This window comes from Diabrotica undecimpunctata, chromosome 2 (assembly GCF_040954645.1).
Source record: "Diabrotica undecimpunctata isolate CICGRU chromosome 2, icDiaUnde3, whole genome shotgun sequence".
Classification (NCBI taxonomy): domain Eukaryota; kingdom Metazoa; phylum Arthropoda; class Insecta; order Coleoptera; family Chrysomelidae; genus Diabrotica; species Diabrotica undecimpunctata.
Genome location: NC_092804.1, coordinates 153,787,008 through 153,859,096, shown reverse-complemented (window position 1 = coordinate 153,859,096; position 72,089 = coordinate 153,787,008). Strand labels below are relative to the sequence as shown.

The 72,089-nt window shown below is 33.4% G+C and overlaps 2 protein-coding genes across 3 annotated transcripts in view; both read right to left on the bottom strand.

The window, feature by feature from the left end:
- The window catches only part of LOC140435084 (myrosinase 1-like), a 17,549-nt gene extending 12,122 nt beyond the window's left edge, over positions 1-5,427 (bottom strand). The window contains exon 1 of the mRNA XM_072523786.1: positions 5,283-5,427. Coding sequence (XP_072379887.1) covers positions 5,283-5,344 — 62 coding nt within the window. The 5' untranslated portion in view covers positions 5,345-5,427. The remainder of the gene's footprint in view (positions 1-5,282) is intronic.
- A 29,327-nt stretch (positions 5,428-34,754) lies between these two features.
- LOC140435083 (myrosinase 1-like) lies at positions 34,755-68,446 on the bottom strand. Of its 2 annotated transcripts, none has more exons than XM_072523784.1 (8): positions 68,365-68,446; positions 61,552-61,833; positions 55,054-55,457; positions 54,738-54,832; positions 45,257-45,556; positions 40,489-40,626; positions 36,394-36,497; positions 34,755-35,181 (listed from the first exon to the last, which is right to left on the bottom strand). In XM_072523784.1, the coding sequence occupies exons 1-8, from the start codon at positions 68,424-68,426 to the stop codon at positions 34,884-34,886; spliced, it is 1,683 nt and encodes a 560-aa protein (XP_072379885.1). In that variant the 5' UTR covers positions 68,427-68,446; the 3' UTR covers positions 34,755-34,883. The 2 variants fall into 2 exon arrangements, with proteins under 2 accessions (XP_072379885.1, XP_072379886.1); XM_072523785.1 differs by lacking the exon at positions 68,365-68,446 and adding an exon at positions 64,233-64,288.
- Positions 68,447-72,089: the final 3,643 nt, after the last annotated feature.

Below are 72,089 nucleotides of genomic sequence, written 5' to 3'. Positions count from 1 at the left end.
CAAAAACAAATTAAATATTTAAACACTAGAAAATCTCGTGGGCTGGACAAAGTACCACTCATAATGATAAAGGAACTACCAGATAAAGGAATCTACTCTCTCATCTTCAATGCCATTCTACGCTCAAATTACTGGCCAAAGCTTTTTAAAATCACTGAAATAATACTAATTCCAAAAGCAGGAAAAACTCCAAATGAGGCTTCATCATATGGGCCATTAAGTATACTATCAATCGAATCCAAAATACTTGAAAGGTTACTGTTACAAAAAATTAACTTAGACCCCAATACGAAGCAATTGATACGCAACCACTTTCGAAAAGAACACTCAACGATACAGCTAGTTCACAGAATAGTACACTCCATACATTCTGCAATGGGAAGCAAACAGTACTACGCAGCTGCTTTTTTAGACGTTAGCCAAGACTTTGACAAGGTTTGGCACACATATTTGATTTTCAAAATCAATAAATATCTTCCCATCACCTACCTGAAACTATTAAAACTTTTAACAGTTAGAGTAAACAGCAGATCTACCCTTCAATAATGAAATCGTTACTGGTACGTTTGCAGATGAACGTCCTCCTTGAAGTCTACAAAAATGCTACTATAGCATCTAACATTCTATAGGTACAACTGAATGAAATCGAGACGTGGTCAAATAAGTGGAGAACTAAAATAAATGCAACAAAATCAGCCCAAGTGACTTTTACCTTGAGAAGAGACCAGTGTTTCCCAGTTTCACTTAACAACATTCAACTTTCCTCATTCAACTTTAGTCCTATAGCAGCAATACCTAGGAATACATCTTGACTCAAAAGTCAATTGAAAAGAACATATTCTTAAGAAGCGGAAACAAATTGACCTAAGAATGGAAGATTTAAACTGGTTAGTCGGTAGGAAACCTAAACTGATTCTAGGAAATAAAATCAAAATAATATAGGCATAAATAGGCAATAAAATATTACAGTGAGACTTTATGCTCGTCAATATAATCTAAATTGAAGTCATTGAAAGATTTGTCAAAGAAAGAAGATGCAGAATGGGGAACACAAAAGTCAAAATAACCTGTTATGCAGATGACGCCATATTGGTAGTCCAAGATAAAGATAGTCTACAGACTATTATTTTCGACACAAGTGAAAAATAACTTAATACGACGATCTCAACTTAGAAAATCAAAACGTATTAATCAGTAAAGAACCAGCGATGTAAATTAGAAATTGATGATTAACGTACTCGAATAGAGTATAAATGAGCGGATACCAAGTATAATAAAAGGAATAATCACATAAGCATATAGTAAGAGATAGCAAATAGTAAGAGTTGTCACCAAAGGCGAGAAGAAAATATTTTCTCTACATTCGTTACCAAACCATCCAATTTTATTCCTTTTGATTGTGTTTTTTGCTGTCGGTTTAATATGTACTATTTTTTGTTATCCTTTATCTATATTTCCTGGGTTCCCCTAAGTTTTGTATTTTATGATTTAATCTGCAAAGTTTTGTTTATTTATTCGTGTTGTACTACTGTACCTTACTGTATTTGTACTGTACTTTACCTAGCAAAAATCCTCTACATAAATTAAATTTTTTACCAACATAATAAATGACGTCATAGATATTTTGAATAAATTTAGATACAAATAATTTACATAAAATTAATAACAATGTTATTACCGCAATTACAAATTAATGACAATGTGTTTACCGCAAAATTTTCATTTATATTTATGTACATTATGTAATTCTTGTTATAGCTCACGACTTTGAGGATTCGACAAACTATTTTCAAAGCAAAAAACCCAAAAATTTCAAACGAATGAATAAATTTCGATAAAATGAATGACAATGACAAGCACACATGATAATGCCTAGATTATAATATAAAACATAATAAAATAATGTTAATATTTCGGATAGATTGTAATAAATAAGGAAAACGAAATCGCCGAAATACATGGATGAATGCGATTGGACTGTGCAACAAATTATATTATCATCATCACCATCATCATCATCATCATCTTTCTCAGCGCATTCTACCGATTATGTTGTTTGTTTCCTTATGTCATAGTCCCATCTTAAAATTGGATGTCTTCTTGGCCCCTTGGCCATCTAGTGTCAGTTATTTCCGCTAAATGTTCTGCTCATTGCAATTTTAAAGAATTAATTCTGTGGATTACACCAGTATCCTTGTTTTTCTGTCTGATCCATTCTATTCTTTTTCGATCTCTCTTTGTTATACCTAGCATGCATCGCTCCATTGACCTTTAAGTGACTTTGAGTTTCGCTATTATCTCTTTTTTTTAGTGCCCAAGTTTCTTTCTTTCAAGAATATAACTGCATTTTTACGAAAAGATGCCAAAGTCAGTTTCATTGTTCTGTTGATTTCTAGGAGTAAAGAGTAAAGAGATTTATGTATTAATTGTTCTAGGTATAAAAACGTTTACATAATTTACCACCACTTGTTGTTGTTTTGATAACGCACCATACCAGAATGTACAGTCTGAAAAATCTCATACTTCCGCATCTCGAAAATAAGAAATGGAAATCTTTTTTAATGGAAAAGGTTACGGATTCTTTTGTTAAATTAAATAAGAAACAATTTTCTTACTCACTTTTATGCTTAAAATGTATTACGCCAGTACTGTATGGTAGATACCATGAAATAAATGGAAATAACAATTAAAGCTCATTATAGGAAAAGAAGCATGCACTAAGATAATATTTGAATTTAATTGTACAATTGCCTCGATCACTAGCAACAATATATTTGTGTTTCATCGACGATCAGAAGGCTTTTGATAGAATTCAGCATGAAAAATTGTTGTATGAAATACAGAAGATGAAGCTAGACGGAAAAAATCTCCGCATAATTTAAAACCTTTATTGGAATTAAGAAGCAACCTTAAAATATTCCAACCACACTACTAAAAGCGCCTGTATATAAAGAGGTATCCGACAAGGATGTGTCATGTCTCCATTGCTCTTTAACTTGCACCCTGAATGCATATTTAAACGAACACTAGACAGGGAAATTGGTATTAAAATAAAGGGTAAATATATTAACAATATTACAAATACAGACGATACTGTTCTGATAGCAAAAAAATGGAAGACTTACTATATATACTAGACACAGTTAGTTAATCAAATTGATAATAAATCTTCAAAAAACTAAAGTAATGATGATTAGCGAAACCGATGAAAATTGTCGCATTGACCTAATTACACCCAATTAGAACAAGTTTACAAATTCAGATATTTAGCAGTAGAACTAAATGATAATTGGGATCCAGATATAGAAATAAAAACACGAACAGAACAGGCTGGGAACATGTACAATAAATGGAAGCAAATTATCGAAAACTAAGCTTAGACATCCGAATAAGAGTTATTAAATGCTATGTTTGGTCAGCCCTTCCGTATGGAGTTGAAGCCTGGACATTAAAATTAAATACCACGAGAGGGCTAGAAGCCTTCGAAATGGGGAATGCTCAGAATATCATGGACACAACACATTACGAATAGTACAGTATTAAACACTATAAGTACGTGTTAACGAACAGCTGTCAGAAGAAATTGAAATTAGATGTGGAGTAAGACAGGGATGCGTATTGTCGCCAATTCTTTTCAATGCCTACTCCGAAGAGGTCCTGAAAAAAGCTCTTGAGGGTGAAACAGCTGGAATAAAGGTAAATGGACTTCCCATTAACAACATTAGATATGCGGACGACACTGTGATCTTAGCCGAAAACATTGAAGATCTTCAGAGACTGGTGACCAGAATAGCAGAGTATGGAAAAGAGTATGGTCTAACAATGAATGCCAAGAAGACGAAATTTATGAGAATATCGAAAACTCAAAGAAATAACGAGAATCTTCTAATAAACGAAACCAACGTCGAACAACTGGACAAATATGCATACCTGGGAACAATGATTAACTCCACAAATGATTACAATCAGGAGATATAAATAAGAATAGAAAAGGCTAGAGCAAATTTCAACAAAATGAGAAGAGTTCTATGTACCAGGGATTTAAAACTGGAACTAAGAGTTAGGTTGGCGAGGTGCTATGTCTTTTCGACTTTATTTTATGGAATGGAATCTTGGACCTTGAGTGCGACATCAATGAAAAAACTGGAATCATTTGAGCTGTGGGTGTACAGAAGAATTCTGAAAATATCATGGACAGAACACGTCACAAACAAAGAGGTTCTGGGAAGGATGAACAAAGAAATGGAAATTTTAAATTCAATAAAAACAAGAAAGTTAGAATATCTTGGACATATTACACGTGGAGAGAAATACACCTTGCTCCAACTGATTATGCAGGGAAAGATCCAAGGAAAGAGAAGCATAGGGAGGCGTAGAATGTCATGGCTGCGCAACCTGAGAGAGTGCTACGGATGTACATCAAATGAACTTTTCAGAGCAGCCGTCTCAAAAGTCCGCATAGCTGTGATGATTGCCGACCTCCGCCGCGGAGATGGCACTTGAAAAAGAAGAAACACTATAAATAGAGAGTTAGAACTTATAACAACGATAAAGAAAAGAAAGACCTCGTATCTAGGTCACATAATGAGAAATGACAAATATAACCTGCTACGAATAATAATTAAAGGGTAGATAAAGTGCCGAACAGAAGTAGGCAGAAGGACTATGTTATGGCTTCGCAATATCAGAACTTGGACGGACATAAACGTTCAACAATTACTAAGGGTGGCGTAGAATAGAGAACATTTTAATTCAGTGGTCGCAAACCTCCAGTAAGGGAGTGTACTAGAAGAAGAACATAAAACTAAAGATATCATTAATTATTAGTTTTGCTCCTTGTCTTCTTTCAAAAGGATACTTAAATAAAAATATTCAAAGCTGTTTGAATATTTCGAAAATACTTTTTGTTTTTGAAATATAATATCTATTATTGTTCGGAAGCTATTTTATTGTAACATTAATAATATTTATTATCTTTAATGGTAATCAACCACAATTTCAATTGATAATGTAATTATTTTAACGTTTCGGTTTCATTTTCAGAAATCATTCTCAAATACAAAAAAAAAATCGAAGTGGAAATCGAAATGTCAAAATAAACCTATCTTCAACTAGAAGTGTGGTTAATTTCCAATAAATATACTAAGTTATATTTATTTTTGACTAAAGTTTATTTATTACTAAGCCAAGTAATATGTTTGAAACCCACAAAAATATTTATTTTTGCACTTTTACTAGTTGATCCACAAAAAAAGACTAATAGGGATATATTAAAAACTTACTTGAATGTTATACAAATATAAATCAGGTAGCGAAGCGAACTAAAATGTTTTGGGCCCATCATATTTTCAACTTCACGACTACTGCGAGGATAACTACTTTTGGAAGTTATTTTATACTACTACTCATATGCAAACTGAACTGTTTGATAACGTAGTCTGTCAACCGGTAATTATTATTATAATTTTTTTAGGAATACATAATACACCATCTGAGTAAATCTTTACACATAGTGTACGCTTTGTAAAAATCTGTAATTACGTGTTTTTTTGCAAACCAATAATATTGTAACTATCCAATAGTTCATGGCAATATTTATATAAATATGTCACAAAATCATCAATATCATCATTGCAGCTGTATTTCTAGTTGAACCTGAATCTTTGTAAGCCTATTAACTTTGTGTCAGTTCGCGCACATCGATTTTCCACCCTCATGCAGACCATCTGCCCACCTCAATCTTGGTCTACCTCGTCGTCCAGTTCCCTTGGGTTTTCCTACGTCTTGCTGGGTAGTCTTTATTTGATCTAGCCAGATGTCGTATCCACTATAGGTAGGCGTCTAATTTTTATTGCAGTTACTACATCTTGGGAAAGTCCAAACGGTAGAACAAGGAACGATGTCGACTACATCATAGGTGACAAAAAAATAATTAAAAATGTTACAGTACTCAACAAGTTCACAAGCAGTGACCACAGAATAATACGAGCGAAAAGTCTAAATCAACATAAAAAGAGAAAGGAACTAAATTATTAAAAATCACAAAATCATCAAAAAAATGTTACAGTACTCAACAAGTTCACAAGCAGTGACCACAGAATAATACGAGCAAAAAGTCTAAATCAACATAAAAAGAGAAAGGAACTAAATTATTAAAAATCACAAAATCATCAAAAAACTGTTACAGTACTCAACAAGTTCACAAGCAGTGACCACAGAATAATACGAGCGAAAAGTCTAAATCAACATAAAAAGAGAAAGGAACTAAATGATTAAAAATAAATCTCATGGTATCTGGACACCTCCATTAGATATCAACCAATATCAGGCACATATCAATAATAAGCTACTACTGCATGAAACCTCCGAGAACGATCTTAACGACTTGAATAATTGCATCATAAACTCCTAAAGTTCATATACTGAAAAGCTGCTAGATCAAAGAAGACAAATAAGAAGCGATAAGAATGCAGACCGCCACATTCTAAGAGAAATGAATAAAACTGTTTCGAAGAAAATTAGGAGAGAGTTAAAGAAATTTAAAACCGAAAACATTAAACGCACTATAGAGGAAAATAACAGCCTAAAAGTTTTACGTAGAAAGCTAACGAATGGGAAATTCATAAATTAAGAAACAAGTTAAACGAAATAATATTACGTAGAGACGAGGTAATACAGGTCGTCGAAGAGTTTTACAAGGAATTATTTGGAAGTAGATGAGAAAATCAAACAGGAATACAAACAGCCATTTTAAAAAAGATCATGAATCAAGGTTCCAAACTAATGCCAGAGATAAAAGTAGATGAGATTCGACAAGCATTAAGAAAATTAAAAATAACAAAGCCCCAGGAGAGGATGGAATTGTAATAGAAGCTATCGTAAATGGCGAAAATATGCTATTAAATAAATTAAGGAAACTGTTTAATCTATGTTTGCAGCAAATAAAGGTGCCCAAAGAATGAAACAATGCTATACCCATCCTTTTACTACGGACCTAGAGAATTATAGACCTATTTGCCTGTTGAACCACATATATAAGCTCTTCACTAGGTTAGTGACACCAAGATTGGAGAAAAAATTAGATTTCTATCAACCGGGAGAGCAGGCAGGATTCCGTTTAAATTATGGTACCAATGATCACCTCCATACAGTAAAGACATTTATTGAAAAATCTATAGAATACAACAAACCTCTTGTCCTCATTTTCATAGATTTTCATCTAGCATTCAAGCTTTCCACACGATCGAAATAGACAGCCTTATAGAAGTAATGAATAACAGCAGGATTGACCATAGGTATAGTGAACTTATCTGTAAAGACTTATGACTTATGACTGTAAAGTTACACGATAAAATCCGACCAGTAAAAATAAAACGTATGATAAGGCAAAGAGATACATTGTCACCGAAATTATTTATAACGGCATTAGAGTATGCCTTTAAGATGGTCAATTGGGACCACAGAGAAGTAATAATAGACGGCGAAGGGCTTAATCATCTCTGTTTTGCAGATGACATTGTCCTTATAACACAGATAATTTAGGAGAAACCACAGATATGTTAAATGAATTGACTTTACATGTTCGAAGGTGGGCCTCAGAATGAACTTAACCAAAACTAAGTGTATGACAAATATGGTCCCCAATGACCATTTAACTATTGAATACAAAGTGGTAGAACTGGTAAAGCAATATACGTATTTGGGTCATGGAATAAGAATCAGCAGGGATAACCAAACATGTGAAATCCAAAGACGAATTACTGCGTGGGCAACCTTTGGAAAATTGCGAGACACACTTAGGGCCAACATACCAATTAGCATCAAAAGAAAAGTATTTGATCAATGCGTATTACCCGTCATGACCTATGGGCGGAAACTATGACGCTAACCAAGACTACGGCTTCGAAAATGAAAGTGGCACAGAGACCAATGGAGCGGTCTATGCTGGGAGTGACGTTGCGGGACCGAATAAGAAACGAAGATCTGCGAAGAAGGACGAGTAATGCTGATGTTGTGGAACGCATAGCGGAATAAAAATGCAGTTGGGCAGGCGAGAATGCACGACTCACAATGGACGAGCAAAATTACACGTTGGGCTGATGACATCAGGCGTATCACCGAAAATTGGCAACAAAGAGTACAAAATTGTAAAGAATGGACGAGTTTAAGGGAGGCCTATGTTAAATCGTAGACGTGATAAATATTGGCTGGATGATGATGATGATAAACTACATCTATGGCTATAGCTATTTAGTTGTATTTATTGTATAGCTCGAAATTAGATCGACGAGGCCATTCTCCATTATTATTTATTAATCCTCGTATTGTAAAGTTGGGGTGTAAAGCTTTTTTGCTTTCTGGGTAAACTGAATAAACAGCAACATCGAACCTCAGAACGTCTTCCAGATCTTCTGGCGACCACATTGCAAACAACCATGCAACAAACAAAATAAGGTTCTTCTCAGAACCAACTGACTATTGAACTAACAATTCAAGTATGTCTAATAAACATTGAAGAATTAGTCGAAGCAAGATCGAATACATCAACATACTACTTGCAAATAACAACATACTTTCATTAGTAGCCTTACTAAATAACCCACAATGTGGGATTACTACCTAATATAGATCAGAATAAAAAATGTTAATCCCATACACTCTTACTTATCTGAAGAACTCTTTGTACTGGCAACCGTAATAGATAAAATCATAATAGTTAATATAAACAAACCACCAAACAAAATATGGCCCTCAAAGTACTTTCTTGAGGGCCATATACCAAACTACAAGTGTCGTCACACTGCATAAAGCTATAACCAATGCAACCTACAAGGCAAACAAGTAATTTAATGGGTGGAGCTCAAGCATTTTGGACTTTTGCACGATGCAAAACAGAAGTCTACCTTTTTTCCGCTAGATGGCAAAAAAGATCACCAGAGAAGTTCTTGAAAATTTCTTAAAATCGCATGATAGGTCAATAATAACAACTATAGCTATCACCATTCCCATTATAAACTCAACTCAATTCCTCTGCCTAGATGGAACTTTTGTAGCGGAAACTGAGATAAGCATCAAGCCCAATCGAAGAATGATATCAGACATATTGAGAATAAGGTAGAAAGTTATGAAAGATTTACCAAAATTATAATTAGCTTTCCTAAAAATACATTCTACGCGGTTTAACCAAATCCTACATTCCATTCTGGACCGAAGAATGTAAAGACCTGTATCATGACGATGAAGGTGAACTGCCAGGTGAAGGGAAACTCTCTAAAACCTTAACTTCACTGCCTGGAACCTACTCAGAAAACTGTAAACAGGCTCTAACATCCCGACAACTAACTCTTCATCACCAAACTCAGCAGATATATCCAAACGCATTCCTCGTCTCACAAACCCAGTCATAACAAACCCTGTCATGAGGCAAATAGAGACCGAGAAGCTGCAGTAGTTAACAAAATATTTCCCGAGTTCATAAAACATACTGGTCCACAAACTCAAAAGTGGCTCGTAAATTTCTTCAGCCAGATAATGCCAAAACCAGACAGACATTTCATTACTACAGAGTTAAAGACCAACCGCCCTTTTAAGTGTCTGCGATAAGATTTTTGAGAGGATAATATACGCAAGGCTTTTTCAATCTGTCACAGCGGAAAGATTCCGGTAGAACAAGCTAGATTTATGCCAGGAAGAAACTGCAGGATCAAGTTCTTTTTCTAATAACATTTATTGAAAATGTCATCCAAGAATAAATGTCAAAACGGCAGTAGCTTTCATTGATCTTACTTGCGCTTGCGATACGGTATAGAAAGAAGGCATAATACTCAAATTGTACCAGATGGTATTAAGCCAATAATTTAATAATCTTGTAAATCAAATACAGTGGAACTTATTATTTCAAATTAGCATCAATGGAAAAACAAACAAATTCATAAGTTTACAGAATGGCTTACCTCAAGGGTCGGTCCTATCCCCACCCTTGTCCAACATTTATACTTCAGACGCTCCCACTACAACCTGATGTAAATTTATTTAGGCAGATGACATATATTTAGGTATACAAGAAAGAAACATCGAGAATTCCCAAGCTGGAAGGCGACTTAATTATTATTAATACATATTTAAAAAAAATGTGACCATCAACCAAATCCTACAAAAATAGCAGTTACCTTAATTAATCTAAATAGTCCCAAAGTAAATAAAGAAAAAATAGAAAGCGAAGGAATTATTCTAAAACATAATCTAAACACAAAATATCTCGCTGTAATACTAGACCGCACTCTAAATTTTAAGGAACACTTACATAAACTAAAAATGCGGCACAATAAGAACATCTATATACAATTATTAGGTTATTGAGATGCTATGTTTTTCGAAAAGACGCAAGAGAAAACAATACAAAAGAAATAACTAAAATAATTCAAGAAAACAAAAGTTTAAAAGTTTTGAGGTAAAATACGAAAAACATAGGCAACAAAAATATGTACAAAATAAAAAACAAAGTTGGAATCATTACTACGGAAATAACCAAAGTCCTTAAGGTTGTCGAATCCTTTTATGGCAAAATGTATGAGAGCACCGATGAAAGGCAAGATCATCACCTGTCCAAAATCACAAATCAGGGATCAGAACTAATGCCAGAAATTATTTCATACGAAATCAAAACGGTACTTTTAAAAAAGAAAAATAACAAATCTCCTGGCGATGACGGAGTAGTTATAAAAGCGATTAAACTAGGTGGAAATAAAATTATTCACCGAATGCATCTACCAGGAAAAAACTCCTTCTCAATGGAACCATGCCCTCATTATTTTATTACACAAGCAACGAGACATAACAGATCAAAAAACTACCATCCTATCAGTTTGCTTTTACACATATATAAACTTTTCACAACAATTATCAAAAAAAGGAAGCTAAGTTAGAATTCTATCAGCCTAAAGAATAAGCTGGATTTAGATCGGGATACAGCATTAACGACCATTTACTAGTGATAAAGAACCTGATAGAGAAGTCTACAGAATATAACAAACCATTGGCACTGATATTTGTGGACTACGAGAAAGCATTCGATGCCATAGGCCATCAGAAAATGTTAAAAACATTGACTATCACTACACTAACATAATCAAATATATCTACCAAAATACCACACCTAGTGTGGCAGTAGTCTGAACAAGAAACAAATAAATTCTGTATACAGCAATGAGTACGGCAAGGAGACACCGTCTCTCCAAAGCTATCCACGACGCTTTTAAAACATACTCAGAAAAAGGCACATCTGAACGAGCATGGTATCAACATAAATATAAATGGAGAGAAGCTCACTCATTTGAGATTTGCAGATAACATCGTCCTTCCTTGGAGGTTGGACTAAAGATTAATATGAAAAAGACGCAAATAATGACTAATTTTGTGCTAAATCAAAATATTTGATACGGAAACATGTGAGCACCCACGTCGCATAGGATTAGCCTGGGCAGCGTTTGGTAAATTAAACTATGTATTTAAATCGGATCTACCCACATGGTTTGAAAGGAAAATCTTTGACCAATGTGAGTTGCTTGTACTCACTTATAGAGCGGAAACATTAACACTCACAAAAAAGGTAGTAAATAAGTTTCGCGTGACTCAGGGGCTTTGGAGCGCCAGATGTTGGGTGTGTCTCTGAGAGACCGAATCCCAAACAAAGAAATATGGAATGGAATTGGGCAGGGCACGTCGATAGGCTATCAGACAACCTATGGACAAAACGTATTGTTGAGTGGAGACCAAAACAAGAAGCACTACGGAGCAAATGACGCCCACTAACTAGATAAACTGACGACCTGAAGCGTGTTAGTAATAACTGGATGCAAGCAGCACAAGACAGAGACATATGGAAAGAGCTGAGGTAGACCTATGTTCAGCAGTGGACGCATACAGGTTGATGATGATGATGATGATGATGTTTTACGGGCTTCTGTATGGGGGAAATCCAGCCCATGTTGTCTTCTGAATATCGACGCTTTGTAGTTATGTCTATACATATGTCTATATATATATATATATGTCTAAACATATGTATTATGGATGTATCACGATAAATCAAGTTGTGTTGATCAGACTAAATAACGAAGAATATTAATTGAGAATAAAATCACAAAAATTGCAATATTTTGATTAAATAGAAATAATGCGCTGCTTCAATTATTAATACAAGAAAAAATAGATTTTTTCTTCTGTGTAAGTCATCTGTTTCACACCAGTCCTACTGTACAGTAGTTGGCTTGTACATCTTTTGTCAACATACAAGCCGTTGGTACTTTGGCAGATACACTATATATATATATATATATATATATATATATATATATATATATATATATATATATATATATATATATATAAGCTTTGCCAACAACCGATATACTTTTAGCAAGGTAGCAAGTGGTAGAAAATTAATACCAGATACCAAGAAACTGGACGTGGTAATGCAGTTTGAAGAAAATCTCCATACTAGTTTAAAGCAGGTCGCACTATATAATAATGTCCATCAATCAACTGTTGTTAAAGTCCTAAAAAAGGAAAGGTGGCATCCGTAGAAAATACATATGTTTCAGAACTTGTTAGAAAATGACTTTGACAGAAGAATCGAATTCTGCGAAAATATTATGAAACGATGTATCACAGATCAGCGTTTCATAGAAAAGGTACTTTTCGATTTACGTAAACCGTCAGACCTATTAATACTGAACAAGTAAAAATTCACATCGGACGGAATATTATAGGACGCAATATCCTAAGAAGGTGAATATTTCGGCTGGCATTATAAACAATCATATAGGACCATTTTTTTGAGGCCTTGTTAACAGAAAAGCAGCAGGAAAGGACGGGATACTAAACGAATTATTGAAATATTGTAGAGCAGAATTAACAGAACAATTAACAAGATTAATTAATAAAATTATAAAACACAATAAAATACCGGAAGAATGGAGAACGAGCGAACTAATTCTACTATTCAAAAAAGAAGATAAATAGACAGAAAACTACAGGGGTATAAACTTGATAAATACTACTCTAAAACTTACAACTATAATTTTACAAGTGCTAATAAATCAGAGGATAAGTTTACCAGATGAACAACAGGGTTTTTGTAGTAGAAGATCGTGTACACATGCAATATTTGTTATAAAGCAAATTACTGAGAAATCACTAGAGTAAAATAGACCAGCATTTCTGTGTCTAATTTACCCAAAGAAAGCGTTTGACCGAGTAAGACTCAAAGATGTGATCCATCTTCTGTATAATAGAGAAGTACCCCTAAATATTATAAAAAACTATCGAAAACAACAAAATGTAAGTCAGAATAAATGGAAAACTTACAGAACCTATAGAAATAGGAAGCGGAATAAGACAAGGGAATTCATTGAGCCCCATACTCTACAATTTTATCATGGATAAGATCATCAAAAGCGGTAACAAAGACAGAGGATACAGAATGGGAAACAAGGAAATAAAAATACTCTGTTACGCAGACGACGCAATATTGATAGCCCATGATGAAGATAGTCTGCAAAGACTGGTCCACAGATGTAAATATAAGCAAAAGAATTTAATATGAGAATCATGTAAAATAGAAGTTGATGGCATCAGTATTGAACAAGTAATGTAAATAAAATACCCGGAAATTACACTGTCTAGCTATGAAGACCTGGACAAAGAAGTGAGAGATCAAGTACAAAAAGCAAATAGACTGAAAGAATGCCTTAATAAAAATAAGAAGAATAAGAATTTATAAAGCCAGTGTAAGACCAATAACGACATCCGACATAACCACAACGCAAAGGCTACTGGAAACGGCAGATATGAGAGTACTGAAAAGAATTACAGGAAATACGCTAAGAGATCGAAAGAGAAGTGAAGACATAAGAAGAAAATGTAACGTACAGTGTATAAATGAATGGACACAAAATAGAAAAAAAGAATGGAATAACCACATAAGCAGAATGGAGGAGACCCGTGTCGTCAAAATAGCAAGAGATAAGTCACCAATCGGCAGAAGAAGTATCTGACGACTGCTCAAAAGATGGAGTGACAACCTTCCATAGAGGTATTAATCCGTCAATGAATAAGCAGAATTGCTTATTAAGAGGAAAGAAAAGAAGAAGGTACGAAATTATTTAAATAACGTTTTTCCAGGTAGCTGGATAGCTAGAAGGGATCTATCGAATGGCTACCAAGATATCAAGATATTGTTTGTATTTTCAATAAGGCATTTCCTTTAATTAGAATTAAGTAATTAAGTTATTACAATAACCCTGGACTACTAAAGCTATCTGCATATCAGCCAAGAATATGCGTTCACTACTGTACATCAAGAAATTTACTACTAACGTCTTTGTCACTGAATATATCACCAAGTACAGAGGAACCTATCTAAAACTTATCAAAACAGCTAAAAAAATGTAGTATTAAAATCGTCTGGGAAGCTCCCAAAATGTTGCAAAAGAAACTTGGTTCATAATAAAGGATCTTTAAAATAAAACTCATACAGCTCCAACATCCTCTCTTTCAAACCCCAAACATCTAAATGAATACTTCGTTAATGTGAGTAAAAATATAACATCAACTATTTTTCAACAACAAGATCCTATTTCCTATCTCCCCAATTCAAAAAACGTATCCAATTAATTCTTTATAAGACCAGCTGACAAAACTGAACTGATCCAAACAATTAATAGTATCAAAAGCAAATTTTCTTAAATCTCCCAAAAAATAAGTTGGAAGTCCTGGTTTCACTAATTAATAATTTCTTTGAAAAAGATATGTTTCCAGAGTGTATAAAGATAGCCATTATTATTCCTCTTCATAAGGCTGGTAAAAAATCGAATGTCTGCAACTATAGACCTATTGCTTTACTACCGGTCCTATCCAAAATTATTGAGATACTTATAAAAGACCGACTTATGTGCTTTTCTTTTAAAAACAACATTTTATCACAAAGTCAGTTCGGCTTTTTATCTAATAAATGTACCAGTGATGCTACATTTGATGTACTACATGAGGTCTATTAGGCACTAAACAATAATCTTTACATTGCCACTGTTTTTGTGACTATGCCAAAGCTTTTTATTGTGTACTAACTTAAAAATCGATTAAAATTTTTTTCTTTTTGCTGATGATACCGATATTGTAACTCTTTATGTAACTATAACTTCTGATCTACTTGAAATAAAAACCTGATCCGACTCTAATTTACTCTCTTTTAACGTGGATTAAGACATTAGCATTATCCTATAAAGGAGCTCTTCAACCCTTGCTTCTTAATAACAGCCAGATCAGTATCGTTGATTCTGTAAAATTTCTTCTTGGTATTTTTATAGACATTAACCTTAAATGATCTCTTCATATTGATTTGTTAAGTAAAAAACTAGCCTCAGTCTGTTATGCAATAAGATCTGTTTCGAAGGAAATCAATTGAGCATCTTCCAAAATAATATATTTTTCTTTGTTCGAGTCTCATCTTTGATATGGTCTTTCTTTTTGGAAATCTAGTACAGCTGCCCAATCTGATGTTATGTATAAATTACAAAAAAGGAGCAATACGGTATCTTTTTGGCCTCAGTAGAATAAAACATTGCAGAAGCTACTTCAAAAATGACGGGATTTTAACTCTTTCCTTTTTATATATTCTAGGAACTGTTTGCTTAATCCATAAACACCTACATGTTTCTTCAGCAAGACCTAATCATGACTACACACCAGACATTGATGTGTATTTACCGATCGCGTCCACTGAGTCAGTAAAGAAAACTATATATATATATTTAGTTCGTAAGGTTTCATTATGCAAATTAGCAATTTATTTAAATTTTGCAATGGATTGTAAATTTTATTATTTTTTATTTTGTGATTCTGACGATTTATGTAATTTTAGTAAATTTTAAAATGTTATTGTTATTTTTTTTTTACTTTTTGTAAGCTTTGTCTATAAAATTGTATAATTTTCAGTGACAATAAGGCATATTTGTATTCTAGGTCGTCAGATTTGACTCCGTTACACTTTTTTATGGGGATATTTAAAGAGCAAAGTGTATTAAAAACAACCAAATAATGTAGAAGAGTTGAAGGAATGTATCAGAACGAAAATTGTACAAATAACTCCTGAAGTTGTCGAAAACATTAAGAAATAATTTACTGCCGTTATTCTCATTGCATTAATTTCAACATTTGTTAAAATTTGATTGTATTTTACTAAAAATTTGTAATAAGGTAATTCTATTAATAAGCCAACAGTTTTGGGTAACCCCGTAGAAATAAATATTCAAATTATTGCATTTTTGCAAAGGCGATTAGAAGACCTTTCAAATGAGGTATCCCGTGAACTCGGTTTGTATTTACAAAAATCGTAGATTACAGCCAACACTGATACATAATGTCCAACACATATAAAAGCAATTGATGGCCATTCAAAAATTAAAATTGACGTATTTCAAATTTTTTTTTTAAAAGTCGTCTGTTTCTGAAATAATGAATTTATTCCATAGCTTTGCAACATACTGTATATCCATAGAACGTTCCCTATTAGGCATTGTAACATGCCGGGTCTAGAACAGTAGATCTATTTCGTGTAGCTTTCAACATACAAATTGCTATAATGATCTTCAATTTTATCAATAACCTAAAGGTGGTGCGAGCAGAAGAATTATTTTACATCAATTCAAAAATACAAATAAATTTTTTGCCTAACAACAAAACTCGTTAAACTGATGCAGAAACCGTACACATCAATAATAATTAGGAACGCTTATTTTCACAATTATTGTGTGTCCTTGAATAGATCGAATATTTTATGATAACGTTGATGGTTTAAATTTCAAATTATTCATAACATTATAATTCTACTATTTAAAATATTAAACTTGTTAGATGTTAAAATTATTTATTTATTTACATTTAAAATATGTGTTTACGATTGAAATCTTTAACATTATTTTATGGACAAACAAACAAAAACTCTTACGCCGGCTCCACACATGGGGGAGAACGTTGGCCCCAATAGCGTTCGTCCAATGTGCGTACCGACATAGTATAAGTGGTTAAACTGTGGTACCGATAAAACTGTGTTGGTGCCAACGTTTTTATGACTTGCTCCAACGTTGGGAGTTGTACGTGGACTGTCGGTTTATGCATACACATCAAAGGGATTGGCGCCAATACTGGTGATGCCAACCACACATTGGCGCTACAGCAGTGTTCCAATCGGCGTATAATTATGCCATTTGCACATAATTTAGTTGTTGGTGCGTAATTTTTGCATCCTGCAGAAAATTAGTTACCCACTTTTATACAATCTAGCAAAGCAAAAGAAAATAAACCAATGACAAGCCACAGTTTATAAAAATAGTCCTCGTCTCCTTTTTTCTTTTAAAACACTTGTGCTGCCATTTTACACACCATTCTTCTTAGAAAATAAAAATTACTTTATCGAAGAAAATTTCCATTCCATGACGGCATTAAAAAACAAATTTACAACATGTTAAAATAGATCTTCGGCCACCTGATCCACTTCCTTTGAGTTGTTTAGGATGAACACTCCGATGCACGTCGGTAATCTATCAGAACGGATTAATGCTCAAAAGGCTATTTCTTAGATGAAAAAAATAATATACATATTTGTTTTTTTCAGTCAGACACCCAAAAAATGTACTTATCTACGTATCTTACAAAAGTATATGCTTTTAATTTTGAAATATATATCATTTTGTCCTAATAGACCGCCGTCGTGTGGTCATGTAACTTTTAAAATATGTATCGGCTGTGGATTAGTCATGTTTGATGCAGAATATAGCCAAAATAAAAGGTTAAGAAATTTGGGAATTGAGTTAATAAAAGAATAAATGGGATTCAAAGCCTCGACGTCAGGTTTACACTCATATATTCAGTCTGACGTTTCCATATACGGCATCTCCAAAGATCTAGTAGCTTTAAGTTACGCTGTAGACAAAATGACGTAAAATTCGCCTTTTTGTAGCAAACTATAATCATTTGCACTCATTATCACGACAGTAGCAGACGCTGCAATTTCGATGTCGGACATGTTGACGTTGGCCCTAGAGGGAACAGACTGATATCGCCCCAATACTTAACCCAATGTGTGGATGCTTCACTGAACGTGGGAACACAGTTAACCCAACGTTGGCTCCAATGTTGGCGCCAACGTTGGATCCCATGTGTAAAGCCGGCATTACGCCGGCTCCACACATAGGGGCTAACGTTGGCCCCAACAGCGTTCGTCCAATGTCTGTACCGATAAAACTGTATTGGGGCCAATGTAGGCGCCAACGTTTTTATGGCTTGCTCCAACGTTGGGAGTTTTCCGTGGACTGTCGGTTTTTGCGTACACACCAAAGGGATTGGCGCCAATATTGGTGTTGCCGTTGATGCCGGCCACACATTGGCGCTACAGCAGTGTTCCAATCGGCGTATAATTATGCTATTTGCGCATAATTCAGTTGTTGGCTCGTAATATTCGCATCCTGTATAAAATTAGGAACCTAATTTTGCACAATCTATCAAAGCAAAAGAAAATAAACCAATGACAAGCCACAGTTTATAAAAGAGTCCTCGTGTTCTGTTTTCTTTTAAAACACTTGTGCTGCCATTTTACACTGTATTCTTTTTAGAAAATAAAAATTACTTTATCGAAGAAAATTTCCATTCCATGACGGCATTAAAAATCAAATTTACAACATGTAAAAATCGATCTTCGACCACCTCAGTCACCTCCGTTGAGTTGTTTAGAATTAACACTCCGATACTTGTCGGTGGTCTATCAGAACTGGGTTTATGCTTAAAAGGCTATTTCTTACATAAATAAATAATATACATATCTGGTTTTTTCAGTACTTTTCATGCACAAAAAATGTACTTATCTAAATATTTTACAAAAGTATATGCTTTTAATTTTGAAATATAGATCATTTTGTCCTAATAGACCACCGTCGTATGGTCATGTAACTTTTAAAATATGTACTTCTATATATCGACTGTGGAAAAAAGTCACGTTTGATGCAGAATATAGCCAAAATAGAAGGCTAAAACATTTGGGAATTAAGTTAATGAAAGAATAAATGGAATTCAGAGCCTCGAAGTCAGGTTTACACTTATATATTCAGTCTGCAGTTGCCAAATATGGCATCTCTAAAGATCTAGTAGCTTTAAGTAACGCTGTAGACAAAATGACCTAAAATTCGCTTTTTTTGTAGCAAAATATAATCATATGCACTCATTATCACGACAGTCGCAGCCGCTGCAATTTCCATGTCGAACATGTTAACGTTGGCTCTAGAGGGTACAGACTGATGTTGTTCCAATACTCAACCCAATGTGTGGATGCCTCAACGAACGTGGGAACACAGTTGACCCAACGGTGGCTACAACGTTTTGCTCCAACGTTGGATCCCATGTGTGGAGCGGCCATAGATGCATCAAATATCAAATTTAGTTTTGCTTCTTTTTTAAACACCTCTTTTTTTACCAAATGTAGCTTTGTACTTCTGTAATTTCTGCCTTAAATATTTAGGACCTCCCGTCTAAGTTCTAACGTTTATCAAATTTCATGCGTTTCTGTCACTTCACTCACAGAATACACCACCTTCACTCTCTCATATTTTCCAAAGCCTCCCATTTGATCTTCTGCCGGCAGTTTATTACCCATGCCTTTGAGGTGTTTTTCCGAACATTTTATTGTTATACAACTTGAATTGTTGTATCTAGATCACCATATCCCATTTTTTTAATCAGTTCATATATCTTTTTTAAGATATTTCTTTTAAAGACAATTTTTTATCTTTTTTTGGCTTTTGGGAGCTGTGCCCATTTAGCCAGCAATATTTCTTCCACGAAGACTATTACGAATCTAATCGAACAATCAGGGATAGGGAAGGGAAAAAACTTTTCACACCCAGGTGTCGTTCAGGGTAGCTAACCACAGACTTAGTAGACCACGGGATAAGGGGTATTATTACCAAAATACAAAATTCTCGTAAGAAAGCTGCATTCTTCACCTTTGAAACATTTTCTGATTTTTGTCGATAGGACACTCTGATCAAAAGACACCGAATTTTTACCGTCAAATTGATACAAATTTTATTTAAAATTGATTTTGTGCTCGTAGCCGCGTTTGCTTCAAGCAACATTTTTGAAAGAACGGCTTATTTTACAATCACAATTGTCTCAGCTACATTTTTTATTTAAAATATTTTTTTCTACGACGCACAGATTCTTGGTAAATCAATTTTTTTCGTTTTTGCCCCTACGAGGATGGCTGATTTTGAGGGAAGCTGGGGGTAGAAATAGTAAACTTTTTTGCATATTTTTTAGGGTACCAAAAATAAACATTCTCAGAAAAATTCAGTTTTTTCGTATGATTTTTAGAGAATCAGTTGCATTCTCTGACGACTGAAGTATAAATTAATTAATTTATTATTTATTACTATTTATTATTAATTATTTATTAATTTATTATAATAAATAAATGCATTTATTTATAACAAAACTGAAGCATCTCTGGCATTTGGTATTGCGTTTTTTAGATGGCTCTATTCGTTTACGTCGGATTAAAACTGCTTTGAAAACTGCTTTATTGGAAGCCGAGAAAACACATTTTTTTACGTATACCAATTTTGATATTTGAAATTCAATTTTCTTCAACCTAAGTTTTTTATTATTATGATGCAATGGAATTATTTACGGCAGTCCTATGTTCAGCAGTGGACTCAAAACGGCTTATGATAATGATGAAATTCTCTAACAATTTTCTTTTCTCTTGGGCCACAAATAAATGATTGTTAACAGGTTTGTTGAATGAGCATACGAGGTAGGTGTGATTATTTAATATTTGTTTGTCTATATATGTATATTGCTTATTGTTTATTGTAATTTATTTGTATATGTATTTTGGTTTTGAGCTTTCCTTGTCCCTCAAAAAATAATTAAGTGGCACCCTTTTTGGCATATAATTTTTTATAACTTCTTTTCTGTCGTTTTTGGCAAATTATTTATTTTTCTTTGTATTGTTTATCTAATATTTCTGATTTAGCTCTAGTAGCTACCATCTCCCCAATTTTTCCTATTTTCAATTTTCTTTTGTTTCTGTGCTCGTAAGAATGGTCCAAAGAACGACGTCCACATCTCTCGCGATTCTGAGCAATGTGACCGAGTTAATTTTGTATGTCTCAAACACTCTCTTCATTTTTTGTGACACACATAAATGGTGCCATCCCAACGTGGGACATGACATCTGTTCCATTTCTTCCCAACCACGGCCATTGTAATGTTACAAAGGTAATCATACATTATAAATTAAACCATGCTCAGTGGTATATATAGATTGCGGTAGTGTTAAAATATGTAATCTGAGAGTAGACAACATGACAACATGACAACATCACCGTCGATCACATTGACTGGAATTTTGCACTATAAGGTTTCAAAATGTATTTTGATGCTGGGTTCATTAAGGGTCAGGGTTCACGTATTTAAATTTAATATGGCACCAAATCTCTGTACTTCCTAATAAAATCATTGCTCCAATTTGCTATACGATCGTCAAAAATATTCAAACTTCTGTATTCACTAAATAAAGCGGTTTTGATTTTTAAATGGAATTTTGTCGTAACTTTCATAAAAGGTAGAAGAAAGAGTTTTCCATATATTATATGAGCGATTGGTCGAAATATTTGAGAGCTATAGGAGAAATTATAGTGTCGGATCCTCCAGAAACTATCAAAACTTTGAGTCGTCTCTTTAGGTGGTAATAAAATAAGGTAGACAGAAACAGTTTTTTTATTTTTTTTTTTATTTATACAGAAGGTGGATGTTCTTCTAGTGGTATTCATCAAGCGAATCTGATTCTTGTTCAAATTCAAAATTACCAATATCATTTTTATTGTATCATATTTTATTGCTTATGATTAGACTTCGGCAAATATGCATATTGCATATTTTGCATATTGTGCATATTTTATGCAAATATTTCATATTTTGGCATATTTGTATAAAAGTTTGCATAAAGTGCATAAAAGTTCAGATTTTTATACTGTATTTGAAAATTTTTAAACATACCAATTTATTTCAATTCTTGTATAAAATTTTGTAGTCATTTTAATCAAGAAATGATCTAAGTACGTAATCTCTACAGGTACAAAACATTTACAATTTCAAAGAAGATCAATTTAAGTAGCCCTCAACATTCTTAGAAAGTCTCGGTCACTGAGGCATTCAGTTATTGGATAATCGCTAAGGGTTCGCTCATTTGCATTTTATGATCTAATCCCCAAATCTATCTACAATTTATTGTATCTTAACAGCAGGTAAACGGCTAATAGCTTTCTTCCTAATTTAGAGATTTTCCAAAATCTCCCAGTTTATTGAATTAGGTACCTAAACATTTCTAATTTGATGCTCAGATTTGTAAATCATTTTTGTTTTGATATTCAAAGCGTAAACACTCGTTGTGCGTAACAAAAAGGAAGATTGTGATTTTATAATCCCTAAAACAACCAGTGCTTCAACTTGGATTAAACCTTATAAAGAGCTGTCTATGGATATGGGAAAAATCTACTGTTCAGTCTGTGGCAAAATTGTAAGTATCTAATATTTTCTATTAAATATCTAATATTTCATACATACAGGGTGTTTCCAAATGACACTTACAACGTTTGACTGTAGATACTTCTCGAAAAATTGAACAAAACGATATAGTTAATGAGGGGTCAAACTTATTTACTTTTCGAGATACAGGGTGTTAAAATTAAAAAAAAATTAAATTCTTTTAGTTAATAACAACAATAACTTTAAAACCAATAAACGTATTTACTTGAAATTTAGTACTCGTAGGTTGTTTTTAAATGAAAAATAGCTTCCTTTAGTGAGAAAAAATTGTCCATGGTACAATACAATGGTGTGTATTTAGAAACATTTTTCACCTTTACTTTTTTTTATGAAGTCAGCTATTCTAAAACACAATTATTTTTATTGTAATTGAATTAACAAAAAAAAAACTTTTGTTGAATTTTAAAATAAGTTATATGATGTACTAATGGTTAGTAACAAAAACTAATTTGTGGATTAATACTGCATTTAAAACACTTAGCGAGTGTTTTTTTTCCAAACCAGTTATTTGATTAACCAAAAACACCTTGTATATTTTTATATTTTAAAGGTTGGGTTAAAATAAAGGTTTTTATTTTTATTTATAGATAGCATGTGAGAAGAAATTTCAGATAGACCAACATGTGAGAACTGCTTCACACATTGCAAAAAAAGGAAAAATAGGAGGAAAACATCAAACTTCAATGGCTAAATGTTTCCAATCTACTTCAAAAAAATTAGATGAGCAAGAAACTTTTAATGAAGACTTGTGTCGCGCATTAGTGTCTGCAAACATACCGCTTTCAAAATTAGCAAATGTAAATTTTAGTTCGTTTCTAAAAAAATATTGCAAACTTAATGTTCCAAGTGATCGGTCTCTAAGAAGAAATAATGTGAACGGGCTATACTCGTCGGTGTTAATTAATATTAAGGAAGAAATTGCAGATAATTATTTTTACATATCTGTAGACGAAACCACTGATTCCTCAGGAAAGTATATTGCTCATTTATTAATTGGTGTTCTTAAAGAAGATACCTTACCAAAATCTCATCTTATTTCATGCCAGCAACTTGAGAAAACAAATGCTTTAACAATTTCGCGTTTTATACAAGAAACATTAGCAACTTTTTTTCTTCCGACAACTATTCCTTCTAATAAATTACTGCTTATTTTATCGGATGCTGCTCCTTATATGGTGAAAGCAGGACAAAATTTAAAAATATTTTTCCCAGATTTAATACATGTTACTTGTGTAGCGCATGGATTAAACAGAGTTGCAGAGGAAATACGAAAAAAGTTTCCTCTTGTAAATACCATGATATCCAGTGTCAAAAAAGTATTTCTTAAATCTCCTATAAGAATTCAACTTTATAAAGAAATGCTACCTAACATTCCTCTTCCACCACAACCTATTTTAACGCGATGGGGAACATGGTTAGAAGCAGCTAATTTTTATGCAGATCATTTTGTTAAAATAAAGAACATAATTGATACGTTAACAGATGAAAGTTCCCAATCTCTTTTGGATTCTAAACAAACTTTTCAGAGTAACTTGCTTCAACAAGAACTTTCATTTATAAAATCAAATTTTAGTTTTGTTCAAAAAACAATTACTCAGTTAGAATCACCAAAACTGTCATTGTTCGAAAGTACAGCATTAATAAAAGAATTTGCGTCATGTTGTCGGAACGTTAGAGGTAATATTGGAAAAGATATTTTAAAAAAATTTGAAGCTACTATGGAAAAAAATAAAGGTTACCATATTCTTTCTGAAGTAGTCAGTGTTCTAGCTGGAAATATTTCGGAAACAATTAATTTAGAACCAAATGTTTTGGTTAGTTTGAAAAATGCTCCCGTTACATCAGTTGATGTTGAACGAAGTTTTTCCATATATAAATATATGTACTCAGACAGAAGCCACAAGTTTTTGTTAGAAAATTTTGAACACCACTTGGTTATTTATTGTTACCATAATTCTAAATAAGTTTATTCATACTTAAAAATGATGTAGTTACTTAAAATAAATGTAAATCTTAATGAATAGTAGGAAATATTTAGTTATGTACACTTTTTTTTTTAAATAAAATTGTTACTATTTTACGATTTTTTTATTTATTTGTATGCATATTTTGTAAAATATTTGCATATTTTCGGGTAAACACGTGCATATTTATGCGCATATTTTCTACATTTTTATTTGCATATTTGCCGAAGTCTACTTATGATAGTAGTAACTGTCATAGGTTGGTGATTTCTAGTTGACATGGTTTGGACATCACCCAAAACAGAGGAATAATTTTGTTAATTTCGGAGATTTTTTTATCTGTTTAGTCTATGCTGAAAATTTCTTGGGAACTACGTCCTTGAGGAATATTTCTTTAGCAATTATTTTGCTGATTATTCTCATGAGAAATAAAATTTTGTTGACTAGAAAAATGAAAATTTGGTCAGTTATGCGGAAAAGGGGCCTCACAAAAGGTTGCTATTAATTTGTAGATTTGTGGTTATGTGAAAGTAAGCTTGAATGATACGTTTTGTTTGTCATTGAGAACTTTTTGTAGTGTTTGTTTTTCAAGAAGTTTATGTATTGTTGCTGACTCTTATGTTAATGTTATGTTAATTGTAAGCTCTGCAAAATGTCTTTAGAGCAATGTTTTTTAAATAAAGGATTTTGAAAATCTCTGTTGCAGGGTTATTGTTTTAAATGCTAAACCAATCGTTTAAATTAGTGGAGATTCTATGATTATATTAATCATACGATTCATTATGTTTTTAAACAGTTGTTGATACTAGAATATCTTCAGAAAGTCTATCTCCGTTTTTTGTTAATAAGGCTGGACGGATATCTGTATAATTTGTTTTATTAGAATACTTTGTTTAAAAAGTTTCTCGGTCTTCTTTAATACGAGATACAATGTATGCATTAAGATTAAATTCTTGGGGGTAACTAAGGTCTTGATTACCTAGGAAAGCAATTAGATTATCTACTGCCTTAATAAAGGTAAAAAGATTATCTCCAGTTGAAAATTCTGGTAGAGTGAAACAAAGGCTAGCAATATCGTTATTTGTCGTTTGCATTTTGGAATTTAATTTAGATATGCGGATTTTTCTAAATTGGTAGTTTGCGTTTTACTGCTTATTTTCAAATCGAGACTATCAAACAATAAACTTAAATTGTGCTCATAAAATAATATAAATATAAATTTAAATATATTGTAAAATATTGTTAAAATATTTATGACATGTAAATACAACTAAAACAATATTTTAAAAATGTAAAAATAAATTAAAATCTTTGAATAATACCCATAAAATTTATGAAAAGATAGGAAAAAAACTTACAAAAGGATCATCGAGATTGATTTCCAGTATATCATTTTTCTTCCACTGGTTCTTTTGGATTTCGTCAAACAACTCAGTTGATCAATTATGAAATTTTGCCAAGAAAAATGACTTCGTCACCTATATTCGTGGAAATCCCCTCAAGGTAGACACGGTAGAAGAGTACGGAACCAAATAGATTACATCTTAATAAATCACCGATTTCGAAACAATATTAAAGATAAAAAACTTATCCCAGCGCTGTTATAAAAGCAAATCATAATCTACTCTTCTCGAAAATACAAATTAAATTAAAGAAATTAACTAAGCTAATTAAGCCTAGTTACTTCGCCTGTGGTGACAAATGGGTGGATCGAGTAGCTCAGGAGTTACCACTGCCGGTCCTAAGCCCGGGTAAAGGAGGAAGGTCGGGCAGTGGGCTGACAACCCCTTCCGGAAAAACACACTGTTACGAATACAAGACGGAACTTTCGGAAATGACTCAGCTACAAAACATGGACTATATATTTGGAAACTGGAATTTGAGGACACTAAATAAACCAGGAGCTCAAACCGCACTTCTGTAAGAACTAAAAAGATATAAGGTCATGATTACTGCTCTTCTACAATTCTATATAATGTGAAGGAACAAAGAAGCAAATAATGTGAAGTTGTATTTGTGGTGGATAATGCTTTTAAGTAAAAAATTATAGACTTCCAGGCAGTCAGTGAAAGGATATGCAAGTTAAGAATTTGCACCCACTGCTTCAACCTAACAATGATAAACACTCACTGCCCAACAGAAGAACAAGAACAACATACAAAGGAAAGCTTCTACCAACCGCTGGAGATAGTATATGACAATGCGCCCAAAAATGACATCAAAATTATAATGGGTAAATATAATTATAATGGAATGCTAAAATAGGCAAGGAGCCGTAGTTCTATGGCACAAGGAAAAAACCCACTGCACAATGAATTAAGCAAGAATGGGAAGCTTTTTATAAATTTTGCCACCAGAAACATGGTTATAGGTTCCACATGCTTCCCACATAAAGACATACACAAAATGACATGGATTTCACCAGATGGAACCACAACCAATCAAATCGACCATGTGATGCTAGACAAAAGGGAAGCCAGTAGTATCTCAGATGTAAGAACACGACGAGGAGCATACTGTGGATCAGACCATCTTTTACTTCAAACCAAATTTAGATGCAGAGTTAACAAATAAAGAAACGAAAGACAACGAAAAACAAACAAACTGAATCTGGAAAAACTGAAGATTGAGGAATGCAAAGAGAAGTTCGAAGAAAAAGTCTCAAATGAGTTAAAAACGCTAGAACTGCACTTCATAGAGGGCAAATGGAATAATATCAAAACAGCAGTACTGACAGAGGCAACCTCTACTCTGGGAAACAAGAAAAAGGCTAGAAGAGAAGCATGGTTCGATAACGAGTACACACAAGCAATAAAGGAAAGAAATGAAGCACACAAAATGTATATAACAAGTAGAACACGGGAAAGACCAACATCATTTGAAGTCGCAAGACGGAAAGCAGAAAAGAGCCTATGAATATGGACAAATAGAAAAAATGGAAGAAAATTTCAAAAACAACGAAATTAGAGGGGCTCACAAATACCTAAAAAAGATAAAAAGTAGGTATAAACTTCAAACAAGTCTGTGTAAAGATGAAAGTGAGCAAATAATCAGTGACCAACAGAAAGTCACAGAAACCTGGAAGCATCATTTTCAGACCCTACTTGATACAAACAAGTAGACATGGAAAATGAAATTGGTACGAACTACGTAGAGGAGAATGAAGTAGAGAATGAAGTAGAAGCTCCAACCATTGAGGAAGTTCTCGAAGCTATTAATGCCTAAAAAAAACAATAAAGCCCCGGGAGTTGACGAAATACCAGCAAAATTGTATAAGGTTGGTGGCGACCACCTAGCAAGTCACATCCGACAGAAAATATCCGACGACTGGAAGAAAAGTACAGTATGCCCGATCTATAAAAAAGGGACAAACCTCAGTGCAAAAACTATCGTGAAATTTCTCTACTATGTACAGCATATAAAGTTCTCACGTATATTATGAACCAGCGGCTCCAACCACTAGCAGAAAATATTATTGAAGAGTATAAGATCAGTCAAACAGATCTTGAATAAATCATGTGAACATGATATTGATATTCACAACGTGTTTGTACACTTTAAACAGGCATACGACTCAGTCAAAAGTAACAAACTCTACAATACATTGGCTGAATTGGCAATACCACACAAGCTAATTAGATTCATTAAAGCCACAATGGATAAAATTCAGGCATGTGTACGAATACAAAACCACCTGACAGACTTTTTCAAAATTTCGCAGGGACTAAAGCAGGGAGATGGGCTGACCAACCGAACGGTTCAACGGGCCACTTATGCCGATGATAATAATATACAGGAAACATACGCAGAGTTAAAAACGCAAACCAAAAGAAATTAACACAGAAAAAAAAACAAAAAAAATACAGACGAGAAGAAATATAGTCCCAAAAAACATTATACATGAAGATGACATTGAAAAGGTTGAAAAGTTCACATACATCGGAGTTAAAATATATGTCGACAGATCAGAAGATGGAGAAATACGGAAGAGAATAACGCGGGCAAATAGACTTTATTTTGCACTCTCCGATATATTTCGGTCTAAAAAGGTCCACCGAAATACAAAGATGAGAATCTTTAAAACCTTAATTTGACCAATAGCATGCTATGGCAGTGAAGCATGGGTCCTGAAAGAAACATCCAAAAACAAAGAGTCCATGTATGGAGAAGATCAGCCACAGACAAGCAAAGGTGGAGGCAAAAAAATAAAGGAGATTAAGGCTCAATTTGGGCTGTAGTCCCGTAGAAAAAGAAGAACTAAGCCTAGTAAGATATATTTTGAACCACTTAGAAACTCCCAAACATGTGCGCACATATCACAGCGGATAAATAGAAAAACACACAAAATAACCAATATACCAAACAAAAACAGAACCATCAACGAATGTTGGTTCGACATACAAAACTCAATTTTAGAGGGAGTACGATAGCCTTTGAATTCACTTCAAATATTGGCAAAAAATTAGTGGATGACACAGGAAATCCTAGAGCTGATGGAAGTTCGACAGGAACAAAAAATAGAAATATTCACAAATACAGCGAAAACAACAAACTCATAAAAAGAAAAATAAGGCACGCCAAAGAATCTTGGCTCAAGAATTTATGTACAGATATAGAAGACCAAAAAAAAAATGACAGTTTTAACCTCCACAAGAAACTTAAATATACCTTCGAATTGGGAAACTGAAAAATGCTCACGTACTCAAAAACGCAGACGGAAACATTTGTGATCACGATCAAGAGGTCAAAGAATGGGAGAGGTACATCAGTGTCCTTTTTAGCGATGCTTCTCGAGAAAATCATACACATACACATACTGCCTGTGTCAATGAAGTCCCCCAGTATACTGAAATCAGAAGTCAGAAAAGCGATACAGCAAGAAAAAAATAATAAAGCACCTGGACCAGATCAGATCCCTGCTGAGTTACTTAAACTTTTGGACGAGGAAAACATTACCATCTTAACTACGTTCTTTAACAAAATTTATAACGAAGAAATAATACCAGATGATACCAGAAATAATACCAGTCATTATTTATAACATTACCAAAGAAAAGCAGGCTAACCAAATGCAGTGATTTTAGACTGATCAGTTTGATGAGCCACACACTTAAGATACTTTTACGAATTATACAAAACCGAGTATTCCTTCTGTGCGAAAGTAGAATACGTAATAATCAGTTTTGATTTAGAAATAGTCTAGGAACTAGGGAAGCACTATTTTGTATGAGCGTTCTCTTACAAAAAGCTGTGAGTTCCGGAAGAACGTTTATGTTTGTTTCATCGACTTCGAGAAGGCATTCGACTGAGTAAAACACGATACACTTTTTAATTGCCTGCGGGCAGCAGAACTTGACCACTATGATATAAGACTGCTAAAATCCTTATGTTACAATCAAGTAGTCTCTATCCAAATTGGAGATAGTCGTACTGAAAAAATATCCATCAAACGTGGAGTACGAGAGGATTGTGTTTTGTCACTCAGTGTTTTTAATATGTACTCTGAAGAAATCTTTGAGGAGGCTTAGGATGATAGACAAGAAGGAGTAAGACTATGCGGAGAAGTAATCAACAACATCAGATACGCTGACGATACAGCCGTTCTTGCAGAAAATTTACAAGATCTCCAAACATTAGTAAATCTAGTTATTGAAGTTGGCGTCTAGAATGGCGGTTGAAAAGATTAATATAGATCAAGGTTTGCTTTCACTTAATGGAGAGAAGATAGAACGCGTAAACCAATACCTCGGCAGCTGGTTAAATGTAAATTGTGACTCTGATGAAAAAATAATAACCAGAATCGAAACATCAAATAAGGCTTTTATGACCTGGAAACCAGTTTTATGTAACAGAAACATACAAAATATGTATCGACATATTCGCAAGAAGGTCATTAAATGTTATGTGTGGTCGATCTTATTATATGGTTGTGAGGCATGGACATTAAAAACTACAATATTTAACAAATAAGAACCATTAGAATTGTGGTGCTATCGACTGATCCTGGAAATATCATGGGTTTGCACACTTCCAATGAAGATATTCCTAAAATAATAAATTCTTGCTTGCTTGCTTGCTTGCTCCCAAACATCATAAAGAGAAGAAATACAGAATACTTCGGTCATATATTTGGAGGACCCAAAGACAATTTACTTCGCCTTATAATACAAGGAAAAGTGGAAGGAAAGAGATAGATTGGTCGAAAGCAACTTTGCTGCGTAATATCCTCGTCGGTCCACGCTTACACATATGTGTACAAATTAATCAAAATTCATATTTTTCATTATATATTTCTTAATTTAAATTTGCCGCCACATATCGTTCCTTCAAGCACATGTCTACTTGTTTATGTAAGAAATACTTTAAATTGATACCAGTACCTGGAAATTAGTTGAACTGCAAAGTTTGTGTTTTGGGGACGTTTAGAAAATAGATACTTCACGAGGTAAATCTTATTAAATTTCTTGTAAAGTTAGTCATCGAAAAAAAATTACTCTGGTTATATCGTTTTCTAACGATTAATTGACAAGATAGATTGTATGGTTTTATTTAAATTTTACTTTCTGCAAAGTTATCAGTCATCAAAAAAATTTGTTCACAAATGTGTACATTAGGTTTTAATACCATATTTGAAAATATATTCTGAAATTTCATTCGAAATAAATCTACCTTTTTTTTTTAATATTTAGACGCTGTAGACTCTTTTTTGTATTACTTATTCTAGAATAAACACTATTTAGCGAAAAATGTTTCTTTTTATCACCTCTAATACAATAACGAGTAAAATGTACGCATGTTAATATAGTGTTGTATGAACGAAACGGTCACATATGTGTAGGTACATATGTTTTTTATATTTAAAAAAAAAACTTGGTAAAAGTTGTTTCGATAACATATTTGGAAGTCATTCAGATCAGAAATTAATAAAATAACTCTTTGATTAATTTTGCATAAGCTCGGGTCTGACGAGGATATTAGACAATTGTACCACAGTAGAAAAATTATTTCGTGCAGCAGCCGATAGAGAACGGTTTCAGAAAATTGTAAACATGATGATAACCAACGTCTGAAAACGGACACAGCACCTAAAGAAGAAGATACAGATTTAAATTTAAACATTTATATTTGAACTCAATAGCATTATTTGAAGGTTGGAAATGGTTTGAAATATGCTAGAATGACTATCTACATTTATTGATGTTTTGGTTTAGCAACTATCTAGTTTTTATAAGGGCAAAAAGGGGTGGAGTAAAAATGTACTTTTGCCAATTCTTTTATATAATGGCGATAACATAGTTAACGATAAGATTCTGAAACAATTTTTTTGTTGCATTTCTATATTTATTATCGTCTGTAAAAGTATAAGAGATAACTGACCCAATTGAAGCTGGCAATGAGATAAGCCAGGAATATTCCTTGACTCCTCAGGGTCCTTGGAATCAGGTCCAACCTGATCATGGATGAAATAACAAAAAAATTAGAAACTAAAAAAGGATACCAAATGAAAAAAACTTAATATAATCTGAAATGCAGACGACGCTGTATTACTCTCAAAGTAAAGACAATTAACATGGTTATAACAGCAACTTTACTAAGATGAAAATTAAAGCTAGAACGTTAGATAATAGAAAAAGTGATTGTGAGCCCGATTTCTATTTTTCTTCTTTTAATATATCATTATAGTTTATTTTTATGAACGAGAGAGTAATTAGCATAATTTTAACTGGTAGCTCCGACCACTCCATGGGCGTGCTCAAGATTAATTGAACAATTACTTTGAATAATTGTAAAAAATAAATGAATTATTTCAGTGTTATAAAGTGTTATGTGTATGTAAACAAAAAGTGACCTCTTTTATCACACACTATATTAGAACTGACTGGCCTACATTAAAAAGGGTTTTAAAAAATTCACATTTTTTTTAATTTTTAAAAATTACAAAAGAGAAAAAGAGTTTTTAAAACCGTCTAAGGTATGTTAAATAGATGAATAAAAATATTAATATAAAACTTACAGCTACTTGTTACAAATCCAAATCAGATTCAGAAGATGAACTTTCAGAACCAAGATTTATAATAACTGGCTCGATCATTTTATCAGTAATATTGTCCAGCTTCCACATTTTTTCCTCTTCTTTAATAGTGTGATTTACTGCCTTTTCCCAGTTTTCAGGTTTTACATTATTTACGGCCTCCAAAAACAACTGTTTAACATCATGAATTTTAAAAGTGGTATTTTTTCTTGAAACTTCACTCTTTATCTGTGCCCATACCAGTTCAATCGGGTTTAATTCACAATGATATGGTGGGGATCTAAGTACTGTCATTCCACGATTTTTGGCAATTTCATCAATTTCGTATTTTTTAAATTTTTCTTTATGAAGGGCACACAACGAATAAAGTTCCTTTCTTATAGATCCGGGATGGTACGTAATATTTTTTGAACTCAGTTAATTCTGCAAGTCTTTTTTTAACCACTTGGTTGTGGGCAGTCCTTCTATAAGTCTGGAGTGATAACTTGCATTATCCATTACTATTACACAGTTCTTAGGAAGAAGATCTATCATTTGTTCGAACCATTCTTGAAAGACATTAGCGTTCATGTCTTCATGGTAGTCACCGGTACGAGTTGGTTCAAAAGTTAATAAACCACCTTCAACAAAACCGTCTGAACTGCCAATGTGTACTATTATCAGCCTGCGTCCCTTTCCTGATGGTGGGTTTAAACCAGTAGATAAGTTATTTACAAAAGCGTGCCTTTGACTTGTAACAGTTTCAACCTGCCAAAATTTATTTGGTGTATGACCCTCGTTGATCCATGTTTCATCAAGATAAAATATTTTTCTTTTTTGGTTTCTCATTTCCTTTATGGTTCTTAGAAAATGTCTTCTCCATATGGCAATATCGCTTCTTTCTAATAAAATAGACTTTCTGGGATTCTTTTTCCAGCGGAAGCCTATTTCTTTTAAAAGTTTCCATAACGTACTTCGACTCATTTCTGGGTAATCCTTATCATCTCGAACTGAGACAAGAACTTTATCCAATGTTGGAAATTCTTGTCTAAAGAAGAATTCATGCACTTTCCGTCGAAGTCCTTCTTTAAAATGATATTCTATTTGAAATTTTGGTTTCCCTGGAGCATTACGTGGCATTTGAAAACTACCACATTTCTCTTCTTTAATAACTCTGTAAATCGTAGATTTCCCAACACCAAGTGTATTGCTAACTAACTCAACGGTCTCATCAACACTTTCACATAAACGTTTGTCTGTAAATGATTTAAAACAATTAAATATTAATGTTTTTTCATTAACTGTTAAAGGACCAATTTTTCGGCGTTTACACGGCACTTCCAAATTTTCCATAACACTAGTATACACAATAAACTGCACCTTGCAACTGAAGTACCTACTTTTAGTGAACTGTTAAGAATTTTGAATACGCCACTTGGACCTTCCTATATACAAAATGGAAAAACCCACTATCACATTTTCTGTGGAATAAGTTTAGAAGGTAATTATCTAGTCAATTACTGTCGTAGATTCCTGGAATTAAAGAATTAAATGTTTAATTGTTGAAACCCTTACTTCGTGGAATGCACTCATTTCAGATAAAATAAAACGTTTTATTTTATCTAAAGAATTAAACTTTATTTTGCAAATAGGCAAAGAATTAAACTTTATTTTGCAAATAGATAAAATAAAACGTTTTATTTTATCTAAAGAATTAAACTTTATTTTGCAAATAGGTAGGTACTTATTAAACTTTTATTGGTTATATATAACCAATAAAATAAACATCTTACATTTCTTGCAAATTCATTAGTACCTGTTAACCTCCATCACTCCGACACTGGCAACCTTATTTAGGGATTAGTAATTCTCACAACTGTTGTATTCTATTCTGCTCCAACCTTTATACCTGGTGGTCATACTCAATTTAAAATTGTTTTCCTATATACTTCTGTAAACTTGTTGACAAATATCTGTTTTTCATTGAGTCACCCGTATCAACAGTTTAGGGATTTGCATACATAATTTATTGTTTTATTACTCTCTCATACATAAAAAATAGAATATGATTCTTAATATCGCTTTTTAACTTCTTAATAAATTTTATTAAAAGCAGGTATCTTTCAATAATTTATTCATTTTTAAAAATAACTAATAATAACAATGATAAACTTCAACATTTACAGATAATAACACAACAATTAAGTAATCACTAATACTTGAAGAATACTGCAGAATATTTTCCTTTAACAACTTTTGTCATTACGTCGTTTAATATTGCCTCTAACGCCGTTATTATTGCATAAAGAATTTGGTCTTTTTGGATTTTTGTAGTTTTTATTTCCAACGTGTTTATGCCATAAAGAAACGTTAGTACTTGGTGTCCATTTCGGAAGTGGCACTGGGACTGATCTGTATTTACTTGGGTTACCGCAAGAGAGCGTTTTTTCTTTAGATAATTTTTTTGCAAATCCCACAGATTCTTTAGGATGCCTGGTTCTGTTTGAATCTTTAAAATCAACATGGTATAACCCAAAGTGGGAACTAAAAAATAAAATGTTTTATAATTTAAAATGACATGATTTAAAATATGTTAACAAAAATGATTTTGACTATATATATATATATATATATATATATATATATATATATATATATATATATATATATATATATATGTATATACAAACAACACAGTTTATTAGGGATGCAGTCAGAAGGTTTGGCCGGGACTTTTGGTCTAGCTCTCGGAATTGTTTTATTCCTTCTTTAAGAGACATAGTCGTTGAGATTATTTATATAAAGCTATGACACTCAACATTAATAACACACATATAAAATATAACATATAAAATAATGAACAAAATACATTTTAAAATTTAGTTATGATAGTAAAAATTTTTCGTTTGTGACATCTTTTAAAGGTGTGTTTTAACTGAGTTAAGAGTTAAAACACACCGTTAAAAGATGTCACAAACGAAAAATTTTTACTATCATAACTAAATTTTGAAATGTATTTTGTTTTCGAGTTTTCGACATCCTCTTCGATGTCTCCTTCAGGGTTTCCGAGGTCTCAGCCTCCCCAGCCCCCAGACACTACTACACTAATCACTATTCAGTGCAGACTTCGGAAGCCCTGAAGAAGACATCGAAGAGGATGTCGAAAGCTCGGCGCAATGATAATCGACGCGGTTTAACCCGGACGACTGGTTTATTGTACTAACCGTGGAAACCTTTCGGAATATATATATATATATATATGTATATATATTTATATGTTTGATCGACCATATTATTGAACATACCCGCGAGGAAATCTTGTCCATTAAGTTGCAGTGGATGTAAGTAGAAGCAATTAAAAGGTAAATTTGGAACACAGCCAACTTCTAGCATGATATAGAAGAAATATTAAAAGAAACTCAAGGTAAAACTTGGTATTTCCTATTTCAGTGTAGAGGAGGGAACTCGTAAAATATTATTAAGCAAAAAATAAGCTACTAAGTAAATAGCTTGGTTAGGTGTCAAGGAACACGAGCGTTTATCGAAACGAACATTTCACCAGAGCTATAAAATCTATTTCTAAGAACAGAGCTGACTTATCTTCAAAACCTTAGTCAATCTATTTTTTATTGTTCTTTATCATTAGATGTTATAAAAACTTATATCTAGTCTAGTTTTGAGTATTCTCTTCTGCGTGTTCACTTAAGTATTTTAATAAGCATATAAGATTAAACATTTTATAATGATATTCATTACCCGTAACCATTAAACCATTCAAAATTATCCATTAGACTCCAGTATATGATTCCTATAACGTTAACTCCATCATCCATAGCGTCAAGGATGTTGCAAAAATATTCCTAAAAATAATATAAATATTATTTATTTTTGTTATCAAATCAAAAGTTTTTACATCATATTTATAAAAATTTATAATTTTATTACGGAAAAAATTCAGTACAACAGATCACATCCAAACACCTAGATATGTAATAGATACTACAAACTACAATACGAAACTAAGTTTAGCATTTGTAGGCGATTGCAAGGTTTAGCAAACTCTACGACGCAATGATACGACCAGTCTTAATACGGTGTAGAATCTTGTACAAACAGTGGTGAAAACATGCTAGGATGTTTTTAGAGGAAAATAGTGAGGAGAATTTACATAGCCATGAATGACATGGTGTATGAAAAAGACGATAAAACTTGAACGATGCAGATCATACCAGAAATCAGATATCATCAAATGAATAAGAAATTTCAGAGTAGTAGAACATGTAACATAGATGGAACATATTGCTTCAGTAAAAAAAATATTCTTTGAGAGACCCATATGGTAGAGAAGGAGAGGAATATGCAAGATAAGATTTCTTAATAAGCGTCAAAGCTATAGCATTTTAACACTTATTTATTACTGTTTGTTAGTCAGGTTCTCTGAACCATTGTTTTGTAGGGTTTTATTTGTGTATTTCTCAATATAATTGTGGATTTAAGGAGAAGATTGAGACCAAAATAGCATCTGTTGGCCGTGCAAATTATATGGTTTATCTCTGCGGTAGTATTATTTTGAGTGTTAAGGAAGGCTCCCATGTGTACAAATTCGTTCACTGCTTGGATGACGTCATTTTATATATTAAGTGGTCGTAGGATTTGTGATTGCGAGTTTATGTTCATATACTTCGTTTTGTTGGTGTTTATTATTAAACCCATTTTTATAGCTGATTCTTTTAATGCTACACACGCCTCTGCAGCGTTTTCCGTTCTCCCAACAATATTGATGTCATTAGCATAGGCAAGGATTTGCACTGATTTATTATATATTGAACCAATGTTTGTGATTTGTGATGTACGTATTACTTTCTCCACAGCTAGATTGAAAAGTATACAGGAGAGAGGGTCTCCTTGACGCAGTCCTTTATTTATTTTAAAAGGTTCAGATACTTCCCCCTGAATTCGCTTTCTCCATTCAACTTTTTCAAGAGTTAGTTTTGTTAAATTTACCAACTGATTTGGTTTTCCTAGCTCTTTCATCGCTTTGAACATTTCTCTTCTATTCACAGAGTCGTAGGCTGCTTTGTAGTCTATAAATATGTATTAGGTATCAATGACATATTCCAGTGTTTTTTCTGCCTAGTATTTTCTTACTATCCGTTCTACATATAGTGCCATATGGTGAAAAATATTTTATACTCTGCATTTAGAAGCGTAATTCCTCTTTGGTTAGAGCATTCAAAGATATCTTCTTTTTTGTGTACGGTGCAAAGTATTCCGATATTATAATCATTGGGGAAGGAAGCTGTAATTCCATATGGTATCGCGTCCACCTTCTTTATATAGTTAATATGGAAGATTATTTATTCCGGGTGATTTGTTTCTGGCTAGTTTTTTAAATACGTCTTTAATTTCAAGAATCGTTGGTGATTCCTCTTTCCTCTCGTCTCTTCCTCTTACCTCATCTCTTTTGTCTTCCAGGTTTTCTTCTTCTTGCTCTATATTAAGTGCCTGGTTCAACTATTCTACCTATTTATTTAATACATCTTTCCTTGCTAATAGGTAGCCATTCTGACTTCTGCATTGTCTTGTGATTGCCTTGAAGAATTCTTTTCTGTTGATGTAAATTTTCTTATAGAATGCTCTAAATTGTTTCTCTTTGTTGAAGTTTTCTTTATATATAAGTTCCTTAGGTATTTAAGTGGTTTCGCTTTTTATGTATCCTCTTTTCTTCTCTTCGCTTTGTCTGGTAATTTTCTAAAGTTGTTCCAGTTCTTCGAGTAAGCATCTTTCTGTATGCTTCATTTTTTTGTTGCATTCTTGCATTCGTCGTGAAACCAATGATTTTTACGGGCACAAATATTTCTGTTCCTATTTCATCTTTGGCTGCTGCTTTAATGTTTTCCTTTATTCTGGTCCAATAGGAGTCTATATCTGTCTGGCCTTCTTTATTTACATTTTGATTCCTTAGCCTATTGGTGATGTTTTCCGAGTACCGTTCTGCAATTGTCGCATCTCTCAGCTTTTGTACATTCGATTTTTTTATCCATTTTATTTTCTCTGCAAGTGTTTGAAATTCTAGCCCTCAATGTTAAGATCACTAGGTAATAATCTGGGTCTATGTTTGCACCTCTAATAAATTCTCCAGTTTATTATGACTGTTTCATAATAAGCAGTGCTGATGCTAAGTTTATCAGTCGTAATCAATTATCGCTACTGTTGTTATGTATTTTTGTACTTTGCTTTCTTATCGTGGGCATGAACATTCGCTTTCGTCCTATTCTTGCATTTATGTCACCTAATATAATTTTAATATCATTTCTGGGACATCTTCTGTAAGCTTGCTCTAAGTTTTCGAAGAACTGTTTTTTATTTCCTCTGGTTTGTCATTAGTTAGGGCATGTGTATTGATCAAATAGCATATTTATTGACTGCAGGATTTAAAGTCAATAATAAAGAATTGTGTTCTATGGTTTACAAAAAATCCCACCCCATCCACGTATTTCCTGTAGTGCTAAAACATCTACTTTACACGTGTACACTATGTCTAGTAAATATGTGAGTGCGCCAGTACGGTACAGAGTTCGGGTATTCCACGTTACTAATCTTAATTCCTTTTTTCATTTGCAGAGTCGTCGTTGTTCGAACGAGTTCCGTCCAAATAATAGTTCCTGAGGTTCTGTAACATATACTTTTTTACAGGAATATGTTGTCGACCTCTATCCTAACTTCCAACCAGAGACTCTTATGTTTGGGTTGCCATACCTTAGCCTGTTTTGGTTCGCGGTTGGTATTTTATTACTCAGCTACCCACCGGTCCTAGGACCAGTTAGCTCCACACGGATTTTAAATATATACGCGTATAATACAAGCCGTTCTGAATCCGACAAATTTTCCCATCTTTAAGAGAAACTTAGAAAAATAAGCTATGTAAGAGTCGTTACAGATTGATTTGAACAGATTTAATTTTTGCCTCTGTGTACGTTGAGTACTTGAGTTACTTTTTATAAACTTCACCCTCGATAGTTCGTTTTCTCCTCTGAATACTTTGAGAATCTAAATTACATATTAGGTGTGACACCAAAAAGGAAATGGCGGTCTTGGAGGATATTAAGCTCGACTTTATCTTAGAAAAGAAAGTAAGAACACAAAGTTGACGTAATTATATCAAAGAAGCAATGAGAGCAAAGATCTTTGAGGAGGCAATATTAAATAATTTTAAAACACGGAAAAGTGTTATAGAGGCAGTAACAGTCGTAGCGAACCCTCATAAATGTTTTTTTTTTTATTTCGAATTAACGTGTCTCCACATCTTTGGTCATTGACACGGGATCAAAGATTTACAACAGTACCTACAGAGTTTTGATACAGAGTTTACAATAGTAAAGAATAACAATATTATGTAAATTATATTTTGTTAAACAACTGTGTAGTCTTTAAGAAGTCTATTAGCTCTCTGAGTCGGATTGAACAGTTCAGAAGTTCTTTTAAACTGTGGATGATATTGTTGGCAATGCGAGTGGCCTGGTAGTGTTGGCACTCTGTGAGGATGTGCTTGACGGTACTAGGATGAGATAATTTTTTGTCTTGGCACAAAGGTTGTAGGATCTGTGGGATTGAAAGTATATATCTGGGCGAGTTTCCGAGTCCAGGTGTTGGCGAAGTCACAAGATTAAATACAGGGTTAGCCAGATTCGATGAAATTCATTCGGACAGCAGTGTTGTGAACAGAGTTTAACGATTGTAATAAATTATTGGATGCGGACAAGTAAACTATATCTCATAAATGTTAATATGATTAAAAGTTATTTTATTTCTTCCCAAAAACTGCATTAAATATTTTTTACATTTACTCACTGTGTAAAAATCGATTCTATCTTGATCATTAAGATAAGTACCATTGTCGCTCATTCCTATTTCAGTTATTAGAATATTTTGGTTTCCATATGTCTTTTTAATCCATCTCAAAACTTTAAAAGCACCGCTAGGAACGATCTAAAATAAAAATAAAATATATAACACGTTTACAAGCAATATAGAAAATAAAATAGACACAATATCTTGCGTCACAATGATTTATTCATTAGTAGAGACAAAAAGAAAATAACTGTATTAGTATAGTATTATTATCACTATTGCACTCTGTCCAGTACTGTAGCTCCGACTCTAATACCGTCATCCTTTATATGATTTCTTAGTTTTCTACAGGATGTAGATCTAGTTAGTTTTCATAATGTTGAGATTTATTTCATACTGATCATAGATCTAGCTTTATTAGATTTTGAAGGTACTTATTACAGTTAGACAGTACTAAGATATCATCGGAATATCTAATGTTGTACACGTTTATGCCATTTACTACAATAACATCAGTTATCACCATTATGGCTTCCTTTAATGTTTCCTCTAAATATAAGTTAAAAACTAGAGGTAAGAGTACGCATCCTAGTCTCACACCTTTTTTTTAAATATACTTTATCCAATGGTTCTTGTTCAAATCTTATTCTTGCACTTGATATCGGTATAGATTATTAATTAGTTGTACGTCTCTGTTGTCAATGTCATTTGATTTCAATAGTTCTAACATTTTGTTATGTCGGGCAAGCTTTTTCAAAATCAGTCGAGCAGATATTACAATAAATGTTACGTAGAAGAAAATGATTATAGCGAAAGTTTAAGTTTCCATAAATTAAACTAAAAAAACTGTTAGTACAGTATGGATAAACTGCGAGTATGTTTATATTTTTGTTTCTTCATATCAGTCGATGAGGCGCGACACTATTGCATCACATAATCATTAAATTCGATTTATACTCTTTGAAAAGGTAATAAGTTTAAGACTTAAAACTGCGTAAATATTTTTATTTTATTTTTATTTTTAATTTATTTATTTTTATCATACTAACTTCTTCTTTGGGTACCGTGTCCGTATTTAGACGTTGGCCGTCATCATGTTTACAATTTCCTGAAACCTTTCTCTGTCGGCTGCTGCGCGAAATAACTCTTCTACTGTGGAACCACAAAATTGTCTAATATTACGCAGCCATGAAAGTTTCTTTCGACCAATCCATCTCTTTCCTTCCACTTTTCCTTGTATTATAAGGCAAAGTAGATGGTATTTAGGTTCTCTAATTATATGGCCGAAGTATTCTGTTTTTCTCCTCTTTATGGTGTTTATGAGCAGACGTTCTGAATTGATCATTTGAAGAACATCTTCATTGGAAGTGTGCGAAACCCACGATAGCTTTAGGATTCGTCTATAGCACCACAATTCGAATGCTTCTAACTTTTGTTTAGCATTGTGTTTTTTACGTCGATGTCTCACAACCATACAATAGGATGGACCACACATAACATTTCAGGACCTTCTTACGAATATTCATCGCCAGGTTTCTGTTGCATAAAACTGGTTTTCAGATCATAAAAGTCTTACGTGATATTTCGATCCTGGTTATTATCTCTTCATCAGAGTCACAATTTACATTTAACCAGCTGCCAAGGTATTTCGATCTCCTCTCCATTAAGAGAAATCAGACCTTGATCTATATTGATCTTTCCAACTGCCATCCACTTTGTCTTTGAAATGTTGATTTTTAGGCCTCTCCGATAACTTGCTTCACTGACTAGATTTAGTAATGTTCGGAGATCTTGTAAATTTTCTGCAAGAATGGCTGTATCGTCAGCGTATCTAATATTGTTGATTACTTCTCCACCTAGTCTTACTCCCTCTTGTCTGTCATCCAAAGCCTCCCTAAAGATTTCTTCAGAGTACAGATTAAAAAGAGTGGGTGACAAAACACAACCCTGCCGTACTCCACGTTTGATGGATATTTTTTCAGTCGGACTGTCTTCAATTTGGATAGAGGCTAACACCACATATTTTTAAATTTAATCAATTCCAAGTCTCTATTCAGTTAACTAGTTCACTTCATACTATGTACAAGAAATCATTTTTTGCGAAATAATTTAAAAATCAAGCGTTTTTGATAATGTAACGGCTCACGCCTTTTAAGAGCATCTTAAAGACTCAAAATACATCAATTAAAAATTCAACCAAAACTCCCTCTTCTGATTCATTCCAGGGATTAGGTATCTGTTGCCTGTTCTGACATCAAACTTGCCTCCATCTTTTTAAATGTCCTACACTTCTTTCTTTCGGTTTATAATTTAAAATTTATTCTTTTGTTTTTTATTAAACGAGTAGATATTTACTTCTTGCTTTACTTACTCATTTTTGTGTCTAACAGGTATTGTAACGACGTTCTCTCTTTTGAGAAATTTGATTTTGGTAGCTTGGATTGTATAGTCAACTCTTTCTAATAATTTTTCCAGTACAGATTATCAATCTGTAGCTAGGTAAGTGGGATGGTGGGGGTGCCACTATGGAGCCTTCCAACCTGCCTGGATTTCTGCAGGAGTTTTCGATATCTAGTCAGTATATTCTAGTTGTTTTGTAGGCGCCGAAAAATTATAATATTTTTAAGGTATACGAGTACTTCTTCTTCTTCTAATGGCGCTACAACCCTTTGTGAGTCTTGGCCTGCTTAACAATGTTCTTCCATTCTGCCCTGTCGGATACTTTTCTTCGCCACTGCCTGATGTTCATGGTTTTAAGATCCCTCTCTACGTCGTCTATCCATCTTTTACGGGGCCTTCCTCGTGTTCTGTTTCCTTGGGGCTTCCATCTCTGGACTACTTTTACGGCTCGATTATCTGGCATTCTTTCTAGGTGACCAAGCCAGTTTAGCCTTTGTGACTTTACAAATCTGACAATATCTGCGCTCTGCATTGGTTCATCCAGCTCGTGGTTCATTTTAATTCTCCACGAACTATCGCTGCATTGGGTTGGTCCAAATATCTTCCTTAGTATTTTGCGCTCAAATATTCTCAGTTGATTTTCATCAGTGGTTGAGAGGGTCCACGTTTCACATCCATATGTGACCACTGGTCTAATTACTGTTTTGTAGATTCTCAGCTTAGACTCACGATTCAGTAACTTACTTTTCATTAAGTCTTTGTATGCATAAAAGCTCTTATTACCGCTAAGAATCCGTGCTTGTATTTATTGACTGATGTTGTTGTTGTCATTTATTATTGAGCCTAGGTAGGGAAAAGTGGAGGCATATTTGTAGGTATGGTTGTCTACCTTCAGATTCTCATGTTTATTCGATTTTGTGCACTCCATATATTTTGTTTTGCTTTCATTTATATATAGACCAAACGTAGCAGCTTCTCGTTTCAGTTCTATAACTTTTTCGCTTGATACCCTTTTGTTGCGGCTTATTATGGCAACATTATCCACATATGCGCATATTTGCATAGATCTTGTATTAATACAGCCGTTTATATCCAGTTTTCTAACAACAGCTTCTAAAGTTAGATTAAAAAGTGTTGTTGATAAGGCATCCCCTTGTCTAACTCCATTTTCAATATCAAAGGCCTGCGTCATATCACCATCTATTCTCACCATAGCTTTGGAACCCTCCAGAGTCATTCGTATAAGTTTAACCAACTTATTGGGTATCCCTAACATAGATAGTTGCTTTAACATCTTTTGTCGATCTACTCCATCAAACGCCTGTTTGAAATCGATATACAAGTTGTAAATAGGTATTTTATATTCAACACATTTTTCATGTATACCTCTTAACATATGTATTTGGTCTATAGTTGACCTCTTTGGTCTGAAGCCACATTGGTATTCACCAATAATCTTCTCCGAAAACGATTCCAGGCGGCTATATATAATTCCTGATAATATCTTGTAGATGACATTTAAAACTGTTATGCCCCTATAATTTTTGCAGAGTCGTTTGTCTCCCCCTTTGTACATAGGAAGTATGATTCCCACTTTCCAATTTTCTGGGATGACTTCTAGTATCCATATGCGGTCGATTAGTTTATGGATACGCCTCCATAGCGCATGTCCACCAATCTTTATCAGTTCTGCAGTTATTCCATCTGTGCCAGGTACTTTGTTATTTTTTAGATGTTTTATGACGTTTATCGTTTCTTCCAATGTTGGTTGCTCAACTAGTTGTTCTGCTGTGTGGTGAATTATCTCTTCATCTTCGTTTTGTTCTTTTTCTGGGTTCAACAGCTCTTGAAAATGCTCCTTCCACCTTTTCATTATTTTCTCTTTCTCGCTGATAATTGCCCCATTTTTGTCCTTGCAAACTGTTGATCTTGTTATGTATCCTTGGGCGCATTGCTTGATTTCCTTGTAAAATTTTCTAGCCTCTCTTCTGTTATTATAATCTGTAATTTGTTGTATTTTTCTATTCAACATTTTTCTCTTTTTCCTTCTGCATATTTTCTTTGCATCTTTTCTGAGTTCTTGATATGCCGTTCTATTCGATCGGAAATCCCTTTGTAGACATTTCTGTCTAGCTATACGAGTATCTAGGTATACGAGTACTAGAATCCAAATTTTGCTATTTTGAATCAGTTTCTTGATATAAGTCAGCTGAAGTAGTTTTCTTAAATAGACAATTCGTTTATAAACAAACTGGCTGCAACTTAGGTTAAGTATGATAAAACTTCATCGAATAAAAGTTAGGAAAGTTTGAAATATCATTGTTGTAACAGTAATTGCATAAAAAAGAAAATATTTTATATTACATACCACAAATAATCCATTTGATTCTACAACCCATTTAGGATCGAATGAGTCAACAGTTCCAACGTCATTTTGAGAACTAGTTTCATCAAATGGTGCTTCGCTTGCCTCCTCCCTAGCTAACATAGTATAATAATGATTTAATCCCAGAAAATCATGTGTTCCTTTTATTTCTTTTATCTCTTTTTTAGTGAAAGCTGGAAGTCTGGATTTCGTTAAGTTAGCTTTTGCGCTTCTAAAAGCTATTCTGTCTTTCACTACTTTTGGCCAGTCACCATTGAATACGGGATTTAAGTACAAGCCACACTAAAATATACGATGATTAAATAATATATTGAACGAAAAGTCTGTAATCCTTTATAATTGTTATTTAACGTTGATAATAGTTAAATGAAGCTTAAATAATTAAAATTTTTATTGCATGGATACAATAACACCATAAAACCATGAATCTGCAGTAAATCAGAAGCAACCCATTTCAGAAATCAACAGAAAACATGTAGATATCAAAAATAGAGTCAATTGAAAAATCAAGATAATCAAGAAGAAATATTGGAGATAAAATTTACAAGTTACATTAATAATTTGTGATATGAAAGTTTAAATTCATCATTTTTTAAGTAAGTATATTTCAAATGCCTCATATTTATTGCCAAAACTCAAAATCAAAATTTTTTTTTCGAAATCAAAAGTTTTGAAGATTAGGCTGTATTGAGTTTGGCTGAGTTGACCCCAAAAAATCATACGAACAAGCTGAATTTTGCCAAGAATATTAGTTTTTTGATCCCAAAAAGGATGCAAAATTTTTTTTACTTATAAATCGTATTTAACCTATGTAACGTAATTTATGGAATTAAAATCGGATCATTTGGAGGGCCTCAGAAATGTTTTAAAATTATGAACAATTTTTTAGCTTATAAACAAATAGATTATCTCGGTAACTATTAGCTTTAAGTAAATTTAGAAAACGGCGTTGAAAAGGACTCGGTAAGACGTTTCTTATATAAAAAAAAGTTGAATCACGAGTAGGGGTACGAAATTTTCGCAAATAAAAAACATGAATTTTGCATTTACTTTTTTTATAATTACAAAATTTCGCATTTATTTTTAACTACGAGTAAAACAACAAAAAACATTAATTAAAAGCTAAGATCGTTGTAATTTCGACATTCGACTTTTTAAGAGCTGTTCTTCGATCTGTCACTACAATATTCAGGGTGTCTCAGAGTAGATTTTAGTATTTAAACTTACCTTACGCCGACCCTGTTCGAAATTTCTTGGAAACAATACGTCAGCCGTGTAGCCGACACGTGCGGATTTCAGTTACCATGGAACAGTGGACGAAGACACAGCATGCCTACATGGTTGAGGCGTATTTTAAAGCCAACGATTTCTATACAGTTGCTCGGCGGCATTTTTGTGCGCGGTACAATATTATACGCGTTAAAATTTAGAGAAAAAGAGTTGTTACAAATGTGAAACATCCAGGCAAACCAAAAACTATTCGAACTCCTGTCAATATTGGGTTTACTTCGCAAACATGCACAAGCGCTAAATTTGTCTCGCGCTAGTATCCAGCGTATTTTAAAGGATTTAAGTTTTCACCCTTACAAAATTCAGTTCAGCCAATATTTGAAAGAAACTGATCACTTACTGAGGAAAAATTTTTCTGAGGAGATGATGACTCGTTTTTGGGATGACGGTGGCTTAAAAGGGATTATTTTCAGTGACGAGGCTCACTTTCACATTAATGGATATGTCAACAAGCACAATGCTCGCTACTTGTGTCCTGAAAATCCACATGAATTACACCAGAAACAGTTGCATTCAAGAAAGATGACGGTTTGGTGTGGCGTGTCTGCATCGGGGATCATCGGACTCTACTTTTTTGAAGATATTAGGGCTCGCACGCTAACTGACACCAGTGCACTATACACTGCCATGTTGCGGAATTAGCTACGTCCAGAATTGCAAGACGGTGTTACGCCACACACAGCGAACACTTCAATAAACGCCCTAACAGAAATTTTTCCAGGCACACAGATTTCACAAAATGGTGATATCCGTTTTCCCCCAAGATCTCCCGACCTTACTCCTTTAGATCTTTTTCTGTGGGGATATTTAAAGAACATCGTCTACGCTAACCCACCAGCCACCATTGAATAGCTGAAGCAAAATATTCGCAACGCTATTAACAACATTACAGTGAATATGTGTGAGTGCGTCTTTCTCAATTTTCGATCCAGATTGCATGAGTGGTACAAGCGAGATGGTGAACATCTAACCGACGTGTTATTTAAGAAATACAATCCGCATGTTCTCTGTGTCTATTGTCATAATCAATGTTTTTCTAACAGGTTCTGAAACAGAGTTTTATTGATTTAAAAACTAAAATCTACTCTGAGAAACCCTGTATTTGCTAAAAAATCGTTCTGCGTCTACGCTGTTCGTTGGACTCCAGATGCTCTGTAATGCTGCTTTAGCAAATTACGGAAAACTGCACTGTGTAGCAGGCAAAATATCCTTCACATTGGGATTTTCGTTCCGTCGTATCGATTGAAGGATCTACGAAAGTGAGTATATCCATCTATGTACTCCAATTGTGTCATCGTTCTAAAAAAAGGAATTTTAGAAAAGCTTTTTGAGAGTACACTCGGGTTTATAGTAAAATTTGTAGCTATACATGGGTTAAATAACTATCCAATGTGTAAGAAAGCCTCGCTTGTGTCTTTTAAAGTCATATGGAGAGTTTATTAAAGGCTTTGTCGTTTGCTTTCATAATAGCCCAGTCTGGTTATGCAAAAATCATCGATTTCACGGCAAAATTTTTCGCAGATATCTGAAGCTTTTAAGACGTAGGTGGGGGTTTAAGACTAGATGACGAATAGATGAAAAGGTACTCGTATTTTTACCTTGCGTTTTTTTTTAACAATAATTTATGGTCACAATTTGATTTTTTGTCTTTTTGAGGTTTTTTACCTTATATTTTAAATAAATAATATTTATATCATTTTTTATATCAAGAATATCTTTATTTTTCCGTATTTTCAATTAAAATTGATAAATAATTTACGGAGCTATTTGCAAAAAAGCAGGTTTTTTTGCACTAATTTATGAATTTTATTAATTTTTTTATTAACAAAATAAAATGTTATTAATACATTTGAACATAGAGGAATTACCGTTTTTTAAATTTGTGCGAAATTTTCCCCAGATCGGTCAAATAGTTTAAAAGTTATTTAATTTATTTTTCCCTGAGGCTAATTATTTAAACTATTGAACTTGCCCTATGAATGATGCTAGACACATTTAGCAAATTTCATAGGATTCTTTAAGACTTAAACTATATTTTTCAAGCTACAGACTTGTACGTACAACCATTGGATAGCTGGTAAAAAAACTCACATTTAAAAAAAACCTTCTATGACCAATAGGAACGAAGTTAGCGATTATTTTTTTAAAAATCATATCTCCATTGTTTATAAACATTAAGAAGCAAAACTTGCACAAGTTTTAAATGAAATTCTAAACTTTATATTGAAATATATTTATATCAATACTTATATCAATAAAATTCATCCAAAGGTACTTTCGAAAAATCGACATAGGAAAGTGGAGGGGAAACTATTTTAGCTCCACGCTTCAAAATTTCGTCAGTTTCAGGGTAGTGGCTTTAGAAAGCAATATACTTATACTTCTTTAAGTAAAATATTTTGTGTATTTTGAACAAAAAAGTTTTAACTACACGTATGTAATTACTTTTTGATTGAAAATTGTAAGTGATATTTAAAACTATTGAATGAATAATTAATTATAATAAATAATTATAAAAAAAAACACAACGATACACTTTCTTTAAATGATTTAAGATACTTACAATTCAGTAAAAATATCGGTAAATATCTTTTAAACTAGAAACTCTGCCATCAACTAAAGGTGAAGCCAAACAGCATGTTCTTCGGGTTTACTATCAATTACAAATGTGGTCAGGTAATAACTTAGATGATTGTGCCTATGGTTAGAGACAAAGTGCTACTGGTTTTAAACCAATTTATACTCTAGATAATTTAATTCCCGAAGAGACATTAAAGCACATTACATGCAAATGCACAACAGGTTGCAAAACTACTAGATGTGGGTGCAGGAAACGTGGTTTGAATTGTACGAACTTGTACATAGATTGTACTGAGGAAGAAGTAGAGGAGAAAATATTCTGCAACCTCGGTACAGTTACGTTTGACGACGACAGTGATTTGGAAAATGTATATTTAGGGACTGATTTAATAAGTGAATACACACAACCTGCAACAAAAAGGTTCAAAGCTGACAGGGAAGTCGAATGAATTAACCAAATTTTAACTTTTAAACCAATGTATGACAATGTAAAACAGGTGATGAAAAAATCGTCTTATTTTATCAAAGCAGTAACGCAGATAAGATTAATATTGTGTATCATATTTGTACAAAAAATAGAATAAAAATTAATATTGCTAATTATAAAAATGCAAATAATTATAATTAATATAAGGAATATAATAATATAATGTGTAAAAATTACCTAAAATTTAATTTATAAAATATATAAGTATTATTTCATCAAAAAATTTATTAAAATCCTTTATAAAAGGTATATAATTAAAAAAACCCAATCGGGCTATACCATAAAGACAAAACGTTTTCGGAATCCATATTCCATCATCAGTGTCTAGGTGTACATGTGGATATTATTACATCATTGATATAAAATGAAAAAAAATATATGTTGATTTTCCGGGATTTTCCGAGATTTCCGGAGGGTGAAAATTATATCATCATTATTAATACTGTCACAGACTATTCCAGCCAAATTAAAAAAAAGTTTTTACGGTGAATTTCAAATGGACTTAATTTTTCCGAGGTTTCCCATATTTTCCGGCCAGTGAAAACTATGTAGTTATTCATATTTCGACGAGCTAACCCAGAATAAAAAAAGAGGCTTGCAGCTGCAATGGCAGCCGAGATAATGTAAATTTTTCTTACGTGTTTCAATTTGAAGTTCCGATGTCGAAAAAAAAAACGGAGCTGAAACAGTTATCCTCTCCACTTTTCTATGTCGATCTTTCGAAAGTACCTTCGTTTCGATTGGCTGTAAGTTTCGAAAAATGTAATGAATTTTATAGCTATAAGTTTCAATACAAAGTTTAGATTTTTATTCAAAATTTGTGCAAATTTTACCTCTTAATGTTTATAAACAATGGAGATACAATTTTTTAAAAAATAGTCTCTCACTTCGTTCCTATTGGTCATAGAAGGTTTTTTTTTGTGAGTTTTTTTACCAGCTATTCAATGGTTGTAAGTACAAGTCTGTAGCTTGAAAAATATAAAAGTTATTACAATTGTTTATAAGTAAAAACATACCCCTTTTTCAAATGTTTATTTTGTAAAAATAATTTCGATTAAAACGCACTGAGATAGTTTTAAAGTCTTAAAAAATCCTATGAGATTGGCTAAATGTGTCTAGCATCATTCATAGGGCAAGTTCAATAGTTTAAATAATTAGCCTCATGGATAAATAAATTAAATAACTTTTAAACTATTTGACCGATCGGGGGAAATTTCGCATAAATTTAAAAGACGGTAATTTCTCGATGTTCCAATATATTAGTAACATTTTATTTTGTTAATAAAAAAATTTATAAAATTTATAAATTAGTGCAAAAAACTGCTTTTTTGCAAATATCTCCGTAAATTATTTATCAATTTTAATTGAAAAAACGGGAAAATTAAGATATTCTTGATATAAAAAAGTGATATAAATATTGTTTATTTACAATATAAGGGAAAAAACTTATAGACAAAAAATCAAATTGTGATCAAAAATTATCGTTTAAAAAAAAACGCAAGGCAAAAATACAAGTACCTTTTCATATATTCGTAATCTAATAACCCCCACCTATGTCTCTTTCTTCTTTTTCAGTGAGCAATCGAGATGTTTTTACATCAAAATAAACTTGGCGATGGTGTTCAAATGACTATTTTAAGTTCTCTAATTTTTTCCATAGAAGATGGACGAATGGATACCTCATCATCATCATCATTGGCTTTTACAACTCTTCGTGAGTTTTTGCCGCGTTTACTATTGCCTTCCATTGATTCCGATCCTGTGCTATTATTTCCCATGGCCTTACTTCCATCTTCTCCAGGTCTTCCCTGACTACGTCTTTCCACCTTTTTCTAGGCCTTCCTGTCGATCTTCTATCATCTGGTCTTTCCCAAAACACATTGCTAATCAGTCTGTCGTCATCACTCCGTACCACGTGGCCTACCCATCTTAATCTATTGGCTTTTATGTATCTTACGATGTTTCTTTTTCCGAAAAGAGTCTCTATTTCATTGTTGTATCTGCTCCTCCATTCATTTGTCACGCTGTCCCTGCAAGGACCATATATAATTCGCAGGATTTTGCGTTCCCATACTAATAGCTTATTGATTTCTTTCTTTCTCAATGTCCATGTTTCACTTCCATATGTCACTGCTGGTCGTATTATGGTTTTGTACATTTGGATTTTGGCACGCCTTGAGAGAAGCTTTGACCTCATTAGATGTTGAATGGCAAAGAATGATTTATTCCCCGCCAGTATTCGTACTTCAACCTCCCGTTCTCCTGTGTTTTCACTGGTAATTGTTGCTCCTAGGTATTTGAATTCTTTGACCACCTTAAAATTATGATCGTTTATGGTAATGTTTTGTCTTATTCGCTGTCGTTCCTTTTTTGATACGACCATGTATTTAGTTTTTTCTTCGTTTATTTTCAGGCCTACGCTTAGTGTTGCTTCTTCAAAGTTCGATACTATATCCTTAACTTCCAGTGTTGTCTGTGCTACTGCATCTACATCATCTGCAAATGCGAGAATAATCTTTGCTCCTCTGGCAGTTATGTCTGGTTTGACTCTGGTATAGATTTTTGGCATTGCATATTCCAATGCTAGGTTAAATAGTAATGGGGACAGCGGGTCTCCCTGTCTGAGTCTGGTGCTTATGCCGAAAGCCTTTGAAGTTTTGCGTCCCATTCTAATTTGTGCAAAGGAATTGTTGACACACATTCGCGCAATCATGGTCAGCTTCTTTGGTACGCCTAACTCCATCATTGCACTCCACAGTTTTAGGCGATCTATGGAATCATATGCTTGTGTGAAATCTATGTAGATCTGGTGTACTTCTTTATTATATTCCCAATACTTTTCTAGCATTTGTCTGATAGTAAATATTTGGTCGATTGTTAATCTTCCAGGCCCAAAGCCGCATTGGTAATCGCCAATAATTTCCTCTGTATATGGCAGTAATCGTTTTAGTACAACTTTAGCTAAAGACTGAAGGTAATGGATACTTGGCTCCTTCCAAGTTGTATATTGATTTCATTAATTTTGGACAGAACTCGGTGGTGACGGTCATTTGAATTTCTAGTTTACGTCTGAAAGTTTCATCGGCGTAATTGTCTTTGAGAAATTTAATACTGGAATTTTTATTCTCCCACACATTCAAAACAATTGAGAACGTGATTAAGATATTCACTTAGATACGACTCTGCTGAGAACCTAGAGTTCCATCTAGTTACAACTGGTGCTGGATAAAGTTTTGCTGGGAAATTGGGCACGTTTTCTTTCAAATAATTCAAGTAAGAATTCTTCATTTTTCTTGAAAGACAAAAGGCTGGCTTGACTTTTGCTGTAAACATGTTTAACTCCTTGAACTCTCCTACAGAAACATCACCAACAAGAATAACTTTATGAGTCCAACACTGGAATGTAAGATATGTGGCCCTATTAGAATTTTTAATAGGTTAAAGCAAGCAGACATGTATCTTGCTGAATCTGATACCAGGCCTTTTACTTGTGAATAAGCAATTTCAAAGTCTTTTAATGTATCTATAATTGCCTGTGAACACGTTGATGCATTGTAGTCCAATCTGTAAAGACAAAAATGAATGATTTTGAGCATTAATTAATACATTTTTGAAATTAGCACAGCGTTATGAAGGGCAATGCCTGGAGTAATCTCCAAGTCCGTGCAACTCCAAATTGTTGGTTATAATTTTTTATGGCACTTTAAGGTGCAAAAAACAGTGTTTTTTATTATTAAGTTAAAAATGTGTATACTGTATGGGGAGCGCTGTAGCTTAGTGTTACGATAAATATTATGGCGTATAAAACTGTAAATATATTATTATGACTAATTCTTTTCTGTTCTAGTTGTTTCGGCGCTCAGTTGAAAGACCTGTTTAGCGGAATTCTGATGAGTCACCCACGACTTAAAATTTCCAGAAGCAGGCCGAATAAAACCAGTATGAGCGACCTTCTGGGCTCTTCGATGGGGAATCGCGGCGATTCCGGAACAAGCGGCATTTTATATTTAAAGAGGAATTTTGTTGTAAACAGAACAGTTAGTTTTTGAACATCGCGTTGAGTTTTTAAAATGTAACGCACGGAGATAAATTATATAATTATTAGTGTAATATAAATTAGTTATATTGTGCAAATAAAGACTTTATAAACTTATAAGTGTTATAAGTGTAGAACCTTTAATAATAAATAAAAACAATAAATTAGATTAATAAAAACATTACATTAGTTATTAGTTTATAACGCAAAAGTCGCCCCTACTTTAAAGCCATAAGTAAGGGGTTGAAGAACTTTTTGAGCAATTATTTTTATTCTTACACAAAGATATAATTGACCAACAAGAGAATTCATTTAAAGTTATATCACTATATTTTTTAGAAAAAAAGTTTGGGCCCTGTAGAATTTATAAACATTTATAAATTTTTATAAACAATTAAACGTATATCGAAAGAAATTGACCGATCGGATCCTAGGAAGTGTCATTCGATTTGTAATTAAAAAAGCTACAATATCATGTTTTTGCATAAACATACAATCGTTAATTTTGCATAAACTGTTGGGTCAAATTTATTGTAATATAGCTTAAATTAAAGCTTTTTTTATGTACTTTCATTCAATAATCAAAACCATTTTTTGCACTTTAAAAGTGCAATAAAAAATTATAACCAACAGTTTGGAGTTGCAAACATTTGGAAGTTACTTCAGGCATTGCCTTTATAACGCTGTGCTAATTTCAAAAACTCTTTAATTAATACTCAAAATAATTCACCTTCGTCTCTACAGCTTGGACTATATAATCCATAATTGCAATGATAAGAACATAAACACACATAGAAGTAATTGTAAGTTAGTATAGGTGATAAGTAATAGTTCATTAAACAAATATTGACAACACTGTTCTATTTTTCCATTTAATCCATACATAATGAAAACCGTGAGACGGACGGAAAGAAGTTAAATTATTGTTTTCGCACAATAAAATAGACTATGATTTTAGAGGGACAGTGCTTACAAACTGTCTCTCCCACATACCGAACAAGTAAATTATTGATTACTTGTTACAAGTAACAAATTGAGGAACAGAACATAATTGAGCTTAATATTCTTACTTCAAATTGCCTTTGTCGTTCAGCGGCTTCTTGATCCTTAGGTGAATTTGTTAGAGGATCTATCCATTGACAATCTATGACTATGGACATTGGAGCTAAAAAATTACGCAAATATTAATTAATAATACTAAAATTGTAATTAAGCCGTTTAAAAAATATTTATAAATCATTGTTTTAACAAAGAATGATTGCAAAACAAAGTTCAGAATAGTTCAAATAACAATCTTGTAGAAGTCCTGCAAATCAAGACAAAAATACAGTATTTTGCATAGTATCATAATGACGTATAAGTAAACTTTTTTTTATATGTATTTACCTTTATAATTGGGAAACTCCTTTTTATACATACGATAAATAGCAGCATGGGATTTAACAAGCACATATGCACAATCGTATTCTAAAACCCCACTGCTGTTTAAACCAGGCGCTAGTAAAGTAGTTCCATATCCGTAATGGCAAACTTGTTTTGGTTCATTGATGGTAATCCAATACTGTACGTCAGGTAAATTTTTTATAACAACTCTTGCATAGTCTACAATATAGGGTACCAAACTAACATTACTCCATTGAATACCTTCATCGTAAAGCCTCTGAGGAAGGTCCCAGTGGTAGATAGTAGCAACTGGAACCATGTTGTATTTAAGAATTTCTTTAACTAGATCTTTATAGTATTTGAGACCAGCTTCACTGATATTGTCAGTTTTTCCAGTAGGTAGGACCCTAAAAATTTTAAAAATACGATTTTTTAAAAATACGATCGGTATATACCAAAAGCTCAATAATTTATTTACAAAAAAAGAACTAGATCAAGGCTTATTAGTTTATTACTAATAATAGATAAAGTGGAAAACATAAACAATAGCAGAATTATTTCTGTTTTTAACTGAGAAATATATATATATATATATATATATATATATATATATATATATATATATATAAACATATCGCACCCTCAGTGCAAGACTTCAGTAACTCAAAATTTTATGAAAATGAAGTAATCATGGAATTCGACTCGACTGTAAACATGCATATCTATCCCCCGTAAAACTTTAGTAACTTTCAAATGCTTAACCGGCTAAATATTACAACAACAACAGTTTAACTATTTTGCGTTTTTGTACATAAGTTCCGTGCAAAACTGTTGTAATTCTAATGTAACAGAGTTACAACAGTTTTGCACGGAACATTGCAATGGTTTCAATAACAAGCAATGAAAGTCACGACAAAAATACGATATTTGTTATTTTAATATCTATATCTGTGGTGTTTAATTTTAATATACAGCGTGTCTACGTAATCCATTAACGGCCGAGACAATAAAGAAAGAGTTACGAGACCAATCTATTCATGTACCAATCAAAAGAAAGATTTGGTATACTTATGCCATTTGGGTATGATACCAGAAGCCCACCATAGTTTTTATAAAAATATTTTGGCCCAAGATGATATACGAGAAGAGGACAACAACTAACAGAAAATATGTCTACACTTTTTACAATTTTCTCCGTGCAAAAGTGTTGTAACTTTGAAATTCCTAATTTTTTTAGCATTAATATTATTTTATTTAAATTTCTATTTTTGGTTAATGTAATATAGGCTGAAAAACATGCAAAATCATAATTAAATGTTAATTTTTCTTAAAACGTGTGTCTTATTTCACCGATATTAGCACGAAAATAAACAAAATCGTCTTTATCTCGAAACTTACTTATTCTGACTTACTGCAGTCTTGCACTGAGGGTGCGATATATGTTTTAGATGGGTTGGAGTCAATAAAACTTTTATTGACTCCAACCCATCCAAAACATATTTATATATTTTTTCCAAACAAGTCACAGGTACTTTTTTTCTTAATCTTGTAGAAGAATATGGGTTTTTTTGATATATGATCACTAATCGCATTAGTAACGCATTGGTTAGTGATCGGTGTAGTAGTGTCTGGGGGCTCGGGAGACTGTGACCTTGGAAGCCCTGAAGAAGACATCGAAGAGGATGCCAAAAGCTCATATATATACTGCTGTCCAAAATAAATGCACCATCTTAAGTGTACCATAAGTTTGAAGCTATTTTTCTTCTGAACCGTTGAATGGATTTCGATGATTATTTCAAACTATTTCTATAGCTACAACTTAATTAGAAGGTGGACCATCTGCACATTCTGCTTTGAAATGACCAATAAACATGCAAATCAATGAAACACCAGCTTGCAATACCGGCAAATATAGCGCAATGGCACACGTATTCGAATTACTCGTTGGGGACGAATGTATGATGTCCACAAGAGGTCAATCGAGGCACTGGACAAAACTTTGAAGGATATTCGTGACAACCAATAATTTTTGATGGAGCCATGATTTTATTGTCAGGTGATTTTTGTCAGACTCTTCCAATTATTCACCGATCAACTGTAGACGAAGTAAACGCACGACTAAAATTATCCAATAAGTGGTGGTACGTAAAGACGCTTTTGACAACTAACATGCGAGTGGTTTTACAACAATATCAAAGTGCAATTGTTTTTTTTGCAGTTGTTAGAAATTGGAAATTATAAAGTCGCTATTGACACCTCGACCGGATTGATCACATTACCCGCGATTACTATTACTTCACAGACTCGAAAGAGGAGTCTATTCAGCGTGTTTTTCTGTACATAGCGCAAACATTCACTAACCATAATTGACTAAGTGAACAAGCAATATAGGCACCAAAAAGGTTGTATTCATTCAAATCAATTGATACAGTTATAAAATAAATCAGGATACCGATGATTCCAAGGTACTTAGGCTATGGCTTCACGAGCGACAGATTGTCGCTAGCAGTAGCAGTAAAATGTAGTTTGATAAATGAAAACAACAGCAGTGATACTGAGTGGCTCCACGCGCTGTAGATTGTCGCTTCGTTTTGAGACCGAGACGCGTCGTCAAGGTCGTGTCGCGTTCGAATAGATCCGGACCTATTTTTTAGCAGTAATTTGCAGCGCGTTTGTGGCTCCACTAGCAGTAATTTGTCGCTTGTAGCGGTAATTGCCATTTAATCGGATATTTTTGTTCTTGTTTGTTTATTTCTCTGTGTTTGTTAAGTTGTTTCTTTGTTTTTATAAATTACTTTAAAGTTTTTTCATACAATTTTGTGTCTCAAATCATAACAAAAAATTATAAGTTGTAAGAAAGAAATAAATCCAATATTTTCTTTATCGGTATTCTAGATAACAAAAATCAATGCATGTTTTTTTTTTCAATCCCAATTAACCGTATCAAACTGTACTTTATAATAGATGCCATTATTAAACAAGAAAAAGTTGAATAGAGAGAATAAACAGTTTTTATTGATTTCCCGAAAATCTATTTTTTGGATTTCCTTCTTCGAACTGGTGATTCATTTCTATATAAGTGGTTGTCTAATCGTGTCATATAAATAAAATTTTAATAATTATTGTTTATAGTAAAATTTTATTATCCTTCAGTACTAATGTTTCATTTTCGATAGCTTGGCGTGATTCATAAATAAAAGAATGCAACAAAGCAGATTTTATGTCGCATCAGAATTTTTTAAATTATTGTAACATAAAAAAGCAAGTTAGATATTCGAAAAGGAAGATTCATTACATCAACCCAATATGATAAATGAATATAATCGACATATGGGAGCCGACGATCTACTTGATAATTCAGTAGCTAATTACAGAATACGCAGAGGTAAGAAGTGGTGGCGGCCCCTTTTTATTCTAATGAAAGTTAAATAGTTAAATATTTGTTTTTTTTTATTTTTAGGTAGATACATGTATAGAATTATAAAATATGTAATTTGAAATCTTACTTTAAGGTAGGTAATTGCAAATTTTTCTTCTGGGCTTAGGCTATCACGCATTGATGTATCCTGTTTTCGTATGACATCTTCTATTTCACATAATAAAAAATTAAAAGAAGACACTGACATTTTGTAATATTCAAAAAACTTGTCAGGATATTCTTTTAATTTGTTGTGTAAAAGAAAAAATTTTCCCTCTGTCTGTCTAGGCACTAGAACAGGGTGAATCCACCATTTCCGTTGTTTTTTTAACCCTACGTCGACGGCACAATGCCAATATTAAAGCAACTTTTTGTTGAAATGATAGATTATCCATACTATATTATTGTATTATCGGTGTGAATTTATTTTACTTATTTATTTTTTTTTATTCTTTATTTTTATTTATTTTATCTGCTATATACACGGACATTATATAAACAGACAAGATATTACTGATTGTAGCTGCGTCATATTAACGCTCATGGAGCCACTACAAGACCAAAACGCGGCGATATGCGCGCTGTAAACTGTCGCTCGTGGAGCCATAATTTTACTGCTTTACTGCCGCCGTAATTTTACTGCTACTGCTAGCGACAATCTGTCGCTCGTGGAGCCATAGCCTTACCGTTTGATTTTAAACGTCTGCAATATCCCGTGCATTAGTCATTTGGAATAATGATAAAGAAATCGCAAGGCCAACCATTGGAAGTTTGCGCAATTTGCACGAGAGAGCTTTTCATCCTTCACTCGTATTTGCAGTAGGTATTTGGTCATTAAAAGCAGTACAAGAAGATCTCACGAATGTCAAAAAAAACCAGGATAGTGGTAAACAAAGTAAATCGTTTCCTGGTGCATTCACCAAAATATTATCAAACAATAATGATTTTGCGGTTAAATAGATGAAATTATGGTAATTGTATTCTCGCTTTCACGCTTGTTTTTGGAAAATTGTCGACTATGCTGAAGTGTAAAATGTGCGACGAAAATATTAAATTTTATTTTGGTGTATCCAACAATTGCAGAATGTCATAAACATAAAATGAAACATAAAGTTGAACATAACACTATACTAAACAAGGACAAACAGTCCTTACTTTTTAAATAATTTTAAACTGTTTGTCCTTGTTAAGTGTAGTGTTTATGTTCTATTTTATGTTTACTTTTATGTTTACTTTTATATTTATGACATTCTGCAATTGTTGGATAGCCCAAAATTGACGAAATGGCCCTGAAGATGCTCTAAGGAGCGAAAGTACTTGGGCAAGATTTAATTAATAAAACTGTGCTCGATATCTGCCTTGATTTTATCAAAGGTCATTTATTCGAGTATTCAATTTTATATCAATTTTCTATTGTTGTTGGTAGTTCTCAGTGCAAAATGTCTGCAGATAATTATAGACTGAAGGAACCTATCCAAAAGTTTTAAATGAGGCAGCATCATGCGTATTTCCTTGTATGCAAAGAAGACGATAGCCAAAATAAAATAAAGCTATGATTGCTATTCTACACAGAGGGCTACTATTAACTTCTAAGAACGTTGAAAAAGTAGAATTGGTATTTCCGATACGAGACCATTGTTTCATACTACAGAACCGTTTATTTGCTCTTTGCAAAAAGGAGTTCAACAAACAAATAATTATCGAAAATCCAAATCTATATAATAGAATAATTCAGAAGGATGCAACCATAAGATGACTAGGTATTGACATAGATATTTTTGATTGAAAGCAAGAGGCAGTAGATCAATTTAAACTCATTTATCAACGGAAGTTTAAATTTCAGTCTTCCAAAATTTGCAATTTAACGAGCATTAAACTTCCAGCACATATTTCTCGTCTAAGCAGAACAGTTTTTTTACCATTCCATTGGTAATGTTACATCTATGATGAAAGAGAAAGAAAATGTTTTAAGCATTAATCCTTCAAAAATGGCTAAAGACAATACCTTAGCAAACAAGAAAAAATTTTCTGATGCCAAAATGTTTTTCGAATTCAATTTTGGGTTTGATTGGAAGTCTAATCCATGCTTAAAGTTTTACGTTAATTTTTTACTTCTCATGAATAACGTAGTAAAGTTTGTGCAGAAATTGAAGATTTATGTGGCATAACTGAAAAAGCACCAAGATTATGTGTTTAAAATATTTTTTTATCCACTCCCCGTGTTAGGGAGTGGTAAGAGACTCAAATTAATTCGAAACGCAACCGTCTTCGTATATTTATCGTCCTTACTCGACGCAATGAGTACAAGAGTGATGGTAATTTATATGGGTAAATTGTTGATGCATAGTGGAATATAAATATTCTCAGCATCGCCCTGAATGGCTTGACTAAGCTTGGGTATACAGTTTACTTTAATTGCTATCGACACATTTAACTTCATCTTTCCTCACTAGAGGTCTCTAGTAGCATACTCTGGTAATTATTTTTCCTATAATTGCCAGAGTAGTCGGTGCGTTTTGATTTAGTTTGAGTCTTCTTACAAACTCTCTCTGATGACGGGTAGACCCAGAAACACGTGTTAGGGAGTGGTAAGAGACTCAAATTAAATCGAAACGCAACCGTCCTCGTATATTTTTTTATTGTTAAGAACGTAATGAAATCATCACACAATATATGTTTTACTGACTTCATATCTCCCTCTAATTAATTACACATTAAAGCAAAACGAAAAAACTGAGATGCAAAATGCAAAAAATCCAAATTTTGGAAGCAAAACAGATAAAATTCATTTTTAAAATAATAATTGAGCTCCTTAAATATTTTTTGAGAACTCAAGATTTCCACACAATAATTACTTAAATATCTAAACAAATTTTACATGTTTTGAAAATAAAACATCTTAATATGAAGTGATAACCGTTTTTTGCCATTTTCCCAAAAGTTATGTCTTTGGACTTAACGCGTTTTGCTGTTAAGGAACTCATATATTATGCAAATGCAAATAATTACTTAAATTCTGCTAATATACTTATACTTTTGAAAATTATTTATTATTGTATCGATTTAATTAGAATATAGGGTACCTTGACCAAGATATCGAAAATCTAAACAGTTTTATTCCAAGTTCGGCAGCAAGTCTGACGTCCTCTTTATATTTGTAATAACTATCACATGCAATATCTCCAGTATCGCCATTTAAAATTGGGGAGGGTACTCTGTGAACGTAGCTATCCCAAATGCTTTCGCCTTTTCCATCTATATTCCAAGCACCTTCAATTTGGTATGCTGAAGTAGCTACGCCAAATGGGAAATTATCTGGGAATTTTCTATTGTATTTAATTTCCTTCGTTTCTGCAGCTGCGAGACTGTAAATAAGAATATTAAAATAAGTAATAATTTGTTAATAATGGTTTGATTTACGTTATTTAGACAAAAAAAAAATCTAAGCTAGTGCTTGATTTACAGGGTACTTAAATACAAAGGAATAAAAATTGTAGTTTACAATGAACATAGATAATATAAAATAATTCGATGGAATGCCAGTACCAAAAAGGCTCGTAAATATATGTCAAAACCGTCAATGTAATGTTAATAGTGTTTTTTTTTGTAAGAAATAAAGGTTTTATTGATTTTTATTGATTTTTATGGATTTTTATTGTTAAAAAAGCAGTTTAAAAAGTAATTGTCAAGTATTATATTTTAGAAAGAACACAATTAACGTAATCAATACACGTTAATGGAATTCAGAGTTTAAAACCTTGGTACACTACACTACAAACACTATCTACCTTCTAAATACATATAATTAAAATTGTTAATCTATTATAATTATAAACATTTCTTTATCCTTTTAATACATAATTATTAAATGAATTTCAATTTGTATAAAAAGATAAAAAGATATAAACAGAAATTTATTATTGAATTCTTTTCAAAAGAGATGTAACCGATCTCGCTCACTTACAGCTCGATCGTTGTTGCTCAAACCTACATGTTGCCTGCCATATGTTAACGATATATTTGTTATTTTTCCCCATGGCAGGAATGATTTGGTGTCTTTACAAATCCATCTGAATGGTAAAAATCCTAGTAACCAGTTCAGGACGGAGATGGAAACTGATTCATCCCTACCGTTCCTTGACGTTCTTATAAGGAAAAACAAAAGCATCTACAGGTATCGTTTTCCCGCCTTATCTCAACCCAAAGACCTAGACGAAAGCTTTTTTTCCTTACATCAAAGGTGTCACAGACAAAATTGACAAAATCCTCAAATCAAGAGAATAACGACAATATTTACCTCCAAACAAAAACTTGCTTTTGCCCGATCAGTCATAGACAACATTCCAAATAAACAATATGGAGTTTATGAAACTCCTTGTGCAGACTGCTCCCAATCTTACATAGGCCAAACCAACCACAGAATCCAAAATAGGATTTATATACATTTCATTTTTGTTTACAATCTCGATTCAATTTTAGCTCCAGGTCAACCCTATCTTCATACGGGTCACAAACCAAGAGTTTTATAAACCAAGAATTATCTAAGGAGCCATAGAGATTAAAAAACGGCCGAATAGTCTCAATAGGCGGCACCCGGTTGCCTTCGACATGCAGACCTCTTCTAAAAAAAAAAAAAGAATATTCACTCCACCAACCAATTCAAATCCCGCCGTCAGGAATCTTCGTGTCAACTCAAACGTCATATCAGTGAACCACGTTATATTTGACAATATAAATGGACCGTCCGTCATCCCAAGCAGCAGTAATACAGTGAGTAGTGAACAGTGTAGCAAGAGATGTGGCGATGTGAGACCCCGGAAGCCCTGATGAAGACATCAGAGATGATGTCGAAAGCTCGGCTTAGTGAAAATTCGACGCGGTTTAACCAGGAAGCCAGGTGAGTTTGATATTAATTTTTGTAACAATATTAAGAAAGAGTGAGAGAAATAAAAGAACAACACCTGAACAAAGATACACAAAAGGGAAATCGTGGATGATGGAAATACTTATAGATCAGAGAAAAAAAAACAAAGAAAATCTCCAAGAGAATATTTGACATCGTCAGAAGAAAGATAAGAAAAGCCAAAGAAAAACAAAAAACAGACCAATGTCAAGAAATAGAGAAGTATCAGAGTCGATATGACAACTTCAATGTCCCCAAAGAAGAAAGTATGGGAAGAATACTTTTTTTTCACGACGAAGAAATTTTTCCACGACCTTAGAACAATACAAGAACCCACCATTGAAGAAAATTTAGGTCCCGAAATCCTACCAGAAGAAATAACGGCAGCCGTCAGACAAATGATGGATGGAAAGGTACCGGTGCTTATGTACGGAGTAGAAACGTGGACATTGAAGGCGGCAACTCTATCAAAACTTCATTCTTTTGAGCTATGATTATACAGAAGGATCCTGAAGGTACCATGGACAGACAAAGTCACCAATGAAGGAGTACTACGGAGGATGAACGCAACCGCGGACCATTACCCAGTAACGTCATCATAGCCAGAATGATCGCCTACGTTCGGAACGGACAGGCACCCTAAGAAGAAGAAGAATATTAATCTTATTTGTATGAACTGTAGAAACCTCTTCCAACATATATATATATATATATATATATATATATATATATATATATATATATATATATATATATATGTAATAATATATAATATATACTAATAATAATTGTCTTTAATCGTTTAACGAGGGTATTCATTTACAATTTTAACATAATTATCGGTTTCAATTAACTACTTACGTGGATAACAGCAACATATATAAGCGGTATCCACACATATTACAGAGTGCTGAAAACTACTGAATACGCATTTTCGATAACTCTTTATATATGTAGGAAACATTTTAAAATACAACATATAGGGGAAATTCTTTATATATATATATATATATATATACATATATATATATATATATATATATATATATATATATATATATATATATATATATATATATATATATATATATATATATATATATATATATATATATATGTTACGGGGGCAATGTACGAAATTGAACAATCTTACTATTGTACGAAAAATCTTGTTCACTTCTAGCATTGTACCCCTTTACTGTACAATTTTCGAAATATACATAATCGTCGGACTTTATATAAAAGAATTGCTGTACAATGTTTGAATTTCAATAAGTAGCCATGCGTTAAAATTTGGGAGAATATGACAGATATCGATCACTCTATTTATTGTAGAACAATGTCTTCTCATTATTTATATTTTAGTTTGATACAGCATTTTATCACATTGTCGATTTGAAAAAGAACCACTCTATATATAAATAGAAAATATCAAATAACAAAAAATGTTCGATTTTTGATTTGGTGTTTCGCTGGTCAATAATAATCGATTTGAATCTATAAGCGTTTCGATAATCATTTTTAATTTTGGTCATTTCGGACATTGTACACTTTGGGGGTACAATGCTAGAAGTGGACAATAATTTCCGTACAATGCTAGGATTGTCCAATTTCGGGCTTTACTCGTAATATATATATACACTAGCTGACCCAGCGAGAGCGAACTTCGTACCGCCTTAAAATTAAATAATGTGTCTAAAAAATTAACAGAAAATAAAATTAAAAAAAACACTCAAACCTATTATGTATGGAAGAAGTTAAAAGATTTTAATACTTTCTGATAAAAATATTGTTGTATTCTTTTTTGCGTTAAATAAATATACAACGAAGACGGTTTTCAGACAGGCGAATAATTGCCAATGCGCGAAATATGGAAACTCTAAGGTAATTTTAGATTTAGATAATTAGAAATAAAATCTAAGATAGATAAAGCAAGATCTGCATTTCAAAAAATGGCTAAGCTATTTAAATGTCACGATTTATCAGTACCCATAAAAATCAGGTTACTACGATGTTATATCTTTCCTATACTGTTGTACGGAGTTGAGTCGTGGACTCTCACATACGCTTGTACGGAAGAAAATTGAGGCTTTCGAAATGTGGCTTTATGGTACTGTCCTGAAGATATCCTGTAACGACCACGTTACTAACCAGGACGTTTTATTAAAAATGAAAAAAGGAATAGAGTTGTTAACCACAATTAAAACAGCCAAAATTGAATACCTCGGTCACATCATGAGGAACAGCGAACGATATGGGGTGCTGCAATTAATTATTCAAGGAAAAGTAGAAGGAAAACGTGGACCAGGAAGGCAAAGAATTTCCTGGCTGAAAAATCTACGTACGTGGTTCAACACAACAACCACAAATCTTTTCAGAGCCGCAGTTGGCAAAATACAAATTGCCATAATAGTTGGCAACATCTGAAACGGATGGGCTCTATAGGAAGAAAAAGTTAATTCCGCAAACTTCTAACGGTTGACTTTGTGATTTGTTTATTGTCATTGCAGAAGCCAAAAGCACGAAAAATTGTAAACATTTTTCTGTAGGCTTGATTTTTTTCTTTTGTTGCATTATTGTATTTATCGACAAAACAATGATATTTACTGACAAACATTTCTGTTCTTATTTCCTCTTTTGCTGCTACTTCAATGTCTTCCTTTATTTTGGTCCAGTAGGAGTCTATATCTGTTTGACCTTCTTCATTTACATTTTGATTCCTTAGCCTGTTAGTGATGTTTTTCGAGTACCGTTCTACAATTGTCGCATCTCCCAGCTTTTTGCACATTTTGCACATTTTTTGTCTCTATTTTATTTTCTTTATTGGTGTTTGAAATATTGAGATCACTTACGCAATGAGTCTACGTTTGCGCCTCTATAACTTCTGCAGTTTATTACGTCTGTTCTATGCCTTGAATCGTTGATTGAATCTTGAATCTATTAAGATGTGATCAATCTGACTCGTTGTTCTTCCATCAGGAGAGGTCCAGGTTACCTTGTGTATATTCTTGTGTTCAAAATAGGTGCTAACGACTGACATATTGAGTGCTGCTGCTAAGTTTATCAGTCGTAATCCATTATCACTACTGATGTTGTCTAGGCTATGTCTTCTTCGTGGGCATGAAAACTCGCTCTCGTCCTAGGTCTAGGTCATCTCCTGTAGGCTTGCTCTAGGTCTTCGAAGAACTGTTCTTCTATTTCCTCTGGTTTGTCATTAGTTGGGACATGTGCATTGATCAAACTGTAATTAAAGAATTTCTCTTTTAAGCGCAAATAGTACATTCTTTGACTATAGGCATTAAAGTCAATAATAAGGCCTTTTGTTTTTCGGTTTACAATAAATCCCACCTCATCTGTGTTTTGGTTTTTATTGCAGCTGTAATTTATAGAATGGGTTCTCTTGTATAGAGTGCCAGTTCCCGTCCACCGCATTTCCTGCAGTGCTAAAACGTCTAATTTGTACGTGTTTACTATGTCTAGTAAAGATGTGAGTGCTCCAGTTCGGTACAGGGTTCGGGTAGTCCATATTTCTAATCTAAATTCCATTTTCGTTTGCAGAGTTGTCGTCTTGAGTTCCGTCCAGCTAATAGTTCCTGAGTTTTCGTAACATATGTTTGTTTTACAGGAAGAGGTTGTCAGCCTCTAGCACAACCCCCAACCTGGAAGGCCAGAGACTCTTTTGTTAGGGTTGCCATACCTTAGACTGTTTTGGTTCTCAGTTGGTATTTTTATTTCTCAACTACCCATCGATCCTATGACCGGTTAGGGCGTTCCCCTATCCACCACCTTGGGACGCGTCCAATGGGAGACAGACAACTCCCCACGGAAGTTGTATTTTCTTATGAAAATGCATTTCAAGAAGAAAAACCTAGTAACAAATGTTTTAACAAAACACGACTACCAATTGTCATTTATAAACAAGGAATTTCACAAGATAGAAGAAAGAAAACAAAAAAACACCAAAAGCAGTTTAGAAACATTTACAAGAATGGAAACTAAGAAAGGATAAGAAATAAGTACAACACCACAACAACATTTAAAACAACCAATACACTCAGATCTATCGTGTCCAAAACCAAACTTAACAGCACACAAGAGAGATCAAAGAACTGCATCTATAAAATACCCTGTGAATGCAATAATTTCTATGTAGGAGAAACAGCAAGACCACTAACATTCAGGATAAACGAGCATAAAATATACATCAAAAACAGGACTTCTATAAATCACAGATATACAAACATGCCTGGGACAATGAACACAGAGTGCAATGGAAATATGCATCAATAATGAAAGAAAGAGACATGAAAAAGATAAAAATCAAAAAAGCAGCCCTCATCCTACATAGTGAAGAAAACTGCGTAACAAACGCAACAGCGGAATGTAGCTAGCTTTGGTTGACAATACTAAAATAAGTCAACAACAAGAATATACCAACAATACTGGATTAAGAAACTCTGAGACACATTGTCTTCAATCATACACAATACATATGCAACACTCAACACATAAACACAATACACGAACGCTCACACACACATTGAAAAGAACATTTTGAAAAGACAACCTCACCAACAACTTTGGCGGTTATAGATTATTTTATTAAAATTCTTAAATATTCTTTTTTGAAAACGCCAAATTTTTTATTTAGTAATGTAACTTTCATTACAATTAACTGTGGCTTAATCTTATATAAACTCAATATTTAATTTAGACATGTCACAAGAAAATAGTTTCAGAACCTTATTAAACGTATTTTCAACTGAAACTGTAGTTAACTGCAATTAAAGATAATAAGTAATGTTTATTTATAATAAGTAATGTTTATTTATAACTGAAAGTTTTTTTTATTAATAAACAAGGTAACACGACGTTTGAAACCCTCAAAAATATTTTATGGTTTTTAATAACTTTTAAATGAAACATTTTCAATTATTTTTGCACTTCTAATAGTTGAGCCATGATGGCTAATAAAGATCGATTGAAAACTTACGTGAATGTTAGACAAATATAAATCAGGTAGCGAAGCGAAGTAAAATGCTTTGGTCTCATCATATCTTCAACTTCACGAGTACTGCAAGGATAACTATTTTGGAAGTTATTTTATACTACTAATTATATGCAAACTAAACTGTTTGATAACGAAATTTGTCAACCGGTACATATTATTACAAATAATAGCTGTTAATCATTGTGTTTTGGAAAAATAATTAATCAACTGAGTAAATTTTTTCAGATAGTGTACGGTTAGTATAAATCTATAAGTGTTTGGTTTTAATAACCAATAATTATGTAATTATAACGTAGTTCATGGCAATTATTATATGGATATGTCAAAAAATTTATATGGATACTTCACAGTTTGTCAATCGGATTTTCTGCCCTCACGCACACCATCCGCCCACCTCAACCTTGGTCTACCTCGTCGTCTAGTCCTCTAGGATTTCCCTGCGTCTTATTATTATCCAGATTTAGCCATGCGGCTCACACTCCCTCTAAGGGGAAAATTCACTCATTCCAGATACCTACGGGATCAAAAGGATTGAGTTCCGCTGGGACTGTTTCCATGTTATCGAGTCCTAGGTGAGTTGGTAAACTAAAAATTTTCGCACACATCTGGACGTCAAACATAGCACAGCTTTCTGCATATTCTTATACAAATGTTCATTTAGAATCAGCTTTTTTATGTTTTCTAGGAGGTTCTTCGGAATGACTCCAGTGGTAGAAAGAATAATAGGTATCATCTGGGTACATTCCATTATCTATTGTCTCCTTATTATCCAGATTTAGCCATACGGCTCACACTCCCTCCAAGGAGAAAATTCACTCATCCCAGATACCTACGGTATCAAAAAAATTGAGCTCCGGTGGGACTCTTTCCGTGTTATCGAGCCCTAGGTGACTTGGTTTGCTGAAGTATCTCCCAAAATATTTTAGTACACATCTGGACATCGCGAGGAGTACAGCTTTCTATATGGCCTTATAAAGATGTTTATTTAGACCCAGCTGTTTTATGTTCGCTAGGAGATTTTTGGGAATAACACCAGTAGTAGATAGAATAATAGGTACTGTCTGAGTATGAGAATGAACTAGTATGAGATCTGGTCTATTATGTGCCACTATTTGGTCTGTGAGCACAGTGCGGTCCCAGTATAACTTGCAGTTATCATTTTCAAGTATACTTTCAGGAACGTATTGATAATATGGGAGATGGTTTGTTTGGAGAAGTTCCAGTTTGATGGCTATCTCTTGATAAAGGATCTTTTTTACTGAGTCGCGCCGTTCCTTATATTTAGTTGCAGCAAATGTCTGGCAGCCCCCAGTAAGGTGTTGGATAGCCCCCAGTAAGGCATCCATATCGGCATTTGTCATTTTGGACCTGAGGGTCTTTGACGATATATTACCGTCTTTGACGGTAAAGGAAGATGGTTGGTTTAAAGAAGTCAAAGTTTGTCAGCTAGTTCTTGGTGGATAATCTTTCCTACTGAGTCATGCCGTTCTTTATAATCAGTTCCGACAAAAGACTGGCATCCCCCGGTAAGATGTTGGATAGTTTCTTGGGCTTGGCATCTATATCGGCATTTGTAATTTTGGACCTGAGGATCTTTAACAATATACACTCGCGATCATAAAATCCGGGTCACCTTGAAAATCGCCGATATTTCATTTTTAACGAGCTTTATTGTAAATAATAATAACACATATTGACACTAATGCATGTTACTGAGAATTGTTCTCGGCTAAGCGGTTTCCTTTGTAACAAAGAATTCCAATAGTGCCGATTTCGCGGAAAAGTGCACACTTTCCAAAATGGACGGTACCTGTCACTGCCGGTTGTTTTAAATGTCTCATTTGTGCTTCGACTTTCTGTTGAAACGCAACGAACAAACGTTTATTATTGCCACCAATAGTGTTTATGAGTGTCATGTGTCATTATTAGTGTTTATTATTGTTTATTTGTTGCCAAAAATATCCTTGACTGTTGTTGAAACGGCACAAATTGTTGCGCTTGTGAAAGACGGTCACACTCAACGGCAAGTCGCAAGAACTGTTGGCGTAAGCCTTTCTACGGTTCAACGAGTGCTTCAACGCTTTCAGGAGACGGGTTTGCTATCCAGACGACCTGCCTCTGGACGATGAAGAACGACCACGGCACGAGATGACCATTTTCTTGTGTTTCAGGCTTTGCGAAACCGGACCTCAACTGCGATTATGCATCGAAATCATCTACAGGAATCATGACATCGCAATGTTAGCGTTGCAACAGTCAGGAGAAGACTTCGTTATTTTGGACTATCTTCTCGGGTAATGGCTACAGGACCGCCACTTCGCCTGGCGCATCGAGTTGCACGACTAGCTTTTGCTCGATAATACGCGCATTGGGGAATTAACGATTGGAGCAAAGAGTTATGCTCAGATGAATCCCGTTTTTGCCTAACTGTATCCGATGGACGTGTAAGAGTTTCGAGGAGAACCGGTGAATGATTTTCACAAGCTTGCATTGGTCCAAGAATGCTATTTGGTGGAGGCTCGGTCATGGTTTGGGGAGGTGTATCTTCCGACTTCCGCACAGAACTACCCTTTATCGAAAATGGGTCCTTAACTGCACGAAGGGACATTACGAAGATTCTGGAAGAACATGTTATGCATACCATGGCAGGGCTTGGAGAAGACGTCGTTTTTATGCAGAAAAACGCGCGAACGCACGTTGCCACGATCAGTATGCAATACTTGGACGAGGTTGGAATTACGAGGTTACCCTGGCCAGCTAGGTCTCCGGACCTGAATCCCGTCGAACATGTCTGGGACGATTTGAAAAAACGTATTCAACCGCTAAAATCTCCTCCTAACACCGCACAGGAGCTTAAGAATCTGTTAATGAGAGATTGGAATAACATACCACAACATGTAATCCGGAGAAAAATTGGGAGTATACCCCGTCGTCTGCAAGAGGTTATTAGAGCAAGTGGAAGCAATACACGATATTAGTCATTAAAATTTCACTGATATTTTACCATGTTCTGTATTTTCCATGTTTTTCGTATGTCTGTTTTATCAACAATTTGGTTTGTTTTCTGCTTTTTCAACAAAAACAATAAAAAACCGTTTTTTTTTCTTTCAAAACAAACATTGATGACAAATAAAAAATACGTTAGCCTAAAAAAAGATTATAACTGCACCAGAGGCAAAAATATTCAAGAAACTTAAAATTTTCAAGGTGACTCGGATTTTATGATCGCGAGTGTATTTCAGGTAATTTTTAGTTGGAATAACCTGATCCTGAATGGCAAGTAGAAAGCCCTCAGTCTCGGGAAATATCTTTCCTAATGTCAACCGATAGTTCGACGCTGTATTGTCGACATATTCTTGACTGATCTCATTGAGATGTCGCCCATGCAGAGGTTTACTCATCCAGGTGCGCATTTTTCCTTGCTCAGTCATATGGTTTATGCGCATTTCTTGTTCCATCAGTTTTAGTGGCGTTGTATCATCTACTGCGCAAATTGCTCGATGTAAAATGTCTCAGCCTGCACCTGAAAATAAGTTCTTAAACTAGCAACCTGTTTATCAAATTGCTCACTTATGTAACGTTGTTCTCTCTATTGCACTGCGTGGATGGTGTTTTTGCGCCTTTGTGAGAAGTTTTCTCACTTTCCACTGAAGACCCTCTATATCTGTTTTGACCACTTTATAATACCAAATGAGTAGCTCAGCGCG

Excerpts from the sequence above, each read along its gene's own strand:
- LOC140435083 (XM_072523784.1), bottom strand. The coding sequence starts at position 68,426 with ATGATGAGACCAAAGCATTTTACTTCGCTTCGCTACCTGATTTATATT. Across the intron at positions 55,458-61,551 it reads TTTTCGATATCTTGGTCAAG|GGTCCTACCTACTGGAAAAA; the intron begins GTACCCTATATT and ends TAAAATTTTTAG. Across the intron at positions 35,182-36,393 it reads GAATGGTTTAATGGTTACGG|TTCCCACTTTGGGTTATACC; the intron begins GTAATGAATATC and ends TTTATTTTTTAG.